General features: G+C 48.3%; 3 protein-coding genes across 3 annotated transcripts in view; 2 read left to right on the plus strand and 1 right to left on the minus strand.

Moving 5' to 3' along the window:
* Positions 1 to 4460: 4460 nt before the first annotated feature.
* NDUFA10 (NADH:ubiquinone oxidoreductase subunit A10) lies at positions 4461 to 42997 on the minus strand. Its single transcript, XM_032190319.1, has 10 exons — positions 42885 to 42997; positions 41814 to 41982; positions 41013 to 41228; positions 39264 to 39350; positions 38393 to 38514; positions 36455 to 36534; positions 32489 to 32543; positions 27049 to 27134; positions 17758 to 17866; positions 4461 to 4926 (listed from the first exon to the last, which is right to left on the minus strand). The coding sequence occupies exons 1-10, from the start codon at positions 42963 to 42965 to the stop codon at positions 4858 to 4860; spliced, it is 1074 nt and encodes a 357-aa protein (XP_032046210.1). The 5' UTR covers positions 42966 to 42997; the 3' UTR covers positions 4461 to 4857.
* Positions 42998 to 45978: 2981 nt separating this feature from the next.
* Positions 45979 to 63568, plus strand: LOC116490614 (aryl hydrocarbon receptor-like). The gene is made up of 10 exons (XM_032189986.1): positions 45979 to 46019; positions 48524 to 48711; positions 57942 to 58060; positions 59542 to 59631; positions 60213 to 60291; positions 60448 to 60572; positions 60982 to 61175; positions 61267 to 61376; positions 61526 to 61667; positions 61972 to 63568. Exons 1-10 carry the CDS (start codon positions 45979 to 45981, stop codon positions 63566 to 63568), a joined length of 2685 nt encoding a protein of 894 aa, XP_032045877.1.
* A 2219-nt stretch (positions 63569 to 65787) lies between these two features.
* LOC116490959 (aryl hydrocarbon receptor-like) overlaps positions 65788 to 70227 on the plus strand; it is a 16871-nt gene continuing 12431 nt past the window's right edge. The window contains exons 1-2 of the mRNA XM_032190612.1: positions 65788 to 65833; positions 65964 to 66151. Of these exons, the coding sequence (XP_032046503.1) occupies positions 65793 to 65833; positions 65964 to 66151 (229 nt within the window). The 5' untranslated portion in view covers positions 65788 to 65792. The remainder of the gene's footprint in view (positions 65834 to 65963; positions 66152 to 70227) is intronic.

The following is a 70227-nucleotide window of genomic DNA, read 5'->3' on the forward strand; positions in this document are numbered from 1 at the left end:
TTTGCAAGATCCAATTCCCTTTCTGCAACAGAAACTCTGTGGTGAATTTTAAATGCAAGAATTCGATTCCCAAAAAGGAAATAAACTTCCCCACTAAATAGTGATCCCCATTTGGACTGGTTCCTCTCCTAAGCAACAAGAGGAACCAGAAAACAGCAAACCTGTAAATGAGTGGCTCAATAAACCCCGCTTGTATCTGATTTTTGAAGTGCAGAGCGGCATCGCTGTGCTATTCTGGCACCGTAACGCAGCGCGGCCCTGCTCCCCGGAGAGCTGGCACCCCACTTTCTGCCAGGGCTGCACGAGGGCTGAAAGGAGGGTGCCTGCAGCGGTGAGATAAGGAACACTGAGAAACCAAAACCTGAGCTCTGCCCCAGCTTTCAGCCCGCAGCTGGCAGGAACGGTGCCCCAGCAACGCGTCCCGGCCGTGCACCCGCCTTGCTCCTCCTCAGACCTCTGCTCAGTGCCCTCGTTGAGCTCCCCCCGTGCAGCTCCGCTGTCTGGGACCGTGTCTCCAGGCCATGCGGATCCATGAGCAGGTGGAGGAATGAGGCGTGGTGTCTGCCTCTCCCAGGGGGAACCGCAGCGGGTGCCACGGGTTGGGAAGCCCAGGCATCTTTGAAGACGCCGGGCACCCACCGGGCTAATTGAGACAAAGTTTTCTCAAGCACTCGAGGTCTGGGTATCACTTGTACCTGGAGCTGTTGTAGGGGAGGGTGGAGAACACCATCAAGCAGGAATCAAACAGTCGGGAGTGGTCCCATCAGATAGAAGCCGCTAGGCTGGGCTCCAGCAGCTGCAGAGGAATTACACAGCACCGGCAGGCAACACTTCTGTTTTGATCTCGCTGTGAATATGTATTTGGCAAATAAAACTTAAAGCTGGGAACTGAAGCAGAGCTGGCAGGTTTCATGCCATCCCGCCGCCTGCAGTGCTCCCCCGATGACGCTATCTGATCAGCAGCTATGTGAAGAATGCTGCCCTCTTATCAGGGTTAAAAGGGTCAGATCAAATTAAGTGCGTCTCACCGAATGACTGCGAGGGGAAATAGTTTCCCTTTCTCAGAAAAGCTCTCTAGTACGGCGCCTGAGCTCCTCTCTCCAGCACGATAGGTATCTCTAACCCATGACACCAAAACTGGAGCACAGAGCTCTCCTGGGTGGCCACGGCCCGAGAAAGCTTGCTCATCACTGCAGGAGGAGGAAGGCACGGCGCCTGCTCCCCACGGGACAAGCTGGGGCTGCAGAGCTAAACCCGATCCCATCTTTCAGGCAGGGTTTAATAAAACCACTCGCTTCACAGGTGGACAAGCTGAGAAGGGCCACAGGAAGCAACAGCATCAGAAGGACTCAGATTTGGGAGCTCCCGGGGCCACGCACCCTCAAGAAGCTCACTCAGGATGATGTACAAGTCAACAGACAGCCCCTTTTATCAATCTTTAGGCCTCATTTTCTCCTCCAAGGCCTCCTTTAACACAGACGGCTTCTTGAGGCTCTTCAGAAATGCTTGCTCTACGCCTGAGCACACAGGTTTCTGGGGAGCAGCCTGTCCAGCGACGGGGTGCTCTCCCACCTCTCCTTTGCTCCAGTTGCTTCCATTAACTTCTGCACAAATGATTCATTTTGCCCAGTCTTTTGTAAACAGCATTCAAAGCCAGCTGGAATTTGTTGTGCATCTAAATTACACTTGCTCAGCAAGCTCTTCAACAGAAGGGATTCATTTCAGTTTCTGTCTGTGGTGGGGGCACAGCACCGTGCGTCTTCAGTTCTATTTCAGCAGCGACTCCTTCCCTTCACAGAACTCAAGCCGTGTGGTTAACATCCAAACCTCACTGCGATTAAAACATGAAAGCTACACCTTGGAGGAGGAAGGGGAAGGAGGAGGAACTCACTGGATCTCTAATTGTAGCTCTGGGCCAAATGTCACTGCTGAAGAATACACCGTGGGTAGGGGCAGGTGAGGAATCAATAGGTCAGGCTGAGGTCCGGAGCGCACGCAGGTCCCTTCAGCGCAGAGGCTGACCTTGTCGCAGCCGGGGCAGCTCCGTCTGTCCCCAGCTGACAAGGAAGCTATTAATGGACGTGTTGGGAAAGCACCAGCACTCCGCAGCCAACCACAGCAACAGCCAGAGGGGGGTGGTTAAGAGAGCAAATCTGAAATGCGGTAAGCCAAGCTGTTGGAGCGGGACAGGTGTTGGCACGAAATCGCCGGTTCCCCAGGCTGAGAGGCAGCATCACCACCTCGTCCAAGGCTGCAGGGTGTCGAGCCTTTGTTTTGGTGGCAGGACCTGTTCTCACCTCTCTTCTCTCTCTTTCTTTCCACCCCTCTTGTGCAAGCGGATGGCGAACCCAAGGGGAGTCAGTCGTGGGACTGCGGGATGGTCCTGGACGTTAGGAAAAGCAGCAGCTCTGCCCATAGAAAGGAGCAGATGGTTATAAACGAAGAATCAGCACCATCTCTACTGAATCTGCCTTCTTAAAGCAGGCAGAATCAAGCATGGGACGTGACAGGCAAGAGGCAAACTTCCCTGTGCATGGATAGAGGCAATGGGAACTCAGGATAACAGCACAGACTGCATTACCGCATACGCACCTACGCAGGAGTGTGAAGAGGACTTGAGCCATTTTATCTTTTCCATTTTAATACAGAACCGGAGATAGAATTATTTAACTGGCATAGAATAGTCTTCAAAAGCCCAAAACTTTACAGCTGGTTTGCTAAAAGATTTTTTTTTCCCCTGAGGTGTTGGAGTGGGAAGGAGGGAAGAGAAACACGCAGCTAACACTCCTTCCCACAGCAAGGGAAGAGAAAGTTATTTCCTTCACAGGTTTAGTTTATAAACAGTTTTACTTTTAAAGAAGAGTTAAAACCTGGATTAAAAACCATGCCCAACACGCATTTGGTCATGCCACACGCTGCTTGCCATATGAGCCAACACTGGAATTAAACTCCTTTGCACCACACCGTGCCCCGCCACGGCAAGGTTAAACACGGCAGCTGTGCCAGCACTCCACACACAGCACAAAACGCCTCTCTCAGAGATCTGACACAGGGTTGCGTGCACACTGCCAAGTGAATTACAACACCTGGAAAACAGAGCAATGCTGGGATGGAGGACACCTGTAAAAACAAAGCCGGACTACTCCAAAGGGAACCCAAGGCCCCAGCAGATGTTCTTTTCATCTCCACGCTCGTTACTGACTGCTGTGGGGTGGTGCTCTGAAAAGGTAAGGAGAAGCTAACACACTGCTTGCTCAGGGTCTCATTCCACAGGAGCAGGCACTGGTGGCTCACGCTGGCAGGTCCTCAGGCACGAGGCCACTACGCCTTCCTGGGAGAGGTGTGGATTAAGGAAGCACAGGGCCTTGCTGGAGCACACATAGGTCCACCGTCCTGCTAACCAGCCTCTAAAAGATGAAAATGCACAGACTCAGGTGAGGCAGATTTCATTTCAGCCAGATCCACTTGCCCAAGTGTGCCAAGGCACCTAGGCACAACCCCTTGCAAGCTCCCTTGGGAGACTCAGGAGGTAGCAAACAAGCGCACAACCCAGTGGTGGCAGGACAATGCCGAGCAGCTCCTTCTGCTGACCAGGCCCCAAGAACAGAAAACCTCGGAGGACTGAGGACACCAGGGGTCTGCTGCATTTCACACAAGCCCGAGGCATAGCCACTGCTCTGACATCCTAATACTTGCTTCTTTCTGTGAATGCACCAGCTGCATTAGCACAGGGTGGCACAGCAGTCAGCCCTTTTGCAACTGGCACTGTGACCAAAGCCACAGAACATGGAAGCAGAGCTAAGAGATCAGTGAGAAGAGCCACATTTCTATCCCACTGTTCATTTATTTCAGTATCTAACTGGGCCCCCAAGGCCCTTATTAAAGGAGTCTCTTCACACTAGTTTTGATGGAGGAAGGGGCATGGGCTAGACTTGGTTGCTTATTTCAAAGGCATTGCCCTGAGAACTGGAATGCCTGGCAGCACTTTTATTCAATGACTAAAGTACTTAGCCCCTTGCTGGAAATGCAGAATTACTGCAGACTAAATCTGGACAGCAATGCTTGAACCAATGCCAAGGTGCCTCATTTGTGTGACTAACTAATACCAAATGAATCATTTCTTTAAAAAGAACCAACTTGGATTTTCAGGGACTTACAAAAATAATAATTACTTTTGTCTTTTATACCCAACAAACAGTTTGATCTACGGTTTCCGTCCAAAGGAAGAAGTTATGAGTACAACTGCTGGCAATTTCGATTTTGTTTTACTTTTAAACAGATATTTTGTTGTTCAAACTGAGAACGCTTATTTCCTTCTCTCAAACTCCTCTTTATGCTTGCTTGTTTTAATGCTGATGTCCAGTAAGGAGCTTTCAGAACACGACGTGAGTGTTATTTTTTCAAGCAGGTGCACCCTTCTAATGAAACTAATAAAACACCATGCGTGACAGAGCAACAAATTAACTTTGTGAGAACCAGGAGGATACAGGTTTAATTCGTCTTGATTCAGCAAAACAACAATAAGCCTGTATAACAACATGCCACAGTCTTGATGAAGAAAAAGTTCAGCATTGATCTTAAGTCTGCCCCCTGTAATACCAGATCACCTTTCTATTACACACGGACTATTAAACATTCAAAGACAACGCATCCCAAATTCATCAGGGAAGAACAAACCAGGATAAAATGATTTGCCTTCTGGGAGTCTATTCTCTCATGCTGTGGCTGGAAGATGATTTACCCAGCATTTTCTTTGTGCTACACAGAATTAATGCAGAGCAGGCACACTGAACTCAGCTTCTTCTTCATTCAAGTTCTGTGGTTGATCACTGTTAGGGCTCCCAAGTGAGGCAGATTTCATTTCAGCCAGATCCACTTGTCACCAACATCAGCGTTGTAGCCTTTACTAAAATAGCGACCAGGAAGCTAGAGAAAGCAGAAAGTTTAGTCAGAAACATTTTTCTTTTGGTTGTTTATAGAGAATCTAAAAATTTAAGCAAGGTGACTTACATTACCTGCAAAAGCACAACCTATCATCTGCAATTCTTTGCAAAATGAAGATAGCACTTGTAGAAAAATTCATGCCTTTAGAAAAAAAATAGAGCTGTACAGCTGGTAAGGGGGGGCCCACAAAAACACGATATTAATGGTATATATATACACATATAAACTAGGCCAATATCCCACCAACAGAACAGCACGGCTCCATCTGGATTCATCCAGTTCTTCCCCTGTCTGCTGATCCCCATTTTAGTAAGAGATGACCCTTCTAATCAGTGTGCAGTAGAGGAATGGAATTAGCCAGAAGAATCTCATGCCAAAATAGGCACACATTATTAAATACATGAAGTTTCATGCATGAAATACTGAGTTAATTACTACATTAAATTAAACCATTCAAATGAAATTGCATATTTAGCCTTCAAGAGCTGAACTTAACTTCATTAAAGCAGAAAGCAATATCTGCCTGTCTTCATAAGCAAAGCCAGAAACCACTACTTGATGGAAAAACTGAAGTTTCTCAGATCCCCTACCCCAAATTTCACAGGTACCGTGGGACCTAAGCAACAATCTTCACATGTTCAGCCTCTGAACATCACTAACCTTTCAGGCTGTAGCTCTTCTGCATTGACCCCTCAGTTTCTGGGAGCTGACCTCTGCCTAAGCAGCTCACAGGTTAATCCGATGGACTTTTCTGTACCAGTGGCTCCCAAACCAGGGCTCAGGGAGATGCTGTGCTGGCTGCACAACATCACTTAGCTGCTCTGCTCTTAACAGCATGTTACCCATCGCTATACACAAGATTGCTCCGGGCTGGGGACCCTCCGAGGCAGCCTTTCTGTCGGACAGCACGTCAGGAGTAATGGCTGGATTCACTGGTCTCAGGAGACACGGGAAACAGCTTGAGCCCAGCAAACCAAGAAATGTGCTGTGGAGGGAAAGGCTGGATGGACTGGAGCACTGGCAGAGGGACATCACATAGAACAGGAAAGCTGGAGGAGCTTTAAAGATCCGAGGAGAGAGGCTGTTGAAGCAGCAGCCATTTTAAGGGATTACTGAAGCAGCATGTGGGACTGCAAGAGAGAGCCTGCCAGTACAGCAAAAATAGCCAACCCTCCTTAGGCAGCGTACGTGCTCTCTGCAGGCTGGGAGAGCGCAGGCTGCATCACCAGGTCAGCAAAAGCACGCGCACGTGATGGAAGGCTGCACAAGCGTGCCAGCAACGCTGTCATCAAAATCGTCTCTTACCAACTCGCACTGCAAAAACACCACAAATTTTTTTAGTGCACTTGCTGCCTGAATAAATATAAAGCAGGCTCTGTACCCGTTAGATAACTAAGCCACAGGATACAAAGCCTCCCAGCAACAGGATCGATACGTAAAGTAGCTGTGTTGGCAAATTACTCTTAACTGAGTGATCCTAGAGAGGAAAGTGATGCATTTCAGCATTTACATCTCAGGTGTTAAAGCAGTCCTCTTTAGAAAGTACTGACCATGAACTAAAGTGCCACAAATGTTTGGGTCCTAGCTCCGGAACCTCCCTTCCTATCTTTAGGAATGAGAAAGCCAAAGAGACAACTTCCAGCATCAACACAGCGCTGGAATCAAAGAGCAAACCACTGTGAAAAGGCAAATACATTTTGCAAGAAAGTCTGGAGCAAGCAAAGAAGTTACAATGAAGCCTTTCCTTTAAAAAAAAAAAAAAAATATCCTATCAGCTGGCAATTTTTACAAATAATTAAGCAAAAAACATTTGCTCAACTCCACTCAAACTCTGGTTTCACACAGAACCTCGATGTGTCCCAGTGACTTCTCCTTTCAAAACAGCCTGTGAAAGTATCTTGTTTGAGAGAACTGCCCCTGTGGAGAGAAGCAAGACCAAGTCTGGACGAAACCTATCACCATGCCACAAAAACAGCTATTTCATCCAGGAAGAAGCCTGATGTTTTGAAGTAAGAGGGGGTATTTTTTTTTTTTATTATTTTCTTTTTGTATTTGAAGGTCAGTAGATAAGACATTTCTTTCCATAAAGCATCAAGCTAACAGGAGACTTCTGCCTCCTTCATGAGACATCCACCACCCCACCCTGTCGCAAGCTATTAAAGTCATTCTTGATCAGTGTTTCCAGGGCTTTTCATTTAAAGTTTGTCTTTAATGCTTTGTCTAAACATCAGAAGAAACCATGCTGTCCTGTTAAGAGTTACTCCTGCTGAGCAACGAGGAGATGTGAGATGGAAATAAATGATTACTGTCCCTGCCCTACAAATTTGCAGTGGTGAGCTAGGGAGGACATCAGACCTGCTGTGACCAGCCTGTATCTATTAATTCTAGCACGAAAACAGCTCTCTCTGGTCCTCTCTGGGCAGCACATAATTGGCCCTTTGATACTTCAAGAGATTCCCAGATAACAAGATTATTAAAGCAACAGGAGCTCGCTGGGAAAATACAGGAGTTTACAGTTTCGTTTCTGGGGAATTCTACCCTCTTAAAAGGGCACAGTATCAGTCCCAGCAGATTTCACATTCATTGTCCAAAACAAATTCCCCATGTGCCTTTGGTTAAAGACATGCAATACATCAAAGCGATTTCTTAAGTATTTATGCATCCTCCATCGTTCACAGTGGGCCTTGGCAAAAGCAATCAAGTTTCGGGATATATTGCTGGTGAGCTTTCCAAACAGCCGGGAAACGGCACATAAACAAATCTTGTTTTTACCTAGCAGGCAGAATCATCTGAGTTTATATTCTGCACACTGTTAAGAGTCAGGTGAGAGTAACAGGAATGACTTCCTGAGAAAGGGCCCTTCAAAGCTCACATTCGGCAGAGCTGTCTGTAGTAAAAAAATACTTTTATTTATTTATTTATGGCCCACCTTCTGCCAGAAGGAGCGCCTGCTCAGCTGCACAAGGAGCCTGCATTGACACAGCCGAACAAAAAGCACTGCGATGATGTTGGTGATGTTGAATGGACCGAACAGCTTGATGCCAACAGAGAGGAGAGGTCCCACATCTCATCTCTCATCCAAACGTGCTCTGCAGCTTGCTGGATTGTCCCACGAGCCCAGCCACCTCCCTCGCCCAGCGAGAAGCAACCCGCTCCTTTTGGCTGGGTGATTTTCGGTGACTCAGGGAGCTCGGGCAGCCAGACGCACACCAGACAGCTGCAGAGAAAAGTGGTAGGAGGAAGATGTAGGGATGCGGGGCAGACAGCTGGTTGTGCTCCTTTTGGTGGCAGCAAGTGCTTAAAGCAGTGCCCCAGACTGCAGCCTCAGCTCTGGCCCAGCTGAGGTTCCCAGCCTGCCTTCCTGACAAGCAGACTGCACCGAGGCTGCTGCCCAAAGAGGTGACCTGTCCAGCCCAGAAGAGAGAGAGGACTCAGCTCTACTTAACTTGTCAGTAGCTGGGAGAACACAGGGGGACCGAATATTCACTGCCTCTTCCAGCACAAGATACACGTGCCAAGTGAAGCCAATGGCTTGAAAACCCCCTTGCTGAAGGATACTGCTGACACTAAAAACTGAGACGCAGTCTCAGTGGGAGGTCAGGCAAATGCTTGGACAAGACTTGCATTTTCCAGGAGACTTCTGCATTTAGAGTAAGTTTCCCAGTTGGAACTGGGATGAAAATCAGCAAGACCATGTCACCTGCAAGTGGCTGGCACATTCACAGGCCCATTCCATGCTCTTCACCTTCAGATCAAACTAGAGTAGGGTCGAAGAAAAGGTACAACTTAATGGTCATGTTAATAAGCGTGTGTTATTATGCATTGTTATTAACAACACATTTCCATGGGCAAGCAGGAGTAACAGCATATGGGGTCAGATAAATCCCTTCAAACCCTTTACTGGCATCGGTCTGTGCAGACCTACGGAGCACACCGACAGGTTTGCCCAACACCACGTGTCACAGAAAGCAGTTGACTATTACAAAGCTGAAGCACCTTTCCCATGAGAAGTCAGAAAAGCCTTGCTGCTATCACTGCAGCAATCTAGACACAGGCTTTGCAACACAGAACTGGGTCTCTGCCCTCAGGAGCTCACAGCTCAAGCAGCACTGGTCAAGCGAGCAGCAGCACAGATCCCTCCAGACAGCCACAACAGCTCCCATGCCTCCCTGCAGCAGGAGGCAAATGCAGGCTCCTGCAGGGTCACTGTTGAATAATGGATTTTTCCACTCCTTGGAAGCAGATGAGACTGAGAATCAAGCCTTGGTCTGCTGCGTTGCACCATGCAGAACTCAGAGCTGGCAGCGAGGATTAACTCGAGAAGCGCGCTATAAAATCCGCCACGTGAAGAATGAAACTAATGAAATAAGTTTTACCCAGCAAAGGTAGGAGCCAGCTCAGAGGAATGGAACTGCTCAACTTTAAAAGAACATCAGTAAGACGACGAAAACAAGATCATCTCATCAGTTGAATTAAGAACTCTGCCACAGAAGTGTCTGTCAAAACTATAAACATGATGGAAAGCCCTATAAAGCGGTATATGCTGCAGAGTAGCAACAAACAGCTTTAGCCAGCTGTTTGCTATACACTGTGGCTGCATTTCATAGCTCCTCAAAATAATTTCAAACCAGACATGTACAGGTAGAGCTCTGGAGAGCTTTAACAGCCTGGAAAGGTCTACATCCATCAGCTCAGAGTATGTCTTCTTTTTCAATATTCCAGGAGAAAGGGAAAAAAAAATACCATTCTTTTTCCTTCTGTTCTTCATGCTGCTTTCTACTAATGGCTGGGCTTCGCAGCTAAAATAGATCTATAAATAGCATGTTTTGAGCAGCACTGATCAAACAGCACTTAAAAACAGAGTCATTAAGCTGCGAAGCATACACTCATTCATCAATATCCAAGCCTTTTCATTTAGCGACTGTTTATAATAAGCACAATAATAGCACCTGCCATCATCGCTGCTGGTGAAGACTCCTGCTTTTTCCAGTAGGAATCCTGATTTCCAGAAGGTTATTGCCAGGGACTGTCACACAGCTGAAGTTAAGAGAATTTAAGAACCTATGAATTCATATACGGTGATGCACTTTTTAAATGTTTTGTTTCCATGTCCCAGAGCAAAAGACAAAAAAGGGATGAGGATAATAAGCCCCTGAACACACATTAAAGGTGTAGTTTGAATTCCAGAGGACTGGCAGAGATAAGTGATTATTTACAGCTTAACTCCTGACATTCTTTTCTTGGACAAAATTCTTAATTATGAATTAACTACTAGCATTCACTATAGCTCAAGTAACACAGCACTCAAAAGCTTTACTGAACTGAGGTTCAGTTTACTTTACTGAACTGAGGCTAAAACAACTACTTTTTACTGAAATTGTTCAATGAGTGTTGTCCTACCATTCCTGCATTCCACACACACAAAAAAAATGTAAAACAAACAAAACAACCAGAGTAGTCTGGTTGAGGAATAGAAATCTTTTGGAAAATAAATGTCCGTAAGGAGAACACAGCTTATTTCTTTAAAGCTGAAGTATTTTTATTTTAAGCCAAATCGCTGAGTATCAGCAGGAATCTGATCTGTAGAAAGGAATCTGTGATTTGTAATTTGAACAACTACAAACACCATAAACAATCTAATGCATATCTCCAGCTTTGCTTTTGCAAGACAGCCAAGAATAAATAAGCAACACGGTATGGCTAAATATTTTGTTGCAGCTTTTTTCCACAGTGTCAACTTGCTATAGCAACTATTCGCCACCCTGGCAGAATAAAGTCTACTTTGCTTTTTCTTCGGGAAGAACATGTTAGAAACACTGAATATCCACTACAGACTGCAGACCAACCACAGGAAAAAGCCAAGTGTCCATATCCAAGTCGGGCAGTGTTATGTTAACTGCAGATTCACCCTTACTGGACAGATAAAAATCAAAGACTTCTTCCAACAGCACTCCCTGTAGCACTCTAGCTGGAGTTAGATGATCCTTAAAGTCCCCTTCCAACCCAAACCATTCTTCGTTGCCCAACGTAACAGCAGCTCTTAGAAATGCTGGTTCTACATTAAAAAGCTCTGAAGTGCTTCTCAGCATAGAAATGCTATCAGGAAAAAAGGATGTTCACACACAATGCTGTCCCAACCAATATGCCAGCACACCTGCACAGTACAACATCTCAAATTCACACTACTTCACAGTTTAAGACCCCTGGAGATGTTACCCTGAGGAGCAATGCAGGGATAGGAACGAGAGTGAGTAAAGTACCCTTACAGCTGTGCCAAAACTGTTTCCTGATCTAGAGGCACAATCTTCAGTATAAGGTACGGAGATGAAACTGTCCTCTGAAGGGTTTTTGTTTTTTAAAAAGAAGTTTCCTAGGAGATGCAGAAGAGTGGAAGCAGCTCAGCTGCAACTTCTTCCTCCCTTCTGCTTAATCACCAGCGAAGCCTTTCTTTTTCATCTGAAGTAGAGGTCTACCTTGTAGATCACATTCCTATTGTGGTGTGGGACCCAGAAGGGTTTTAGAGGAGGAGGATGTGCTCCCACAGAACAGTGTTTTCTTTCATAGGGCTCAATGGCAGACTGTCAGTTTGAAATGGATTCTTTTAATGCCAGTAGGATTTTACTGTCTGTTTGATTTACATAGGCACCCAGCGCCCGGGACAGTGTGGTTTGTCATCCAAAACAATGCAGACACAGCCGACAGGACAGATCTGACGTACTCCCAAGGTCTCTCACGTCCTCCTCCCCTCCACATTTGGGATGGATTTCCCTGCCAATTGCCCATGCTATCTTTGAAGGGAAGCAGGGCAGAGGAGCTATGCTTTTCTGACGCAGAGAGAGGCTGTTCAAACCTCTCCCGCTCCCCCTGCACACACAAGATTGGTGAGAGCAGAAGAAGAGTGGGGAGAAGGAAAGAAAAGCAGATCATGAGCCTATTCCTACCCCATCCCAGGCAACCTTCAGAAACAATGTTGTAATTCCTCGTTTTTAGTTATTCCTCAGGTTCTTCCAGTTTTACAGATACCCAGCTAGGCAACATCTTACTGTTATTTTAGAAATAGCTAAAAATATTTTTGCAGAGATAAAGCAGCAAAAAAACAAATTGAGCCTTTCCTAATTTATTGTGTGTCTATTTTCATTCCTTCCTGGATCCAAGAGCAGACAGGGCTGGGCATTAGAGCTGTCAAACATCTCCATAAAAATAAGAAATGGAACGGGAGTCCTTGATCCTAAAAAAAAAACAAAACTTCGGCAAGACAAGAAAAAAATGACAGGAGAGAGAAAGCAGAAGACTTTGTTACCATAGTGGCCATCTTTGATATAACTGCAAACACAGAGAGGGAAGAAATATATATCCTAACCTCCTTAGTTCTGCAAAGGCACCATGGAAGACAATTCTTGTAACCTAACCAAACCATGAAAAGCTACAGGCTTCTGGAAAAAAAAAAAAAAAAAAAAACACCCTTTGACCAAGTGCTGTTTATCCACACAGAGGAGATTATATACATGTGCGTGTGCATGTGCAAAGTGTCACTGCTGCAACAATTTGGTCTAAAGTCTGAGGCCAAAGGCTACGATGTTTACTACCCAGTTACCGCCACGTGAAAGCTCAGCGCGTTATTTTTGACACAAACGCTCCCTGTTGTTCATCCACACTGACATGCTGGAAGCTGAAGCATTTCTTTTGTAGTTCAGGGTACTTTACAGAGGCTGTTGGGCATGCAAGCCAGCAGTGCTCTGCATTCTTACAGGGGAGAGAAAAGCTGAAGGGACTTCTAGCCCCTCTTTTACCAGGGACCACAGCTGGCAAGATGTACCAAGCCTGTACCCCACGTGCAATTTGGGCCACATCAAACCTGCATCTGGCTCCCCCAAGGGAGCCAGACTGCATCTGACAGCAGTAACGAGGTCTTTGACTTGCTCGAGCTTTCTTTGCCTCAGAGTAAGCATCTCCCTATTCCAAAAGGGAGATCCCACCAAGGGAGAGGGATGCAAAAATAAATAAGAGCCTTCTCCTACCTTTCAGTGACGTGTTTATTTGCTTTCTTGAGGAGTTAAACAGAAAAAAAATCAAGCCATCCATTTCATCTTTGCTTAATATGGAGCTGACACGACAAATAGTGTTAGATGTGTAAGGGATGGGATGGATGAGGAAGAATCAATACTGCTGTCTCTGCTCTCCTCACGTGGTGAGCATGGCATGAGTGCAAAGTCTATCTCACCACAGAAAGGGACACTACAAAATTTGGTATGGAGGAGACCAAGAATGATCAAGGAAAGGAATCACGGGATGGAAGTTGAAGGGATTGACGGCCAGCATCCAGGATCAGCAAACATCCAGTGCATGGTGGGGGAAAAGTAGTACGTGGGTAAAGAACGAGAAGCAGGGGGTTTACCAATTCAGTACGAGAGCAAAAGGAGACTTCAGATGGAAAGATGACAACTAAAACCGATCTAAGAAAGCCGTACACACAGGCACATCCACTCACTGGAGCTGGAACTCATATTGTGATAGAAAGTGTCTTTGAAGGTAGTTCAAGAGTGTAGAATGAATACTTCAAAGAATTCTTCACAAACTGTCTGCTTCAAGGGTAAGGTACACATCCCTGACTTTCTTCCAATTGTATCAGTTGGGCTAACAAAAGATAAAAAACATTTTGATATGAGATTTGCTTTATTACAAAAGGAACTTCTAGGTGCATAGGCCTGTCTTGTGGGAAGAAAATCTCTGTGCCCAAGCATTTGTTCATTTTCTTTAATATACACACCCACACATATACTTAAAGAATCCCAGCAAGCTAGAAAGAGGATGGGATACTCCCACTGCACATTCTTACCCCCTGAAGAAAGGATGAAAAAAATACCATCAGAAATCCTAGACTGTAAGATGCAAGCCATGTTTTAGAGCCTACTATTGAAAATAGCCCTTTTTTCCTCCAGGATTTCTTATACTTCTGCTTAAAGATATTCGGGCAAGCTGCTGGACAGAGGAAACAGGCTACAGGAACCAGGGTTGGAGCAAGTGGGCTAATACACATCCTTTTTGTTAGAACTGATGACACGAGAAAGGAGACTAAGTATTAAATACTGAGCTTTCCTGTTCACAGCAAAAGAATTCTCCACTCTAATGGCCAAGTGAACACCAACAAACCCTTGGCTCCAAACTCTAGCACACCTCATGATGAGCAGCAATCTGCTTATTTATTTGTCTTTTTAAACACACGGTTTGTGCAAAAGAAATTCTGATTATTTCCCTAACAACCTGCAATGAATGGGAAGGTGGTACAAATTATTTTACAGTCCTGCAGCTTTGTTTTCGGAGGTAAAGATGTAGGTAAAGATGGCTTGAATACCAATCTTAGACAGCTGCACTTTTATGTAGACAGAAAAGAACATGCACGTAAAAGAATTCTTTTTTCACCATCCCTAGGAGACTTAGGCAGGACTTGCCAACATCATTCGGGAGTGTGAAGTACATAAGTACATTATTTAAGTACACTGATTCCATTAAACAGAACCATTTGTTTTCATCTTCTCTGCAAACACATCTGCCTAAGTGCTCCAGCTTCACAGGGCGCACATGGAGTCTGGAGCATTATCTGTGGGGATTGTGCATGGTTGGAAGAAAGCACAGAGATACAGCAGTTGTTAAAGAAAAAAAAAAAGAGTAGTCAAGTCTTTACTAGTCTGACAGTTCCTAAAATAATGTTGCTTCACTTAAGAATGAACACGCTTATCTCTGATCTACAGAACCTGACTAAAAGGTTACTTTTCCCTTGCCAGAAAAGCATCTTTAGAAGTTTATGAATGCCTGAACAGAACGGCTGAACCCTGCCAGATGACTTTATGCTAAGAGAGAGGCAGAAAGCCACCTCCTCACACGTGGAAAGAACATTTACAGAAGAAATGGAGAGTATATACATAAAAAGCAAGTTTATAGTATTCAGAGCTGTATGCAGCTACCTCATGATTTTGAGCAAAGGCAAATGTACTAAAATCTTGCTCCCTGAAAAGCGTTTCCTCCTCCTCCTCAGTTGCTTGTGACTAATTAATATCTTGAACAAAACCCAGCTTCTGCCTGGAATTTGCAAATCCCTGAAAACCACCATTATTAGGCAGCATGAATTGTGTGTATGCAACGCTGAAAAGCACAGCAGTTAGTTGCCTATTTGTATGATCAGGGATGTATAACTAGTTATAGGACTGCCGAGGAAAAAAAAATCCCCTACACAAATCATTGTGTTTATGTGGTAAACATCATTACGCTAACTTTAAAAGCACGCATTTCCCACAAGGAAAAGTTAAAGTTCTGTAATTATACCATAATTAAGCCTTTACTTGCAAGTCACGTGAGCCCAAAATTTTTATCCCTCTTCACATCTAAGCGTGGTAGCAGAGCTGCAACCATCTGCACATAGACATGGGCAAGGCAAGGGGTTAGGGCCTGAGATCCCCTCTCAGAGGAGGCAAACTCACAGCCAAGACTTGTGGGTCTACAAGTTCACCTCCTTTTCTGTGTGCACTGGTTGTTGTCATCCTACAGTACCTCTGAACGCAAGCCTTGCCTTTCAAATAAATTCACACCTTCATTTGCTAAACAAAGTTGGAGGAAAAATGCAGATCTTCAGAAGTCTCGACACAAAGGATTCGATTCTTAGAACATAACCAGCAGGTGGGGTTGGCTTTGTGCTTGCCTTTCTAGTAGCTCAGGCAAAGTAGGAAAACTCAACATCTTTTCCATCGTGCACCATCCCTAAAGAGCCCCATGCCTGGGGGATTACAAGTGGTTAAGAATCCAGAAGAAAAACGTGGATAGTATTGTCTGACTTGAACAGAATGCTCTGTGGATCGTGCATGATTCCTCCTTATTCCAAATGACATTATCACTTCCCATGGTACTTTCCTGAATCAGGGCCTAAAAGCAAGCCTGCAGATGGGAGATTTCATTTTGGCAATTTTTTTTTATTTTTTTTTTTTGCACTGAAAATGCTCAGCTCCTGCTGTCAACTAACTGGCATGGAGCAGAGCAATCCAAGATCCAAGCTTTCCTTCCCAGGTATACATATACCTTCTCCTAAGCATCCTTTCACTATGTCTGTATGGAAAGTCACATTTTTTTTCCTGGAAGCCAGCTTTCTGAGGAGGCAGGATATTCCCAGTTTCTTGCCAACACAGAGAGGGGTGTGCTGTTGTACAGTTGGAGGAAAAAAAAAGAAAAAAAGGCTTTCAGAAGTAGTACCCCTGCTCCCCAGCACACAGCTCCAAGGTCACACCTAGCTGTGTGTCAGGCAGCCTCAATAATTCCCAGCTCCACTGCTAAGTGACATTTCAGCCAAAAAAAAGCCTATCATCTTCGGGAAGAAAGACACTGTCAGTACAGATGGATGTTGCATGCTGGCAACAAGTCATGCAGCAGATCATTCTGAAATGTGTGCTGCACACGCATAGACGTCTCTTGGAGTGAAGGACTCCAAAAATTCGTAGTCTAAGCCTGAAGTTTTGCATTTAAAATGCAATACCAAAAAGCACAAAATTCTGATAACTGTCTCAGATGAACCAGGAAGGCGTTTTTCAAACACATTACACAATCTCAAGGAGCACTGAGAAGCTTTCTGCTGCTTTAACCCTTAGCTTTAGTCCCTTTTACAAGATGGAACGAATACATCTCAAATGAGGCAGAACAGCATGAACTTAAGAGCCTCTTCACTGCACACTTAGCTGAGGAAGAACAAATTATGTTGAACAGTCAGTTCAAAAGTCCCCGTGAACATTACGAAGAAAATACTTCAAGTTTCTAAATGAGTCCACAAGACCATATCTTACATTTTAGCTTTACATTTATCTTACATCTCTAGTAAGAGACCCTATACTCCAGGACAAGAAAAATGACAGTATTCTGACCATGCAAATCATGGCTTGTAATGGTTCATACAGATATTCCTTCCTTTGTCCTCAGTGATTTCTTGGAAAACAACAACAAAACACAGTGGCAGAGAAGATTTCAACACAGCTTGGAAACATACCATCACCTGCAACTTCAGCTTGTCCAAGCAGTGGTAATTGCCATCAATTCTACAATTTCTCTAACGAGGATTTACAATACCTGGGCCTCAGGAGAATACTGCCTAGCGAGGCAGGACCCCATGCCAGCTAAACAACAATAACCAATAGGGCAAAGTGCTAAGTCAATTGGAAGCCATTGTCTCCAGAACCAGAAAGGCAAGCAGCTAATTAAATCATTGTGTGGGAGCCTGCATGAGGTGTAAGAGAGTGCTGGGCCACAACAGGCTTTGGATGTGTGCCGGCTTACAGAAACACGCTATTTAAAGCAACAACAGTTTTGAGAACCAATGTAATGTTCATACCTCCTCAGCCTACTTCAGAAAAACACCCCCTCCCCAAGGGTTTTATAAGCAGTCTTCTTTATAGAAGTCGCCATGGGTTTCCAATTTTCTTGTTTGACTCAAAGGATTATTTTAGATTTCAGAGGTCAGAGACTAATCAGGGCAGGAGAAACAAAAACAAATGAAAACCACTTATCCTTTAGTCCACATCTAAAGATCAAAAAAGAAAATCAGCTTACAAAACAAACCATTTGCTTCATTATTCCTCTTATTTGGAAGCTAGACTTCAAAAAAAAAAAAAATAAAGGTGGGGATCTAGGCAAAATCCAGAACTTACTCTTAGAAATACGTATCTGTGTTCACAAGATTAACACTCAGGCTGTGCACGGGACAGTTGTGAGTGCTCTAACACTTTTGCAGGGACAGTTGTCAGGCTATTCTGCAAGTGCTCCCCTTCCAGAATTACTTACCGACCGAAATTCGTAGTAGATTTTATCATATTCATTGCCCCCAATTGTGATTTCTGGAACAAAGTGAGGGACAGCTACAGAATCCAGCACTCTGCTTTTGTCCTGAACACTGAAGGGAAAGAAAGAAGGAAAAGACGAAAATGGATTAGTTAGTCCACATCCTGCCCAAAAGGCAGCAACATCAATCCTGAGTTTTACCAAGTATTAAATAACTTCTCTGCCAAGTAGTTCTTTCACAGGTTTCAGCTCTTTTCTGGTTATGATGCATACACAGCCCTTTCCCTCACACGGCTATTGTGTTTCTTGTTGCAGCAGGAACAAGCAGGACACAAACATCTCCTTCCTTCTCCAACCCCTTCCCCAGGTTCTACCTCCCTGGAGATGCTCTGTTATTCCTGGAAGAATTCTCCAAGGCACGTCTAGTTTTTTGCTTTCCTACATAAACAAGGTTAAAACAGTGGTTTTATTGATTTCCACACTCTGTTTTACTAGAGTAACTTCATTTAATTGAACTCCTGTCCAATTTGTTTTCACAAATGAACCCGTGCAAGGATTAAAATAAAGTAGTGCTCTTCTTCCCCAAATTCCCATTCTAAATGACACCGAGGCAATCAAATGGTTTGGAAGCAGGCAGCATCTCCAGCACCCTGCCTGGGAGCAATCAGAGGAAGCTTGCTGCAGCAGCTTTAATGAGAGCTTAGTGATGAGGGGTGCAAAAATCAGGATCCAGAAAAAATCCACACTGCATGGAGCCAGCACTTTCAAATACCCCAAATTTAAGATGCCTGAGAAACTACTAGAAAGTCATCTTCTGCATCCTGATGCTAATTTGCAGAGCAACAGTGCCACCTACACGTATTTGGGGAAAAATACATGTACATCAGCTATCCTTTGCAGTGACTGGGTTCTGTGTTTGACACTTGGGAGCTATGCAAATAATTGTGTTGTTAGTTTTCAGTGAATCGTATTTCTTTGCGAATATTTACACAGACATATACCAAATATAATTTCTGCTTAAAGGTAATTATCTTTGCACAATCTTTTCTTTTTTCTCCCCCAAATAACAAAGTTTGGGGCAGTTTCAATTAGTGAAGTAGTCTGCTCACATACGCTGACAAACACGCTGTAAAACTACCCTACTGCAAACAAATCAGTAAGGAAATACACTAAAAGGTGAGGGGAGTGAAGGCAAGGATAAACACCTATTTACAAGGCCAGGATAAACACCAAAGATGTTTCCTACAAACTATTACAGCATTTGCCTTCACAAATATTAACCCAAGTATTTTCTAACCATCTGGGAAAAAGAAAAAAAAAAAAAAGGAAAAAAGGAAAAGCAGAAGCACTACAAGTTTACTTAGAAGACTGTGGAATGACACGCAGCATCCGTAAGTGTTCTTGAGATCTGTGGCTCTGTTCTGTGAGACAAACAGTCAAATGGCAGATGCAATGAGGCTCATCTTGCAATATAAGTTGTCCCAAATCTGCCCTGCACAAAGGGACTGCACCCGCGAGACGAAGCTTGCTGTCACAAACAAACAGCAGGAACCCTCAGCTGAATAAGAAAACCAAAGCTGACAAACCCCACAGCGTTCATGTGCTGACAGCCAGGAAAACAAGCCCTCCTTTGCCTCCTCGCAAAGGCAGCAGGAGCTGTTTCCATGCCATGTGAGCACCAGCCCTCCTGCAGACCACTCCCAACCTTCCCACTCCAGGAGGGCTTGAATAACTGGGCTGAGATGGAAAAACTTGCCCAAAACAGCGATCTGATGATGCAGCTGGGTTTATTTCTGAATCCATGCATACTCTGTGAAAAGCATCTCTGCACCTGCTCCATCTCATACCCACCACTAATTAAACCAGGTAAAACTAAGAGAGCCTGGTGGAAAGCAGCCCTTCAGGTATCAGCTCGTCATTCCTTAGGTGCAGTCCATCCTCCAACTGAGCACAAGCTTTCATCCCCGTCTCATCGTGCTGAGAGCAGAGACGAGCAGCAGGCAGGACAGTGATCTAAGATTTTTGAGTCGAAGAGGATTACTTGTTTAAACACCTTGCTGAATGTTTAAATACCTTGCTGAACTCAGGCTTAGCAGCACAGCCAGTGGAATATCCACTGATTTCTCAGTATATAAACACCTCTGTCCCTTCTTCCCACACCAGTGTCCCACAGAAGCAGGAGAGTCAGCTCTCCGCCTAGTAGCAGAGGATGTTCTGGACCCAACAAGTCTGTAGGAGAATGCAGATAAAAATCTGTCTGGGCATAAGTAAAATATAATTTGACATACACAAAGCAAGTCCGGCAGTCAACCAGTCTGCAGCTAATCCACTCCTTCGGGAATCTCAGCCGAATGGCAATTTTAGAGGACAATTCCCAGGCACAATTTATTTTAGTTAGTGCCATGACGGAAAACCTGCTTCTCTTATACCCACTGCCTCCAAAAAAAATGCTCAACAACAACAACATGCAAACCTAATGCTGCCGAAGATGGCTTCTCCAGGTTCACCTCTGCTTTCTGCCTTAAGAAATAATTTGGAATACTAAATAAAAGCACCACCCAAAGACACCTGCCACAACAATGTCTTTAACCACAAAACCACATTTGCTTGCCAGAACTAATTCACTGCTTGGCAGGAAGCATTTAAAGGCACCTATTAAGTTTCCTGATTTTTTTTTTCCCCTCTCTCCCCCAGTACAAAAGTACCACGATTTATTGTAGGCAGGCACTTAACCATATTTTCTCAAAGCAGCTCTCTCAAAATGCAGTAACAAAGCTACCCAGAGCATGTTTTACCACCCGTGAGATTGTGTGGCATTAAAAACGTAACTGAAAACACGCAAGGGACTGCACAGTCCTCACGCTGTAGGAACATTAGACTCTAGCTCACCACTGCTATGGTCCAGGATCCTATTAGCTACAGCTCTTCACGTAACTACATAGGAATCACACTTGCAGCTATGCTACAGCAGTGGGTAGCTCTCTCCTCGTCCCCAAAAGCCTCTCGCTACACCTACTTTGCACATTACGGCCAAGGCGACATGCATGAGCAGGAACTGAGCAATCGGGACTGACACACCTGCCTCTTTTCAGAGTGCTAGGTTTGATTTCCCTTAAAGGCAGCTTGCAACAAGGATACACATGTTTTTCAGGGCACTAGCAGAAACCTGATGACAAGAAAGTGCTGCAAGCTGTCCTGTTAATGCAGCTCTTACGTCAGCTGGACATACTTTCTAGAATTTCTGTTCCCATGACCTTAGCTTTTTGTTTCCTCCTCTGTATAAAAAAAAAGTCCCAGGACTGCCTACCACATGAAGACATTTGCTAAAGGAAAAGAAACAACACAATGAACCAAACAAAAAACCTGTCTTCAATAGCCTGAACCGTGACTCCTCAACAACTGATGTTGGCGTCAATGCAAAAACCAAAGGGACAATACACAGGATTAGAAAACCACACTTCCTACCTAAAAGCTCTCACCAGCCTAAAAGGCTTAGGGCCAGCAACACAAAAGCATCCCAAGTTAAATTCTATGCTTTTATGTGGAAGTAACTTGAGAAACAGCAGGTGGATCCCGCTGGAAAAGAGAGAAGGTCTTCTTGCACACCTTGCAATCAGCTTCCAGCCCGGAACACAATAACTGGCTGGGAAGAACCTGAAGGAGTGGGTGGCATTCATTCCTTTGCTATTCACGCCCTTCTTACCTCGGCCAGGGCTTCTCACCTTCTGCTGCGGTTGGCTTCCCTGCCTCCAGCGGGCAGGGTACGACACGTGGGATTGAGCCGCACTCACGATTTTGCCCATACTTGTGAGAGCAGGGGAAAGGAGAAACCCTCCTGACTCATGCCATGGGCACATAAGGCTGGGTGAGAGAGACTGTGATCAGGGTTTCATGTCCATCTCATACTGCACTCACCTGCTCATTCAGCAGGCACACGGGACAACAAATGGCTGGTTCTCCCCATGATGTGTGTCCCACCGCCCCTTATTTCCTCCTTACCCATTCACTCCAGACCTTTGGTCAGGCAGCCTCCAGCTCCACTGTTTGGTTAGGCAGCTCAAGCACATCATGCCCAAGGTGAACTGTGGCCACTCCCCTGGTGAGCAACAGACACTCATCGCCCTTGCCAAGAAAGTAAAGACGAGCTTTCCAAGAAAAGCAGGTCTGCAAGAGGTGAGAAGGTGCAAAAACAACTCTTCAAACCTATAAAAAGCTGCCACGAGGAGGAACTGACGAAATAGAGCTGTTTCGATGGAAGCAAGGAAGGAGAAAGGTGCTAAGGAAGCACTTTTCAGTAGTGCCAGAAGTTTTACAACAGATGCTTAGTGAGATTTTTGGAATCTCTGTGACAAAGGGTTTGAAGAACAAGCCTCTTACGAGCACTTTAGTCCTGCTGTTTGAAATCAGACACGTTCAACCACGGACATGTCTTTCCTTTGCTAAGTGTGCTTTATTAGACTGCAAAATAGAGCTGTGGAGTCGCTTCCCCTCATTTGCTCCCATGCTGCTGCTTTGCAAGATTTCATTTAATCAGAGCAAAATGAAAAGAAAGGGAACAGGAGCTATGCCCCGGGTTCAGCAACAGCTACAAGAATTTAAAGAAACACAACTTAAAAAAAAATCACCAATTACTGCTCATACAAGATCCATCAGTAACAACCTCAGAATACATCCTGATGTACTGCCAAACACAATATCGGATGATTTACCATACGGGGTATGTGGCACACGAATAGTAAGTTATGAACAAAATTGAACGTATGACAGTGGCAAACTGTTTCATGGCTAGGTTGTTTCCAGATGAAAACAGAACCCCTTTCTTTAGGATACAAAAGATGTTGATTTTTTTTTTTTTTAATGGAAGTAGTGGAGGCTGAAAAAGCCAAAGACATGCCCGTAAAAATACACATTCTGCTACAGCAAAGTCTGAAGCAGCTGCGGCGATGCAACAGATTTGACTGAGGACTCGTACACCAAAACAAGCCAAATGCAGTATGTTTCCCCCACCTGCTGGTGAATTAACCCAGGTGACATTACACAAACTACAGCTCTTTGCTCCAAAACATGACATTACGCAATGCATCACGCAGTTTTGCTGGGAAGGGCACAGCTAAAAACCTGCTTGAGACAGCGCGGCAGCAACATGGGAACGCACCGAGCTATTGCAAAAAGCCAGCAGAACTATTTCTGCTTGACTCGAAGGCTGGGGAGGGAGGAGAGATGCGGAGAGCATCCTCTGGGAGAACCCTCCAGCTTCCACGCAGGCAAATATGTTTCTAACCTTTTACCAAGACATGCCTCGATCCCACGATCAAACTGCTTTCTATTAGGGCAAGGGAGAGAGACTTGAGGGCAAGGCGAGGAGATAAAAGATGTTGTAACGTAGCTGATTTTGTATGGGTGCGGCCCGCTGGTTTGATTAGCTTAGTTTTTGCATTATGAAAGCAGTCAGAGGCGCTGCTGGGGTTTCCAGGTGTTGGGCCCTATATACATACAACAGAATAGTTATCCTCACCTGCCCAGCATTCCCCTTCCTTTCCCAGAGGTGTGGTGCGAGCTGAAGGTGAAGAGGTGGAAGGCATCCCCATAGCCAGGGAACAAGCCAGCAGCTGCCCCTCTGGGGGGGGCAGGCTGTGCAAAATGCTGGATTGCTGGTTTCGCAATCCATGATTTCCCAAATCGCAGCCAAATCCCTGCTGCAGCCTAACAGAAACACCCGCGAGAGGGCAGCATGTGCTGGCCTGCAGGACCTGCAGCCCACCGGGGACACACAGCGCAGTAAAAGCCTCCTTGCAATGGGAAATATTCATGTAGGCACAGGACATCTGGAAGTCTGGTGAAGGCAGAGTACCACAAGCTCTTTTCTGTTTGATATTAGGGAAAAAAATAGGAAACTATCAGCTTTAACTCTCACGTCTACCCCACACTTGTAGAGTTAGCATGAGAAAATATTAAAAAAAAAGAAGTGTAGCTTTGAATGTAAGGTTAGAAGGTGTTTGCTATTTCCTGCTCAGCTGAACAAGGTGTGGGCACAAAACTGGCACAGGACCTGTTGTCACGCATTCGATCAATGTCCTGATACCCCAACACCAAAGGAACAAAGCAAACAGAGCACTTTGATCAGATCTCTGCATATGAACACAATCTTGACAATGCTATTCTGAAGGCAAGTGGAAACAGCAAAACTCAAAGCGCTTGAACATTTAAATTACGTGTGTTGCATTGTGAGATTTTAGTAAGATAGCCACACACCACCTTTAAAAGAAATAATTTCGTATTATCTGCAATGACAAGCCTTGTAAAGGAAACCCTCTCACCATCATCCAGGGTTGAATGAAAAATTAAGTCCTTCGGCAATGCTATTTATTCCTTTCTACAGTTACAAAGTACAAATTTCACACAATATCTTAATACAGCACTCTTTAATTGTGTGCTTTACTTTAACTCCCTCCTACACTCTGCAATTAACAATAATCCTTTCTTAATAACTGTACCGGTGTGAAGCTCTAAGAAAAACAGCAACTTAACTGTATTTTCTTATTTGAAAGGAAGTCTTATTTTCACAGTTCCACAGGATCCAAGCCACCAGATGCTTTTCTTTAATTACTATATATAGAAAACTTTTCTTCAGTAAAAAGTTGCCAAATCCTGACTTGTTTCTCTTAGATGCCACCCAACATTGCTCTTCTACAACCTACCTTCACCCTTTGAGAGAAGGGCCATACAAAAGGCACAGCATTACCACTAATATTAGAAGGCATTTGAAGGAACAGAACAGAAAAGTGAAAGTTCATGGGATTCTTTCCCACGGAAGCTTGTTTAAAAAAAGGCTTAACTTATTATTCCAGCACCTCTGTCACAATAAATACTAAAATTCGGAAGTCCAACCAGGAGAGGTGCAGAGCGCTGCCCCCGGGGAGGAGCAGCCCCAGGCCCCGGGACACGCTGGGGCATCCAGCTGGGAAGTGATTCATTAAAAAAAAAATTCCTTGTCTTCCTACTAACCGATGAGAGAACCTGAAATTAATATGACAAGAACACAGATCTGAAGCTTTGTTTTAAAAATGTAGTAACTATTCTGACCTTGCTACCTGTACATGCAGTCTAATGATGAAGTTCTGCAAAACGGGAGGCTTGTCCCACTTCAGTGCAAGGTTAAACCTATCAATACTCTTACAAGTGTAGATTTTCTTTTTGTATGTGATTATCCAGAGAACATTTTATTCATCAGTGTGACTTAGGAGTGGCAGTCCTGCTGCTTTATGTGTAACACATGTATAGAAGCGTAGGGCTGCAATCTCACTTCTTTACATACATGTCAGTGATTTATTTCGCATTCTTTAGAGTTTGGAGGGCAAATTTTTCAGCAGTCAGGACACATGCAACCTCACCAGTAGCACTCCACAGCTGAACTGGAATACAAATAATCATGGTGTACTTGGCAAGAATTGCTTTTATCAAAAGTTTGTTTTTATTCCAGCAAGGCGCTTTCCGCTGAGTTTGATCTCTTCACATCCAATTAAACAGACAAGGATTCTTAAAAAAAAAAAAAAAAACACACACAGAATACCCTTAAACCGTTACATTTAACAATTCTCCTTGTTATTATAGAGAATGAATGACAAAACTGCAACGTCTCATTTTGTGAATCAGGATTAAAGCTTCAATATAGGATTATTTACTGGGAGTCTGGCAAAAGGAGAAAAAACCCCACACTTATTGAGCAATCATCCAAGTTTGCCTGTTTCCTTTTCCCCCTACACTCTGTTCAGCCAGCTTCTTGACTGCTGGGAAGATATTTAGAAGCAGACAGCTAAGAAATTAGGTTTAGAAAAACACTTTAAACACAGCCAATCTAAACAGCACCACATATAAAACTTGCTACAAGGTTGCTCTGTCAACAAGCTTTGTCAAAGGATTTCGTGCTGCCAGAGCAGCAGAGAAACCACCATGCCAATTGTATAAATGCTGTTTTAAAACTGCATGCCTGTCTGCATACTGCCATGAGCCAGGAACAGAAACATTCACTAAATACATTCCCAAAAGTAAGAGCCACAGGCCATGACATTTTGGAAATGCCTGGAGAAACTGGCTTATCATGGCTTGGGCAGAGGTACTGCTTGCTGCACAAAAAGCTGTCTGGACGGCTGGGCCCAAAGGGTCACCGTGAATGGAGTTAAATCCAGTTGGTGGCCAGTCTCAACTGCACCCTCAGTAAGTTTGCAGGTGATACCAAGTTAGGTGGGGCTGCTGATCTGCTTGAGGGTGGGAAGGCGTTGCAGAGGGACCCGGATAGGCTGGAGCAATGTGCTGAGCCCAGCTGCAAGACATTCAGCCGCTAAGTGCCAGGTCCTGTGCTTGGGTCACATCAACTCCATGCAGCAGTGTTGGCTCCGGGGAGAGGGGCTGGAAGGCTGCCCAGCAGAAAAGGATGAACATGAGCCAGCAGCGTGCCCAGGTGGCCAAGAACACCAATGGCAGCCTGGTCTGCATCAGAAACAGTGCAGCCAGCAGGAGTAGGGAAGAGATTGTCCCCTTGTATGCAGCACTGTGAGACCATACCTTGAATGCTGTGCTCAGATTTGGGCCCCTCACTACAGGAGATACTGAGTTGCTCAAGCGTGTGCAGATAAGAGCAAAGAAGCTGGTGAAGGGACTAGGGAACAGTGCTTGTGAGGAGCAGCTGAGGGAACTGGGGCTGTTTAGTCTGGAGAAAAGGAGGCAGGGGGAGACCCCATCACTCTCTACAGCTACCTGAAAGGAGGCTGCAGAGAGGAGGGTGTCAGTCTCTTTTCTCAGGTGACAAGTGATGGGACACAAGGAAACTGCCTCCAGTTGTGCCAGGGGAAGTTTAGACTGAATGACAGGCACAGTTTCTTCATGAAAAGCATGGCTGGGCACTGGAACAGGCTGCCCATGGAAGTGATGGAGTCCCCATCCCTGGTGGTATTTAAGAGGCACATGGATGGTTTAGTGGCAGGCTTGATAGTGTTAGGTTGATGGCTGGACTTGATCTTTGGGATTTTTTTCAACCTAAATGATTCTGATTCTTATGCTTCATTAACAGAATGGGATTTGTCTGGAGTCTCTCACTCACCTGATTGTTAGCAGCTGCAGAACTCCACACCCATATTACAACAGCAAGCACCCATATTACCAAAGCTTGCTGTTGTTACTGACATGACAAAAAAAAAAATCACAGTGCAAATAGAAACATACCTTAAAAAGCCAAGGCTTTAACAGTTTTCCCAGAGATCCAATGCTACACAATATTCTGGAAGACATCATACTTACTAAAGTCTCAGGTGATGGAAAGAAACATCATCTTGTTCCAGCCATGGCCCCTTGTTGAACTTCAGGTACTCAATGTCTTCAACTACCTGAAATTAGAGGACAAAATTACATTAACAGGTGGCCTGATCAAAGTGTCCATTCTCCCTTTAGAAAAAGAAAAAAGAAAGCAGCCACCCCCGGTCAATGAAATGATTGGGACACATTCTGAAGTCACCCAGCAGAAAGGGTTCACTGCTAAAGCTGCATTACCACGGATGTTTTTTTGAGCAATGATCTTCTAGTCCCATTTCTGGAGGTGGCAGCCCTGCCATTAAGTGCTGGACAGATATTTGGGGGCCAGCTCTAAAGCTCCTTGGTGAGCAGAGGATGGCAAGGGATAAGTAGGCTGAGAGGTGCTGCATTTCCAAGTTCTTACACCTAGATGGTGTAAGACTCTTTTCCTCAGCCTGCTGAGGAGAGCCCACCCCTAAGTCGGAACAAGGAGGGAATGAAAATGAGTCTGAATTTAACCCTTTTAGTTGCAAATAAAAGCCATTATCATGTTTGATATTACATAGGAAGTCTCTTTCAAAAAGGCACAGTCATCTACCAGCAGAGAAATGCTGAGGAGCAATGCCACAAAGCGTGGTGGCAGTTGTCCCTTGGTGCTGCTGTGTGGTTCACATAACAAATCAAGGCAGTTTTCAGGCTAGAATACTCTCACACTCGTGAAGTTGTAGCAATGACAGAAATCCAAAGGCTCCCGATTTGATCAGACATGAAAGCCTACCCGTGCGTGCTTGTGCCCTGAGCAGAAAGCAAAGGCAAAACTCACAGCTTGGCACCAAGAACCATTCAAACTGGTAACACCACCCCAGCCGGTCACTCCTTTAACATCCTTTAGTATCACCCAGACCTATCAGTCCGATTTGAGCTTCATTTACCAGCTGGCTCCATCAGAAAACACATCTTTGCTGGTCCACTGGGTGATTGCTTAACACAAGCCTGAGGTCATCGCACACAACTGAGTGGCTACGAAGGAAACCCAAACCAATGTCAGGAGCATGCATTTAATGTGTACGAGGTGGGGATAGCACCTTAAAGCAAGCTGGGAAGGAAGGGATCACTGCAACTCCAAAATCTACTTCACAGATGCCTTTTCCAGAAGGAAAGGATAAAGCTATTGAGGTCAGGACCAAAATCCTGATGACACATTGTTTATCCACAGACAACAAGGAAGCAGATGCCAGTAACGAAGTGATAGAATAATAAATTAAAAAATGCTTTTATTCTTCACTGTATGTTAAATCCATGGTAATCTATTTCCTGCAATTAGAGCAAACTCTAAATCCCATTCATTACCACTCTAAGAGTAATAAAAACATGCTATTACAAAGCAGTCTCCACCAAAAAGGTCCACTCTGTTACCAGTATTACATTTTTATGGTAAGAAGTAGCAGCTTAGCTATATGATTAACTGAATGATCGTTTTCCTTGAGGCCTTTATATTTGCTGAAGACTAAATTAGCTGATTAAATACTTTAAAAAATACGGTTGACATATGGCAGCAAAGGACATTTAAAACTTCAAGCAAGTTTAGATGCTGGGTAACCATTTTTGACCTCTTACAAATAAGCAAATTTGGCAAGTGAGATACTGTAGGCAAGAGCACAGGAAACCAGTTTTTCAGATTAAGCAAGAGAGCTGATGACATTCACCTGTTGGAGAATCCTCAAAAAACAAACACTGGAGAAAACAGCTCCCCAGACACTCAGAAAAGTTTTCAAAACTGTACTAAGAAAACATTCATACCAAACTGCTGTGATGTCACAAGATTAACATTTTTTACAAATGAACGGGAAACAGATATATGGTAAGTTAGTTCAAATATCCATTATTCTTCATTTAAAAGTCAAACCTCCAACATACTTCCCATTAAACACACAAAAGCAATTACTTTCCTACTCCACTGCAAAGCTTTGCAAACTCCCCGCTACGGCTGATGACAGGACTAATAATAGAGTTGCTAACAATAGTGCTCAGACTATGTGGAGGGGAAAAGAGAAGTCAGTACCCAAATTAGTTTTGCACACTCTCCTTACCATAATAGAAGAGATCTTTACCAGCAACTCGTTAACAATGGTATCAGCCCCAACCCTTCCAACCAGGCTAGAAGAGCAGCTTCTTGAATTCACAAGGGATGCACCTGCACCTCTTGGGAATGAGCAGCAAATCTGTGATTTAAACCTGACCAAGCAGCATAACTTGTAATAATGTCCAAGACAGATCAGTTCTTAATATAGTGCAGAGCACGGTAGGATTTAGAAAAAACTGTTTTCAATAATGAGACCCCTTTCCATAATCTGTGCAACTAAGCCAATACAAACAGCTTACAACTTCTAAGCTTGTTTTATGGTGATCTGGTGAGTTCTGTTGTTGAAAGAACTAACTGGGGATCAGAAGGCAATGCTGTTCTTACTCATATCATTTATAAGGACAAAGACACCATACCCGCATATGGGTCGCTTTGTCAGATGAATTTTCCTAAACTCCTTCCTCGCAGGCTTCTTTTCCAAGCAAGAGACAGGGCACAGAGAGCAACGCAGGATACAACCCCGGGAGCTCAGACTACAGCTTGTAGGAAGAAGCTCAACTCATGCACAGCATCTACCACCAAAAATTTAATGTAAGCTTGTTCTGAAGCCTTCACTTCCACACTGGCAAAGGATGTGGTACAAAGCTGGTGTGTCAGCAGCCTCCTATCTTCATCATCCTCTCCAATGTACACGAAATGGGGACAGTGAATAATAATAAAAAGAGAAACACAATACAAAATGCTATTCACAATCACAAACAAATTGAAACAGTTTCAGTTAAGTTTGCAAATTCCCACCATTCTGCTGCTACCTTTTTAAAAGCAAAAGAAAAAAAGCACAAAAGGAAAAAAACAACTCCCTCCCAAAAAAACTTTCTGGAGCTATTAATTTATTTTTGTTTGCTTTAATAAAAATACTGGCCAACTTTTTGCTCTGTTTTATCTTTGAGTAAAAGCAGTCTGCAACACCCTAACCAAGCTCACTTCAGCACTTACAAATAACTTTAGCCATTAAAACCAACATTAATTACAATACGAAGCCCCAAACAACCTTTTGAAGCAAGACTTCAGAAGTACAAGTCATTTCTGAGTTGCGTGTTTGCTATAAACAACTAAAAAGACAAGCTATGATGTCAAAAAATTAAGCTCCCAAACTGCAGAGTAAAGAAGCTGTAAATTGAATCTGGCTGAGTTAAACATCACTATCCATTAACAGGAAACAGCTGCACACACACAAACACCCCAAAAACCAAAACCACTTCCCTCCTGCCATCCCCATATTTCCAAATATCAATTACTTCATTTCAAAGGTAAACTGAGTCCAAAGAGAAGGGAAAAACAACTTTATTCTTTCTTACACGTGGAAAGAACACTAGTTTCTATAGCTAACATTTTACCAATGAAAACACGATACCATCTTGTACTTTGACTTCAAAACAATAATCCTTCCTCTAGTCCAGATTTGTCCAACCCAATTAAGAAAAGGGTCATCAGTGTGCATTCTGGTTATGCATAATGATAACAAGACTGTTGAGCTTGGTAGACTCTCTACTAGAGCTGTAAGAGCTTTAGACTGACTTTAAACCCTGATTTACAGGATTAAAATAAAGTCTCTAGCAATGGGTTTTACTACAGAATCTAGGGAGGAAACAAATTGCTTTGTTCTGACAACTCGAAGACATGCTCAGAGAGAAAAAATAGAAAAAAACACACAAATAACACAAACTCCAATTCTTCCTCTTACTTCTCCCAAATCTGGCTACCCTCTTTCGACTCTTGAACCATGTTATCCTTCCTTTTATGACATCCTGAAAAGCCAGCAATAATTGCTCAAGATTCTCATCCAAATGCTGAACTCTTCTTTTTTTCTTCCTTTTTTTTTAAAAAAAAAAAAATAAAATAATTCATGCTCTTATTTCTCTAATTCTGGCCCTAAAAAAAAAAAAAAACACACACAAACCTAGAAACATGTTAGAGAACATGTTTCCTGGGATGCTGAAGTTGCCTATCTGAAGCGTGTTTTCACAGTGAACTCTTTCTTACCTGAAGCCACCAACCCTTGAGTATAAACTTAAACTGCTCCACAAGTCTCCTGGTTAACAGTGGTAACCTTTACTATCAATCGTATGAGTTTGGAAACCCAGTCACAACGGGGCAAAATCGTTCTATGATAAAGAGAACTAAAAGGCAATGAAAGAAATGTATGGTAATGTGACTAAAGGGGCTTCAAATTTTAAGAATAGGAGAGTCCTCACCAATATGTCCTGCTTTACACAAACTTTTTGCATAGGAATATGAGGATATTAGGCACGGGCTATTGTAACAGACTGGGCCAACTAAAGTCTACTTTGCACTTCTGAACAAAAACAGCCTTAAGGAGACATGTTTAGAGCAGGCTTCAACTAATCTAACTCATCATCTCCAACAACACAAACTAAACTCAAAGATCCAAGAGATTTAACAGTTTCTAGCTCCTAGGATTAAGCTTTGCCATCTGGCTCAAGGAGCAAAAATGCAAGTCAGCAACAATAACTCTATGCTCCAATGCAGGGCAGGCATGAAAGTCAGTCAGAGATGGCTTATTTCTAGCAATGAGACAGCAATTTATCTGGCTTGGTCCAGGGTTAACACATCTAGCAAAACCCTTTAGAGAAGAAACTGCAGTTTAGATACCACATGCTAGTCAATACAGATGAATAACTCAGGGGTTCAAAGCCATTAACAGCTCTAGTTATCAAGTTGTTTATGGTAATCAAATAATCAGCTTTTAGAAAAAAACAGCTACTTTATTGCATAGGAACCTGTGCACCAACCTGGATCACAGGAAGATGCATGCCAACAGAAATAGCCCTTATGCTTGTAGGAAGAGCTTCAGTTGAATGCTGGGGGTGACCTACCTCTTGGTTAACACCTTTAGTTCCCAAACTGAGCTATGCAGATCCCTGTCCATGCTTCCAGTCACTTCAAATAGGAATGACTGAACAGCCAAATACTGCACAGCCCAGCACAGACTCTGAAAATGCAGTTTCTACTGCCCTCACAAGATTTGCTTGGAAAAACAAACCAAGTGTGGAAACACCAGCAATAAGTTACATCAATCTTGCTTGCTCAGCCAGCCAGGTATCCTGCCAAAAGGATACCCCCAGGTATCCTGGGGGATGTGTGTCAGCCTCCTAACAAAACTGCAATCTTTCATCAAAATATTATAGTGTAGTCCCAGCCCAGATCCTGCCATAGCAGCAAACACTACTTGCATTAAGTAGTTAACTAAGCTGGTTATCAAGGAAAAAGTGTTCTCTTCACGTTTCAGTCTTAGAAGTTTAAAAACAAAAATAAAACAACAACCAACATGCAGCAAACTCTTACCTTCTCCACATCCTCTGCGTCACTTGCTGTGTACTGCAGAACTTCACTGGTCTCACTGCAGAAAAGAAGAAAAAAATTGAACTCACAGGACACAACTGCTCTTACCAGCCTCTCACCTCTACAACAAAATGAGGTTCAAAGGCAAAAAATAATAAAAGCAGATCCACTAGTTCCACTTTCCCCCTTCCCCCAAATACGTAGAGTCCTCGCAATAAAATTCCTATTATATCTGTAAGTTGTTTCTTTCCTGTTTTTTCCTGGTTTAAAAGCAAACAAAATTGCTTTTAAAGTGTTAGTGACCCATGAAAAACTGCACAGTTTTAGTTCATTAAATAAAAAAAAAATGAAAGTTCTCACCTAAGAGTTTGTTTCCATTTTACTAATGTGGATAGCTCCCTCACTTACAATTGCCCTGTTTGTACAAAATCTTAGTTTAACCCAAAGCTTCAGTAGATGTTTAATTTTACAACCACAAGTATTCACGTACATATTAAGCTTTAGGAAAGCAATACGTTATTTTATCATTATTTATTAATACTGAGCTAACTGAACCAATGCAACACAGGTAGCAGTATCTGCTATTAGAAAAAAAAAAAAAAACATAGAAAATGGCTAACAACGTCCTAGTAACAAGATTGCTTTCCTATTTATAAAGCAAACTTCATAGAAAAGTCACTTGCAGCACAACAGGAGCTCCTTTAGGAACATGTTTCACTACTGAATACGCACAACCCTTTGTGGCAGTCATTCCCAAGCCTGCCTCAGCCATCCTGAATAACTGTTCCTTAAATTCTCCTTGAAGATAAAATAAAATGGAAGCCAAATAGGTATGGTATATCAAATTATACACAGCAAAGCTAAAGAGCATGGAAAAGACTTTATAGACTTTTTTACTTATCACAACCACCTTAAACTAATAAATATTAAGACTGGAATGGAAGTCTAAATATTGCTGCTGAAAGTAAACACATTAACAAAATAACTTAAAACTGCAACAGTCTGAGCTAGTTTCTAGTCTGCATTATCACTGCTCAATCAGAACAGCTCTGGTTAAAAAAAAACCTTCCTTTATAAAGCACCTTTTACTCCTGTGAACCCCTAAGCTCTTACAGGGTCAGCCATTTAACTGGTGCTCTCAACAGGGGAACTACTTAGAGAGTTTTTTCCTCAACTTAAGGGGAGGGGGAAAAAAAAGCAGAAGGCCTCACACAATTCTTCAGTCACAGAAAGAAGAAAAACGTTCTGCTTTCAAAGGGAGCTGATGAGCCTGGATAGGATGCATACGTGCATCTTCAATTTCAGCTGTCACTAATCAGAGGAGGAGGCTGGACTTCACCAGAGCCTTACACTGGCAATTGCATTAACAGGGCAGATCAAATTGCTTGATACTCTGCAGATTATTAGGGCTTTCATTAAGAGAAAACAGCTGCTCAGTGGAAGCACGATTGGATACGAAAGATAACGTTAGTAATCAGACACTTTGGGCCAGAAAAGAAAGTCAAACAAAATACAAAAAGCAGTCTGTTTACAGTCACAAAACAGTACCTGTCACACAGCATCGGGCTCACAAATCACTTCCAAAATAAATAAATAAAAGGGAGACGAAGACATTAACAAACATGTCAGACCAGAAAGGAAGCATAAATTCTGTGATAACCAAATATTCAGTGTAAGAGAGATCACTAAGGTCAGCACAAAAATGTTCCAGATAAACAGAGTAAGAGAACTGGAATTTTGCAAAGTAACAAACTAGGTAATTTTTCTTGTAGATTACATTTTCAAGAAAAACAGAAGAAAAGCAAACATGAGCTTGAACACAGAATGGATGCAGGCCAGGAGTTTGTCCAACAGTCTGTAATGGAAATAACTCCTCTTAGCCTGTTTGGACCAAGTATTGGTCATTCCTGAGAAACAGAAGTTAAATACTTAGTGTGCTTAGAGACCAACAGCCCGGCTTGACTATAGTTCAACGCATCTCTCCATGAGCCAGCAAACAGTTAAAGATAGCTTAAGTCTCTGCACTCTGCTTAAGTGAGCTCTCGGCGAGGTCCAGAGAAGTGCAAAGCTGAAGTTTCGCACATTCAGAACTCCTCCACATCAAGGGGACGGAGACGTCCTCCTTCAGACCTGAGCAGGCAGATTGATCTGACAAGCCATTGTGAGCCCGCGCGCTGATGAGGATGCCAAGCAGAGGGTGTTTGCTTAACAAGTGTACTGACCATGTACAGACAAAGGGGAAAGAGTTGAAATCACAGCAGGACCTGCTAGGCTAGGATTTAGCCTCACTGAACAACACAGTATATTTTCTGATCCAAAGGATAAGCAGCATTTTCCTCCTCTCCAGTAAATTCAAACCAATTCTGCCCTCGGGGGGATGACAGTCCCATGGTTTCCCACCCTCCCTCTCTGTCACAAGCCTCCCATTTCCTGCAGACAGCAGTGTGCAAGCCACTAGTCTGTGGGGGATGCACTCAGAGGCAGCTGACCGTACACTGCACCAACAACTTCTGCCCTGTATGAATAACAGGCTCGATGTTAAGTCACTCCGTTCAATTGCTGACAGCATAATTACACTGATCTACCTTGGGAGCTGAAGCAAGAAAGCAAGAAGGAAGCAAGCAAGCTACAGTATTCCCAAAGATCTATTCTGACTTAAATAAATGAAACTTAACAATCAACTTCATGCACAAGCCAAATCCTGCACAAGTAGAGATTGTGTTGATGTAAAAGTAGGCCTGTCTCTGACTTTTAACAGCTTTCCTTCCAGAAAGGAATTTGTTTGAGGGACCCAGATTGTTTATGTTCATATGCTTTTATATTTTTAAGACAATTTGATTTTTGATTGAGTTCTTCTGTAAGAATTGGGACAGCTGGCTAACTATTATAGTCTCAAGGTCACACATGCTTGCTTCCCAACTAGAAAAAACCCGAAGGCCAGAGACGAGCATCTTCAGTCTCTAGAAGCAGGCAGCAGTGCAACCTTTATCTAACAACGCTAACAAGTCCATCGAATCCTCTGCTGGCTGTAAAGAGCGTGCCTCAAAAGGTAGAGAAACAGAACTAGAGAAATAGAAGAAGCCCTTACCTGAAGACTTCTTCCTCTTCCTCTGTATCGCTATGAAGAAACTAGCCTAAGCTGTGACAACTGAGAGGAGTTCTGTGGGAAGTCTGAACACCTGTGACTTCTCCCCTCCTAAGAAGCCTGAGAAAAGCTTGCATTGCAACACGTCCTCCTCAAGTCATACAAACACAAACATGTACAGCTGTAACTTCAGCACTTTGGGCATCATCCCCCCAAGAAAGCACTCCATGCCCTGCTTTGAGCTAACAAGGGCAGCAAAGGGGCCAAAGCCAATCCCATGCAGAGCACTGTCAGAAGAGGGAGACAGAGACAGAACTGGGTTTTGCAAAGCAAACAGACCAGATCCCTGGCTGTGCTGCAAAGAAATAACTTCCCTGTATGATTCCACAACTGATAATAACTGATAACTGATGAACTAACTTCCCTGTATGACTCCACCCTGAAAGCTTCCCTGTATGATTCCACAACACTGAACCTGTAACTCCCCAAGACAGAAGGATGAAAAACAGTACTGCAGATCAGGGCTCATTAGCTAAATTAAAAAAAAAAAAAATTGATTTACCATTACATACACTTCTCCTACTCTGAATCTCTTTACGAGTCAATAAACTTCCATAAAGCTCACACCTAAAAAGACTTCATTTATAGTATTCCAACATTGTAATACTAGCATCAAGCTTCTCAGATGCAAGAGGTACCTAACTATACACAAGTACACACAGGTATTATGCCATGGATGCAACCATTACAGCATTCATTGTACTATATATAAGAAGGAGGATTTCTCACATGACATGTGTTTTATTTGCTTCTCTTAGTAAAACTTTTAAGATTTGCACATTTTAATTGAAGATTCAAAGGACAGAACAGTTTTGTTTGCTAACCTGATCTCTGGTAAGAAGGTTTTCTTGTAAGCATCCTCAATGTTCTGCAGATACTGAGGAGACACCTTTCTCTCGTAAGGCTAAAAAACAAAACAAAACAGAAGAACAGTGTTGTGAAGTTTGGTTTCTCCCCCATACACCTGTACAGCAGTCTAAGGAGAAGTTGCTGTTACACAATCTATCGTGGGCTCTGCTCTTGTATTAGCAGAGAAATATCCAGTGAACCACACAGGCATTAATGAGAGTTTCAAGAATTATGACATCTGGAGCGTTTTAAGAATAGTGTTTAGAAACACCTAGAGTTTCCCAAAAAATAAGTAGCAGTCTGCATCAATCATTGCTTTACCCTGTACTGCTATCTCCATGGTTTTAATTATTAGTTGTGAATAAGATCCTTCTGATATGCTAATGAATCTAGAAAGACAGGGAAATGAAGGTTCAAAAGAAGGATGGAAAAACAAAATAAAAAGCTTATCTCAGTTTATGGGAATTCTCATTTTCCCCAAGTTTGCATGAACCAAGTTTGCATCAACAGCCTCAAAAAGATTAACTTCCCAAGGAATGATTAAACCTTGTTAACAAGGAAGTTTTATACAATCACACAGAAAAAATGAGAAGATTGGTCCTCCTGCTGGAAATGCAGACTCAGGCAACATGGATCCTCTTCTTCTGGTTTCAGAAAAGTGCATGGGCAACCATCTACTCCCCTATCTTTCTTTGGGATTTCAGGGATTTCATACCTGCTAGCTGCACCCACTGGGGGGCTTTTCTTTTTCTAGCACCCCGCAATAACTGTGCTTGATACCAACCACAAGCACTCCATGCACCAAGAACCCAGAATTCCCCAAACTATCACCCCCAAATAGGCACTACAATGCTCAGCAGTACCACTGCCCCAAGGAAGTTCTGCCACATCAGCAATTCCTGCCAAAAGATCTCAAAAACGTCACTGACATTTTTGCTCATGGGGCAAAGAACTCAGAGGTTCCCACAATACATTAAGAAGTTTCTCATTTTGTAACTGAAGCTACTAAAACAAAGAGATCTATAGTTTTCCCATACAAGAGCATCTTGTTCATTAAAGGGTAGAGGAGCATTCCGTCAGTGCCTAAACTGCCAGAGGGCAGAAGGGGAGTCACTTGAACAGTAGACAAGGCAATTTGGGCCACACAGATGACGAAGCAGCACAGCAGCTTTCAACTTAGAGCTCTGAAGGCGCTTCCCTTTGGCAGTGACCAGCCTCCCTCTTAACTGAGCTGGGAGCTGCTCAGGAAACAGCTACTGACTTACCCCAGCACACCAACATGCACACGCCTGCTTCAAGAAGCAGGCATCACCAAGTGATCTGAGAATTCTTTTTCTAATAAATCAAAGCTGTCTTTTAATATAGCAGGCTATCCACAGTTAAATTATTCACTTGAATACAGTTTCCCACAGCCTTTCAATAAGGGATAAGGTAAACATCATTTAATCTTCATAATGCATCTGAGAACAAACACGTGCAAATGTCACAAGAGGCTGAAGACAAAACTCCAAAAGAAAAACCTAGCTTAGTCTTTATACAGAAACATTCTCCAGCTTTACTGAACTACTGAAATAGTCTTTGATCAGAAATCCAGTATGCTGATACAATGAGACAAGTACTATTAAGAGAATAATATATTAAGATTTTTAAGAGCTGATCAATTTTTACAGAAGTGAATTTACACAAGTGAAATTGAGAAAAAATTTGGGTTTTCCTTTTTTTTTTTTTTCTTTTAGAGCAGGCATATCAGAATACCCACACAGTTATCACCAACACATAGTAGTTCTTACACCTAAGAGGACTAAAAGCTTCTGAGAAGTGGAATTCTGCAGCAGATCCCATGGGACTCAAGCACAAGGGCATGACTGCAACAGACACTAGCAGGCAATGATAGTGGCAAAGGTGAAAATTACCTCTCCTTTCTCCTGAAGCCTCTTCTGCACTTCTGGAACAGGTACATCTAAATAAATGACCAAATGAGGTGGTAGGAATTCACTGATGCCGATCTCTTTGATCTCCTTGTAGTGAGCAAGACCTGTATGAAAAGCAAAGTCAAATACAATGAAACTTAGTGGCAGTAAAACTTAACCCAAATGATAAACAAAGTAACAGCATAAAATTTTAACATCAAGTAAATAAAGAATCTGTAACTGTTTCTTCAGTGTTGTTTTTTGTTTAGTAAACACACTTTATTTACAAATAAATCATATCCTGATTTGTAGCCTCCTCTTACTGTTTGATATACCAAGCTTAACAGTAGGCTTTTCCTCAAATAGGATTCAGAAAGTCTTCAGGATTAGGAAAAATAAAAACCTTCAGGAATCAGAAAGTAAACTAAGGAGCTACAAGGACTGAGATCTAAGAATCTCTAACATACCTGTTACATCAAAAGGAGAATTTATTTCTGACTTCAGCTTAGAGAAACATAGGTTTTCTCTATTGTTTAGAGACAGCCTCTCAAAATGCCAAGGAGGGAAAGCAACACTCATGTCACTACGAGTCACACAAGTAAGCAATATAAAGAATGTATGTTCTTTAACGTATATGCAGAACTGAAGCCTTGAAGAAAGACTGGCAAGTAGCATGCGTTGAGGTTGGTCTTCAACGCAAGGAACACCAAAATGCCAAGTACCTCATGAACAACTACAAATATTTATAGAGGTCAATCTTCCCAGCAGGTTATTTTTTCTTTAATACAAAAAAATATATATAATAAAAAAACCTACCACACTTCTTAATGACATTATGGCAAAATAACTTCATTTTTGCATGCTAGTAACTTACAGCGTTTGTGGATATAGCCTTGTTTAAACATGGCATCCAAAAACACAAAGTCACTGTAGGGAGAACGCTCCAACACCACGCCTTGTCCTGCAATTCAAAGTAGATTTCAGTCATGCAAGGCTCAAGAAAGACTCTTGGAAGCAACATTCAAAATTAAAGACAGTGATCTTCTTAAAGGAAAACTTTGAGAAATTTCACTAAAATTTTAAATCAAACAAAAAAGCAGTATTTCTTTTTGTTTGTACAAACACAGTGTGTATGTATTCTAAAAATGCCTATCTAATACACAAATTCTTGTTCTGTGCCTTCACTACAGTAGCTAAGTATTATTATATTTGAACACCACAGTTACACTTGCGTTTGGCACACTTTCTAGAATTCACACCCTTTCTCCTCTTTACTACCTTTATTGATGATTTGGATGAGGGAATTGAGTGCACCCCCAGTTTGCAGAGGACACCAAGCTGGGGGGAAGTGTCGATCTGCTGGAGGGTAGGAAGGCCCCGCAGAGGGACGTGGACAGGACGGGGCGATGAGCAGAGGCCAACGGGGTGAGGTTCAACGTGGCCAAGTGCTGGGTCCTGCACTTTGGCCACAACAACCCCATGCAGCGCTACAGGCTTGGGGCAGAGCGGCTCAAAAGCTGTGCAGAAGAAAAGGACCTGGGGGTGCTGATGCTTGACTGAGCATGAGCCAGCAGCGTGCCCAGGGGGCAAGAAGAAGGCCAACAGCATCCTGGCTTGTACCAGGAATAGTGCAGCTAGCAGGAGCAGGGAGGTGATCATCCCCCTGTACCCTGCTCTGGTGAGGTCACACCTCAAGTACTAGGTTCAGTTTTGGGCCCCTCACTACAAGAAGGACATCAAGGCCCTGGAGCGTGTCCAGAGAAGGGCTACAAAGCTGGTAATGGGTCTGGAACACAAGTGCTATGAGGAGTGGCTAAGAGAGCTGGGGTTGTTTAGTATGGAGAAGAGGCTCAGCAGAGACCTTATTGCTCTCTAGAACTAACTGAAAGGAAGGTGTGGGGAGCTGGGGGTCAGCCTCTTCTCACAGGTAACTAGTGGAAATGGCCTCAAGTTGTGCCAGGGGATGTTCAGATCAGAAATGAGGAGATATTTCTTCTCAGAAAGAGCAGTCAGGCATTGGAATGGGTTGCCCAAGGAGGTGGTAGAGTCACCGTCCCTTGGGGTGTTTAAAGAAAGGTTGAACACGATGCTTGGGGACACAGTATAGTGGGTGATATTGGTATTAGGGTGATGGTTGGACCTGACCCTGGAGGTCTTTTCCAACCCTTATGATTTTATGATTTACATTTTTTCAGAAAACACTTTTATTAAAGCACAAGCAACAGGTAAGTCAGTGTTGAATGAGAAAAGCTTTTCACACCAGAAACATTCTGGAATTATAGCAATACCACCGTAAAACTGTATTTATGGAAATCAAAATGACTGAACAAAAAATGCCATCAGCAACAGAGTCTAGGGAGAGTTTTAAAAATGGTTGTAGAATTCACGTCTGTCTCAGTATGCTTAACAAGGCCATTTTAATATTGTCCAATTACAATTAATAAAACTTGTAACTAAGTGTTCAAGGTGTTGTTCTGACACAAAATGTGCAAGGACTGTTCACCCATACTCACTCCATTTCGAAAAACGCAGGCGGTAGCTGTTTTGAAGTATTTTGCTACCTCAGGGTCAGAGCTTTCACTCAAGTTAATACAAAAATGAAACATTTATTGTAAAATCTAACCTGTGGACAGCAGATGTTCCAATGCATCAGCATACTGTAACACACGGTTACCAAACAGCCAAGATTGCAGTCTGTATGAGTGTCCATCAGGGCATTTTGGGTCGTTGTAAAATCTCTCAAGGTTACAGAAACCATTAAACTTCTCATCCAGCAATGTTCCGTCTCCTGTGATTCTGTTTAGATAATGGATATCTGCTTCTGGGAAGTATTTCATTCCTGACAAAAAAGAAGAAACCCGAAACAGACCACCAAAGTAAGTTTTGTTTGTTTACAGTAAGTATCTCCTAGTCAGTTCATTTAAGTACATACGTCTGCTTTAATCAATACTTGAAGACAGCTCAAAATCCTCTGGCCAACCACCTCAGAGAAGGGGGACACAATCTATTTATTAGATTTTATTGTTGTTCCACCTCCACGATGAGAGGTGAGCTATCAGTTTCAGCAGAACTTTTTTTGCTACCAGTCCTCTACTCAACTTGAAGCTCTGAGTCCACACACACACACACACAAAACACCACCTACAAACCTCGTAATGTGCTCAGTGACCTAGGAGCTCAGGTGAGCAAAATGACCTCATTAGAACTAAAATCTCATTCACAGCAAACAATACCTAGTCACCCCACAGACATAACAAGCACTCTGTCCTCATCTCGAAACTCACCAACATTTTATTCTGCCTTTATCTAGACACCCGTCCCATTAACTGCAGCATTACCTAATAATTTCCTAGTCAATAATTGCATTGTTACACTATGACAATTACACTATTATACTAAATATTACAAAGAAAATAAGATGTACCTAATTTTTCCGCTAGTTTTTGTGCAAGCTTGCCCTTCCCAGAACACAAGCTGCCCTCCACTGTGAAGATTTTGCTATATTCAGTGAGCTTTTTACAAGTTCTGTCTCCCAACATGTAAGCCAGCCAGCCATACTGCAAATTCCGCATAGGGCTGACATGAATTCTTGCCTGAAAGAAAACACAGCAACAAAATTAACAGATTATGTCACTCTTAGCCAAACGAGGTGTGCTGAAAGAGCAGATTTTTCAGACCTGCGCAGGCAGAAAGGTAGGTACACACATCTAACACAAGGAGTTTTCATACAGCACAGTGAGCACTGCTGCTCAGCAGCTGAAGCAGTATGTAGGCTGGAAAGCTATTCACAAAATGCAATACTGATAAGCCAGAAAACATGAAACAAATCCCAGTGTGTTTAAAGCTTGAAGCAGGGGAGCTCTGCCAACACTGGTCTGAATTGGTGAAGCTTCCTTGACTTACTGAAGGCCACGGTCACTTGATGTGCCCTACATTCACAAGTGAGATCCTATAGCAGGTTTTTGTTTGCATTTTTATTCATTTTTGGGTAGCGATTATCATTAGACCTTCTCCCAGCCTCTCAGGGGAGAAACAGCTTCAGCACTGCACAAGACAGCTCCCGAAGGCAGAGGTGCACAGAAACACGCACCTGGTCCATGAGCTGCCTGCAGCACGCTGCCAAACACCAAGCCACCCGCAGACCTCCGCGAGAGCCGCACAACCCTCCCCTGGGGCACAGCAACTACACAAAGCTTTTAATTTCACCCGGGACCTCCCCACTCCCACCCCTGCCGTGCTGAAGGTCACCGTGTCACACCGCAGCCACATCTCCTCCGCCACATCCCCACGTCCCTGCATCACCTCCACCCGCACCCCGGGCACGGCAGCTACCCCTGCCCTATGCGCCGTGCATGCCCTATGCGTGCCCTATGCATGCCCTAGGTGCCCTAGGTGTGCCCGTCCCGGCTCTAGCAGCCTCGGGGCAGCCGGAGCCGAAGGGACACGGCAAGGCGAGCCCGCTGCAGCCGCGGACCCTCGCCCCAGCCCCGCTCACCGCCGGCAGCACGGAGCTCCGCAGGCGGCCATGGAGGGCGGCGGTGGCCGCCGGGCCCAGGCGGACCCGCCACAAGGACATGGCGGCGCCGAGCAGCCGCGGGGCGCCACGAAATGGCGTCACGGCGGGGAGGGAGGGAGGGAGGTGGCAGAAGCCAACCTCCGCCTCAGCTCCTCCCCGGGGCTTTAAAAGCCCGGTTTTAAAGCTGAAGGGACGGTGTCAAGTGGGGTTGGATGCCGGGATGGGTTTCTTAATGGAGAGGGAGCGCAGGCATCGGAAGGGGGTGCACGGGGAGGTGGTGGCGTCCCCGTCGCTGAGGTGTTTAAGGGAGGTGTGGATGTGGCACTGAGGGGCATGGCTTGGTGGTGGGACTTGGTTCACGGCTGGGACAGGGGCTGCGGGAGGAGACAGGACTCCTAAAGCAGGAGAAGACCCACCCTGGACCCATCCTGGCCCCATCCTGGAGCTCAGTGCTCCAGGAAAGCCACCCTGCTGCCCACGGAGCAGGCAGAATGCCGCTACTGCTCTTGGAGGTTTTGCTGATCCTTGCCACAAGATGGGGCTGGGCAATGCTGCAGGAAAGCAGCTTGCCCTTCAACAGCCACCTTGGCTTGTCTCCCTGCCGCTGCGATGTGCTGGGCATCGTCTGGGTTGGGTTTGTTTTGTGTCATATACTTGTGAACAGTAACATCTGATAACCTGCTGTACTTTGAGAAGCATCCAGAGCAAATCTGCTTTACAAATAAAAAGGTCAGACAGCCCAGCCATGGGGACCTTCAGAGGTGGTAAAGAGAGATGAAACTGCACAGAAAGCTCTGAATAAATGGAAAACTGGTTTTCAAACACTCGGGTCTTGGCTGTGCTTTGAGATCTTGGAAAGACCTCGATGAAACAAATGTGGGGGAAATAAGAAGGATCAAAGAAATGGGAGAGAGGAAGAGGGACTGCTGTGCCCCACACCAGGCATACCCTGTTATCCAGCCCTGGTAGGCTCATGCCTGGGTCCATCTCCTCGCTTTGTCTGGGTCTCTGCACCCCATCAGCCCATCACTGTTCAGTCTTCATCACTGTCTCCCACTCCAGCTCCCCACCCAGCCTCTTCTTGACTCCCTACCTCTGTCCCAGCCCCACAAACCCATGCTGTGCCCCAGCATGGCTCCATGTCACCCTGACACAGCCTGATGGTGACCCACAGCACCCAAAGCACTTCAGAAGAGAGGGATGTGAGGGGAATGGCTGCCAGGTCCCTGTAATTACCAGTGGGCATTAATGGCCCTGACCAACTTCACTTAGGACCTCCACCCCCTGCTTGTGGCATTTTGGGTTCTGTTTAAGCACAGTTCCAGGCAGGCAGGCTCAGTCTTTGGTTTTATCTTTGTGTCTCTCTCTGTCCCTCTCTAAACTTACTGCACACGGATGGACCTTGGACTTACATCGTAGGTAGACTTGTCCGCAGTCCAGTCTCCCAGATGGACCTTGGACCTATGCTGCCACCTTGTCTCTCGTCCAGCTTCCATCTGCTGCTCCTGGGCTCCACCAGGCTGAACCTTACTCCTCAGCTCACCTTGTCCAGGGCTATCAGCAGAGGCTGCCTGTGCCACCAGTTCCACCTCACTTGCATGCTGTGGGACTGTGCTCTAGCAGGGACAGCACCTGCAACTCCTGCCTCATCCTACCCCCGCAGGACAGCCCCAATGTCATGCTCTCCTCACTCTCAGGTAGCAGGGGTACCCTGGCACTAAATGGCCAAAAATCATTGCTCCGATGAAAGCTTGTTACAGACTTTTGTCCCTCCTAGCCACCCTGCACTCCTCTGTCCACATGTGGGAGCAGGGGAGCTGTTCCACAGCATCTGCAGGTGAAATTCCACCCAACTGGTGCTGGGAACTCTGCCATCCATCACCAGTGTCCTAACTGGAGTGTGAGTGGTAAGGTGGCTGTGTTTGGTGATGCCAGGAGTTACTCATCCTGGGGAGGATGGCAGGAGGCTGTGAAGGGTTCAAAGGTGTCTTACAGGACTGAGCAATAAAGTAGCAGGTGCCACTGAGTGTGTGTGACTGTAAAAGTGATGCCAGCAGGGAAAAAGAGTAAACAGAAAATGCTCTGAGCTGGGCCTTACACTCAGGAGCAGCATCCTGACCCTGAAAATTTCAGCTCAGCAAAGAACAAAAAAGAAAAGCTTGAGGAAAGGTGGAGAGAACAAAATTAAGGAGACAGTGGAACAGGAAAAGGTTCGGGGAAAGACAAACAAGGACAAACCTGCTGGAAGCCAGGCTTTAAAACCAGATCAGAGGACATGATGGTTGGGCAGCATGACTAACTAGCAAAGGGTGTTAAATGTCTGTATGGACTCGAGGGGTGTGTGGAAGAGCATTACTGGGCAGAAAAAGTGTCTGGCTGAGAAGTCCCCTGGGCAGAACGGAGTTGGGAAAGTTGTCAGGGGAGGTATCAAATTTGCTTGCCCCACTCGTAGCACTGCTGGGGCTGCTACTTTTGGAAAAAATAAATAAATAAAAGATGGTAATAAACCAAACTGTGGTTAGATGTGATGTCTCTGTGTTTGTTTTCAGTCTCTCCTCTCTGCCTCTGTCTTCCCCGCTTTCACAGCAGCGTCTGAAGGTGGCTCTTGGGTGGAAGCAGGAGAGCTTTGGGCAGCGCTGACACACGGACACGCGAAGGGAGAGGCAGCAGGCTGGCTGCTCCTGGAGGGGGACAGCCGGGGATCGGGCTCAGGGCGATGGGGAGGGTTTTCTTGTGAAGCCCTGGAGTGTGCAGGTACACTCGTGGGGCTGGGAAACTGGGCAGCTTCACCCCATCTGGTGGGACATCAGGGGATCCGCAGCGACACGAGCCTGGGGCGCAGCGTCCTGCAGGCGCTACAGGAGGAGGAGAAGAGCACGAAAACAGCTCTCAAGCGGTCGACTTTTTTTTTTTGTGGGGGAGAAAAAAAAAAAATGGTTCTGTGTTTGGGTTCCCGACTGCCGGCGCTCCCCGTGCCGGGGCGGGGAAGGGGCCGGGGCCGTGCCGGGGCCGCCCCACAGCCCTGCGGCTTAAACCCCTCCTCCGGCCGGTGCTCGGCGCTGCCGGCGGGACGATGTACGCCGGGAGGAAGAGGAAGAAGCCGGTGCCCAAGAGGTGGGGACGTGGGGGGCTCGGGCAGGTGCCCCCGGAGGGGCTGGGGGCTGGGGAGGGGGCGCGAGGCTGCTCCGGGGTGAGCCCGGGGGAGATGGGGCTGGGGCCGGGGCCAGGCTTTGTTCTGATGAGGGTCTCTTTGCTGTTTGCTCGGTGCTTTTGGCTGATTTTTTTAAAGGATTAGATTTGGAGGCGGTGTATCAGCTGGAGGAACCTTGGCTGACGTTGCTGTCCCCCGGTACTTGGCTGGTTGCAGAAGTGCGAAGCTTCCTGCTGGGATCCCTGATCAAAGGGCAGACGGGGGAAAAAATACGGAGCGGCAGCGCTGCAGCCTTTGCCCCACTCCGAGCCGTATCACCAGGCTGTGTCCCACGAACAGGACAGGTGCTCAGACCTCTTCAAAGTGCCTTTTCTCGCTGGTTCAGCAGGCACTGGGCTGTACCTGTGTGTGCCAGGGCTCGGCGTGCTGTGCTCAGGTTGCAGCACTCCCGGGGCTCTGACAGCAGAGAGGAAGCGTGGGCAGAGCCAGTCTTAAGGGCAGGGAGTCTGAACAGGTTGGTAGGATGCAGGGATACATCCAGACCAGGTTCCGCTGTTCCTGTGGTCAGGGGAAGCATGGTTTGCTGCAGTGCTCACCTGTGGCTAATGGTGTGGTTGTGCTCATGTCCATGCCTTTCCCTCGCTAAGCGTGCCCGATGGGGGCTGGCAGTGTTCCTGCTGGCTTGCACGGAGCCCATGAGCTGCATGGCAGTGAACTGTCTCCGAACCTGTCTCCGAAGAGCACTCAGAGGCTTCTTCACTCTGGCACCCATAAGGACAGAGCTCCCTGGTGCAGCATGTGCCTGTATAAGCAGGCTGCCGAAAGAGCAGCCCAGCAACCCCATAGCCTCCCTGCTATTCCCTCCAGTGCTTCAGTGCTATCTGTGCCACCCCATGTGTCCCCGAGTGCTGCCAGCACTGCCGGGCTGCCCAAAAGACCCTGCTATGCCTCTGCGTTTTGCCCCTTCCCATAAAGGCAGCGCTACTTGCCCATCTCCCTTTTCTTCCCCTTTCTGGCTACTTGTGAGCTGTATTTGGGTACTGAGTGTGCAGAGCTCTTTTCTTTAAAGGATGCCTGAAGAAACTCAGAATTAATTCACTGCTATTTTTATTTTTTTCCTCCTCGACTCTCTCTGATTAAAAACAATATTATTTTTTCCTCCCTGATGAGTGACTGTGGTTTCAAAAGTGCTTGTTAAGCCAGTGGCTAATGGAGTACACAAAAGCACTAGTGCCAATGTGTTTTGTATGGCTTGTATGGACAAGTTTGGTGATGAGTTGCACCTAATCTCTCTGAGAAGAAGGGTATATCTCTCCTGATGCTTATCTTACAAAGCAGCATGATTGCGCTTTTCTGGAGAAATGCTGCAATTTTCTGTCCGCGCTTAGAAGAGCCATCAGTAGCTCTCCACAATAAAAATTCAACAGGCACCTCGCTGTATTTCATTTAATACTCATTTCCTCTCTTGTCACACATGTGAGCAGCCCTGCCAGATGGGATTTGAGAGCAGTATTAGAGGGGAGAGCTTAAATTGCTCCTAAATACTGGCAGATCCTGTTACCCGAAGCTGCTTTATGAAGCAAGGATGCCTGCAGAGAGAGTTTGTGGTTACACAAATTACATCAAAACAATATGGGTTGCATGTTAGGGGATGCAATTTAACCAAGTACAGGGTAGGGTGAGGGTTCCCTGTGAAGTCTGAAGTGCTTTTCTTCAATCTAAAAAATTCAAATCAGCATTAAAAAGCAAAAGACACAAGGTGACATCCCAGACTCATTAGTCATCAACAAACCTCTTACTGTTGTGGCTGGGGCTTCAGCTCTAGTGTGTGCACTAAGTGCAGCTGGTGGAGATGGGTCTCCAAGCCAGCTGCTGGCAGACAGGAGCTGTTCTTGCAGGCTCAGCGTTGCTCCTGGAGCCTACGTTAGGCATCGGATGTTGCTTTAGGTGGAAAATGCCCATCTGAAAGGGTCAGAAATTAGAAGATTGGAAGAAAATAAATAAAATAAAAAACAAAACAAAACAAAATCAGCATGTTTTTTTAAAAAAGAGCCTGTTCCCTAAGTGCTGTGCCCTAAGCTGCCCTGCGTAGGATCTCGTCATCCAAGTGCTGCCATTGATTTTCACGCGTGCTTCTCTTTGTATCATCAGTCAATGAGTAAAGCAGTGGGTTCAGGCTGCAAGCACTCTCTCTGACTTCCAAGTAAGGAAAAGAGGTCTGGTTGTGAAGCCTCCTTATCTGTTTAAGATGATAAATGTGATTGTGGGAGCAGAATTTAGAGGAAACTAGCTGAGAAAAATTGAAATAAAAATCTCTCTGGACCTTCCCACTTCCCATTCTTGCCGCAAGGCCTTACAGAGGTCACCTAATGTTTTACTGCCGTGGCTGCAGTAACACCAACCCTGGGCTTGGGGAGAGCCCGCCAGACAAGCTGCGTTTACTTAAACTCTGCTTTCCCTTTTCCAGCCCCAAACCACCACCTCCCGAGGGTGTGAAGTCCAACCCCTCCAAGCGGCACCGGGACCGGCTCAACCAGGAGCTGAACAAGCTGACGGGCTTGCTGCCCTTCCCCGAAGATGTGTGCACCAGGCTTGATAAACTCTCCATCCTCCGACTCGTGGTGGGGTACCTGAAGGTGAAGAGCTACCTGACAGGCGAGTATCTCGCATGGGTGTTGAGCGGGGTTAAAAAACTCCTGGGCTCGGTCCCTGCTGTGCTTCTGTCATCCCATCCTGAAGTGGAGTTTGCTTTGGGGTGGAAGGTGGCATCTCCTGAAGATAGGAGGATTATTAGTCATAATATCCGACCCTTGTATGCTAGTGTGTCAGGGTTACATCTTTAGCTGTGGTACTGGCAGGAAAATGTCCTGGAAAACAGGGGAGGAAAGTGTCACATCTCCAGAAACGTGGAGGGGCTGGCGGAGGTTGCAGGGAGGTGCTCTGGCCATGGTACACCTATCCCTCAGACCATCCTTTGCTGCCGTGACGTGGGTTTTGTGTCTCCTCTGGAAGGAATCCCCTTCACTTCTGGATGCTGCACATCCAGACCTAATCCTCTTCGGTCAGTTATAGGTCTCTGAAAAGAAACCTCCTTGGAAAGTGAGACCATTTAGCAGGGCTGCTCTGTTTGTCACCCCAGTGCCCTGCGGATGGCCGGTTAAGCAAAGCTGATCCTAAGGCACTTGTTCAGTTTGGCATCTCATTAGCTCGTTTCTCTCCCCTTTCTTCCTTGGGATCTTGGTGGTTTGCTGTTGCTTGCCTCCCTGGCACAGCTGGGCTCAGCTGCGGTGGATCTGTTAGGTCTGTAATGAGCTTTTCTCTCAGACTGAGCATGATGCCTCATACCCAGAGACCCCAATCCAATTTTTGCTGGGTTAAGCTGATAGGCCTGGAAAGCCAATCTCCTTGCATTTGCCCCTCTGAAGCCCAGCTGCTTGCCAGCCACTGTGGAGACCCTGGTAAAATGCCAAAACCAGACTAGAAAAGCGACTGAGGCTGGACACTGCTGCTTCTTTGCTTTTGCTCTTGGCACCAGCGTCTTTTTGGTATATTTCTCCCCCATGTGTGTAGCTCCCTACCTCCTGCTTGCAAGCTCCCCCAGCAGCAGTAGCCCTCCAGATGTGTAGTATGAGATGTGTTTTGGATGCTGTTGGGTTCCTCAAAGGCCATGCTGGACTGAGAACAAGCCTCGCCAAATGTTTCTTCCTCTTGCCTGCTTTTTGCAGGGCAAATCTGGGGAACGGGATTCAATCTGTGCCCATCTGGCTGGGTAGGTCCTTGCTGACATGCGACCTAATGCCACAATGGCAAGGTGCGATGGTGTTGGTAGCTCTGGGATGCTTCAGGTCCTTCTGTCCAAGACAGTGCTGGCACAACGTTGCTTGGCTGCCCTTCAAGGCAAGGCACCAGTTAGCTCTCCTTACTGGTGTGGCAGGGCCCTGCGGCATCCAGGTGATGCAGCAGGCAGGAGGTGAGGGAGCTGTGCAGGCTCTGCGCTCCCGTGAGCCACCATCACCGCCTGCCCCTGCCCCTGGCAGGGCACGGACCGCAGGCTGCGGTGCAAATAAAGCCTGAGGGGCTGCCAGGGATCGCTTTCATAACCTGGTTACAAGAGGAATTGCTCAAATGTCCTGCAGCTGGGGGAGGAATGACCTCGTGTGTGCACAACGTGGAGCAGGGACAGGGCACACGGGGCAGGGACAGGCATGTGTTTTGTCTCCAGAGCCTTCTGCTCCACAGGATGGGTGATGGACCCTGGTCGTGCTGCCTGTGGGGAGGTGAAGGCAAAGAGCATGGAGGGCAGAAAACCACCAGCATCGCGCTGCACTTAACAGCTCTTCTTGTGTCATCTTTCCTCCAGAACGAATAAGCCCGGCTCCCTTAGCTCTTGCCCCATGCCGGGTCCGTGACCTGTCCCTCAGCCCCCCAGCTGGGGATGCCTGCCCCAAACACTGCTCCAGTAGGGGTGCACATTCCCAGAGCAAGAGCTGTGCTGGAAAAACCATCCTTGTGTGGATTCACATCCAGCTGGAGACTCGTCCTCATCTTGGAGACCCCTTCTGCCAAGCCAATTACTCCCATTAGGCCACTGTGCCTTTGATTTCTTTCCCCCCCTGCCTTGCTTTGCCCACGTCTGCCTTGAAATTCATCTTGTTTGACTTCAGATCATTCCAACGATTCATCGAGGTCAACTTCTGTTCTGGCCCTGCCTGCTGAAGCCGTGTCATTGAGAGTTATGGCAGCCTGACCCATTGCATCAGGCGTTTTGGGGGATGACAGCAAACCCCCTTGTGTTGCACTCTGTGGTTTATTTTGCTGCTGGATGCTTTCCACTTTGTGCAAGCTCCCCCCTGCAGCAGCAGGAGAGCGTGGTGTCACCTGGCGAGCATCCCTGTCACTTGCTGGACCCTTTGCTTCAGCAGCCAGAGCCCCTCGCCGCATCTCCAGGCTTTAATTGGTGCCACACTGACCGGGAGCTCCTCTTTCCAAGCACTTCTAGTCCCGGCACTTGCTCTTTCTCCTAGGCAAAGGGTTAACATCGAATGTGCAGAGCCTAAGTATGGGGTTATTTACCAGTTTGGCAGGGTGGCGGGTGACCCTGAACACATGCCCCCACGGGCTGTGTCACAGGTTAAAAGTAAAAACCCCAGGCACTGCTGGAGGTGCTTCTCGCAAGGAATGCGATACCTGCCAGGAAATCTGTCGGGGCTGAGCCCCCTGGCTTGGCTTCGTGTCTTTGGAGCAGGCATTCAGGGCTCCGGGGGCAGGAGGCAGACCTGTTTGCAGGTGTGCAAGAGGAATTTAGCTGATGCCTGTGTCTCTCTGCTGGAGTTCCCTCCTCGCTTTGTCAAATCTCACATGCAGCCTCCTCCTTTGTCTCCTCATTCATGAGTGCAATAAGTGGGTGTCTGTGGAAAATGGGGTCCTGTGCTGCCCAAGATCCCAGCCCTTGGGTGCTTCAGAGCTTCTCAGCATGGCTTCTTGTTGCTGCTGGGGGCTTTCTTAATCCTTTTATTCTCAGTTCAAGTGTTTGGAGGCAGACTGGTAAGAGACAAGAGGTGGATGATGCTTCCTCTGAACAATCCTCTGGTCCTACCTGCATGTGTGCACCGGCTCTGCTTCCTCCTGCTACCCTGATACAGCTTTTTCAGGTTTGGAAACTTGCTCAGGAAGACCCTGCAGAGGTGACAGGCCTTCGGCTGGTTTCTTTGTGGTGGGGTGGAAGGATTCACGTACCTCTCAGACGGAGGGGCTAGGCTGTCCTGCAGAGCATGCGACACCTGCTTGATTTACCAGGCAAGTTTTCCTGGAGTTTGGCGTCCGTGTGGAAGAAGTGACCACTTTCTGGCGATCCCACTGGTTGTATCTCAGACCAAGCACGGCTCTCACGTTGAGGGAACAAGCCCAGGTCCTGCTCTGCGTGCTGAACTTAGAGCTGGGTTTGCTGTGCAGATCTGTGTGTCTACTGTAAATGTTTACACTGTGACTTTTGTCAGGTTGCTTCATCTGGTGGACAAAGCAAAACAGATTTGTGGTAGGTGCACGTTAAAGGCTCAGTGACCCAGAGGTGAGTATTGCTGCACGCTGGAGCACGTCTAGACAGGGTGCTTAGCCTTGGCTGGGGTACCCCGTCCTGCTGGTGCTTGCCCTTTGCTACCAACAAACTCAAAGCAGAAAAGGAATCAAGAGCAAAACTCTCTGGGAAACTGTCTCCCAAAGCTCTGGCATCCCCATGGCTTTCTTCTTCTCACCCGGTGCCAAACTTGCATGTTCCTGCTCAGATGTCCCTGCATCGCTCCTGTGTAACATTGCTTTTAGCTCATCAGCAGCTTCCTCAGGGCATGAGGAAGAGGAGGCTGCTGCACGCAGTGAGGGGAGCAGCCCAGGTGAGCACGTCAGGGCAGTCCTGCCTGCTCGCACCTGGGGAAGGGTGACAGCTATCGTGACTTCTGCCTGGGATCCCAGCTGATTAAAGCAGGCAGCAGGATTGCAGCTGGAAGCTCACAGGGATTTCATTTTCAAAAGTTGAAAGAGGGTTTTTTTTGTTTGCTTGTTTGTTTGTTTTTTTTTTTTGTGTGTGATTTGATCTTGGTTCTGGATCATGGGGCTGTTTGGAAAACAGAAGAAGCTATTGCAGGATAATGACTCACGGGATTGTCTTTTAAATCTGCTCTGCTTTCAAGTGTTCTCCTCCTTCCGCCTGTGCTCTAATGACAAACCAGAAAAAAATTGTAGCTTGCTGGAAATGACAAGCTTCAGGCATCGAGAGGAAAGCTCTCAAAGCTCCATGTGTCTGTGGGCTCATCTCCAAGGAGAAGCGTGATGGCTGCACAAAACCAACCATCTCAGGCTTGGTGTATGGAAGACGTGTGTCCTGAGCCTTGGTGAGGGCAGGTTTGGTCTCAAGAAGTGTGGTGCCAACACTGCTCTGCAGCTGGGAGCTGCTCTCTGGAGCTGCGATGCCAGAGCAGACTTGCAGGCCAGTTTTTCTTTAATTTCTTCCTATAGTTGGCCCGTTCTGGCTCCTTACCAGCCTGTTAAACCATCAAAAGGAAAAGTCACTTAGAGGTCTTACCAATTCTGTAAAAGATAGATGAACGTCACTGCCAGACCTTACACGTTGGCAAATTGGTGGTGGTGGACAGTGGTTGCCACTTGGACCAGTGTCTAGCAGTCTCCTGGATAAATCTGGGGAGAGTTTGCTGATCCCCATCTTCTCAAGAGCGCATGCCCAAGGAGAAAAGCTTGGCTCTGCCTCTGCAGTGCTGCTGGATGCTCTGGGCTCTCCCTGGTGTGATGAGAGCTCCGTTTGCTGCGAGCAGAGAGACCTTCTCAAAAGCTTGGATGGATTCGTTTAGTGCCGAGCGGCTTGGAAAACCTCCAGAGAGCTGGAGATCTGTGCTGGGGTTCATTTCCTAGGGTTCACGTAACAGAAGAAGCAGATGCTGAGGGCTGCAGGCAAACATCTTGGGGTGGCTGCTGATGCGGCAAAGAGCTGGCGGTGCCAAAGAGGGGAGCAGCAAGAAACTGGGGCTGACACCAGTGGTGTCAGGTCATGGGCTGTGGGGAGCAGTCAGCGCTGCAGCTGGCACCGGTTGATGTGAGTGTGTTTATTTGTACCCTGCGCCCACCTCGTGGTTGAAACATAATTAAGATGAACTTAGGGAAAGTCTTGAAGTCCATTTGGGTTGGGAAAGACCTCTAAGATGGTGCAGTTAGGAGAGCTGGATGCAAATTCCCTGTTTGTGCTGGGGACTGACCCTGCTTGGCCTAGGAGATCTCAGGAGGTCCCTTCCAACCTCTGCTGTCGTCTGGCTCCGTGACTCTCTGCTGTGGGGCATCACCAGGTCATCCCACTGCAGTCGGCATTAACTCAGCTTTTCTGTTCACCTCCTCATTGCTTGTTATTCCCATAGCCCATCACTGCAGGGGCCTGGACCTGAAATAACCGATGCAATAATGGAAGTCAAGTTTGGGGCTTAAATCCCTCCCTGGGCAAAACCCTGAAGGATCGTGCAGGAGCGTTTGCAGCAGCGGATTGGAGAGGCTGACGTGGGCTCTGGGGCTGCCAGCGCTCCCCTGGGCATTTCTCTGCTCCCTGGAAGAAGGCTGGGTGACTTCTTGCCATGGGTTTGTGATCTGTGGGTTTGGCGTTTGGCTGCGGAAGGCTGTTTTACTTGGATGGCGTGAGCCTGATCTGCTTGGCACTGTGCCCTCGTTAAACAGCCGAGGCAAAGGTCGGTGCTAATTTGATGGGGTTTGGGATCGGGTCCAAGAGGAACACAATTGCGCGTGGTGTGGTGTTACTGGAAGAGCTGGGAGCTCCTGGCTTCATGCTGCCAAGCATCTCTGGAGCCTGTTCAAAGAGAAACATTTGCTACAGGTGAAGTCTGTCATCTCCCGCTGGTGCAACTCAGCCCCTGAGAGCAGAACTGACCCCAGGAGCTTCTGCTGATAACTTTTTCTTTCCCATTGACGAAACTATGCCAGAGGCAAGGGACGTTGTTGGCTTCCATGGCTGAACTGCAGTGTTTGTTTTCACAAATGCGATGAGCTAAAGGTGAAGGGATTAGATTGCTTCGCTCCTATTTCCTTTTCTCATGCTTGAGGTCTTCCTCCGCACCGCAGGGCTTAGGAGCCTCCTTTCGAGGGCAAGGATCACCAACCCAGCAGGTTCGCAGGGACCAGGAGCTTCTTTCCCTGCTGTTCTTGCCAGATCCACTAATGCTCAAAACGTTATTGATCCTGGCTGACATCTCAGCTGGTGCTTTGACTGAAAAGCTTCTGGTCTTTGGGGATCACAGCAGCAGCAGGAAGCCTCCTTCAGCACTCTGGCTGGCTAACATGTGGGTTCAGGACAGAACTGGGTTTCTTCCACTCTTCTTAGACAAGACACACCAGTAGCCTCTGTCCCAGAGCTTTGAGAACATGGGTGATGAACAAATGGCTTCAGCAAGGATTTATCCAGTAGCTGCAGATCAGTTGTGCGCCGTGCTATTTTATTTTTTTTTTATCTTGTATTAATTAGCAAAGATTTTCTTGGAGACCCATACTATGAAATTCACAGGGCTGCTGAGATTTGCTGGTTTAAGCCTTTAAAAGCTTACTTTATGTTCAATTTTTTTTCTTGGTGGGCATGCACAGGGCATAGGCTGAGAGGAGACAAACTCACTTCAGCTTTGGAAAAAGAGTTCCCAAGGCACTGTCTAATAAAGAAAAGGAGGAAAAAGCACAAAAGGTGTCAGTGGTGGCTTCTGTGCTCTTGGCTGAAGGAGACACGGCCTTGGGAGGGTGTGCAAGGGAAAGAAGTACAGCAAAGAACTTAAAATGTTGTTTTAAATGGTTTTCAGGCAGTCCTGGGGTTTGTTTTAACCCCCTTAACAGCGGGCTCTTCTCCAGCAGGGACGTCTCTGTCACCTTCAGCCAGCAGGAGAAAGGGGGGCTCCGAGCCACCAGCATGCATCAGCAGCGTGCAGGGCCAGCAGCCAGCACGCCTCGGGGGAAGGCTGCCTTTGGTGGGGCCGAAATCCCACAAGCTGTTTCTGGTGAGGGCAGATGGATGCGCTGGTGGAGTCCCCCAGAAGATAACGTGGCTCAAGAAGGTGTTTCAGGAGCACTCCTTCCCTCTGATAGGGTTACCTGTGTTGCAAACGGGCTGGTTTTGCTGCTCTTTGATTAAAAGGATTATTTTTTTCCATGCCAAGGCAAAAAGCAGCTGGGAATAGCCTCCACCCCCCTGGTTGGTATGTGGGCCTGGAGTCCTCTACCTGGATGCACTCAGGCGTCTCTTGGGACTGCTCTCAGCCCTCGTGGTTCTTGGCAGTGGGGGCATGGATAAGTTCAGAAATTGGTTTGGAGAGGGGAGAGCCACAGGGATGCTTTGCTCCAGGTGCTAGGGGAAAGCACCAGTCATGACACGGCTGAAGCTGGGTGGCTGCTTCCCATACAGGAGGTTTCCAGACCACTGTGGTTCCTGAGAGCAGCCCCAGCCCTGTGTGTCTGCTGGCTTTGTGCTCCACTGGCCACCCACAGCGGGGCAGCAAAGTCCCCTGCGGCACCAAGGCCTGACCACAGGTGTTAAAATGATGGAAATAAGGAGAGCCAACGCCACATGCTGCTGGATTACTCTGGTGGCAGAGCCCCATTCGTGCCCTAGCGTGAATTAATTTTGCTGGAAACAACAAAATGCACAAGTGGGTGTTGGATGTTGCAAGCCCACCGCTGTGCTGCTCTCCCTGCTGACACTGCTGGTGCATGGGGGGAGAAAGCTGGGGACCATGTGCATCTTCTCAAAGTGCTCGCTGTCCTTTTGGAGCTCTGTTTTGGAAGAACTTGGTTTCCTTTTGAATTTCCCTGCCAGCCTTCCCCAGCTCAGTGCTTCAGAGAGGAGTCAGCCCTTCAAAAGAGTTTAAAAAAAAAAAGGCTTGATGCTTCACGCCGAAACTATTCCACTCCATCATGTGCAAATTGGAGCCATACCCATACTACAGATGGGCTTCAGATATTTTTCCTTGTAGATCACTTGGCAGTCATGAGAGGAGGCTTTTTGCTTGGTATGATTTTTGTCCTGATTTGTAGGGGTGTTGATTTTTTGAAAGCCTTTGCAAAATGGGGTTGTGGTCCCCCACAGCCTGGCCAGGGCTTCTGCTTCATCGCTGCCTTGCACCTGCCTCTCAAAGCTCCCGTGGACGTGCCTTTTTGAGGGCAAGCAGAGCATCACCTGGCTTCAAACCTTGTCTTTCCCAGCCCTTCCCAGAAGGCTCACGTCCCCTGGCCTGGCTGATCAACCTCTCGCTAATTTGGGAAGCACCCGCACAGGACAGCTGCCCCCGGTGGAAACAAAAACGTGAGCACAGGGAAAGGCAAATTTATGGCATGGGCTAAAGCAACCCACAGAGGAGCTGCTGGGGATGGGAAGGCACTTGCTACGGGAGCAAACATGAGCTGAGCTCCCCTCAAGGGACTGGGGGCTCAGGATGGGGATGGCAGAAGACATGGGAGCTGCCTGAGCACCTCCGAGCATCACCCCATGGTCTGGCTGTCAGTGGTGGAGACCGAGGCTGGCTCTGCTTCACGGCCTCAGAGCATCCTCTCCCCTTCCTAATTAAGGCTGCGTGACTGCATCGGGCGGTGCGTCTCCTCTGTGTCTCCTTGTGCAAGACGTCCAGTTAATTATCCTTAACCTGGTTTCCGAGAGCCTGTGTGGGTGGCTCGTGGCTGTCACTCAGGCTCCCTGTGTGCATGGATCTGGGCAATGCTTTGACCTCAGACTTTTTTTGTACAAGGGAGAGACCACAGAGCCCGCTCCGAGGCCTTATGCATGCTTGTGTTTGAGTCTGCAAAATAAAAGCTGCCTGTGGTTGGAAGCGGAGTTCGGGCTCGTGCTGCCAAGTGTTTTTTTGGGGAGCCTCCCCAGCAGAGGAGGTGCCGCGCTGGGGATGTCGCCAGGCCCCCGTGCTGTTCCTGGAACAACCCGTTCTGTGCCTGTCCCGCCGGGCGTGAGGCCCCGTGAGCAGGGCAGGAGGTTTCACATCAGCTGCACCCACGGGTGTTGCCTCGAAGGCACGGAGCGAGGAAGCGTGAGGCAGCACCTGAATCAGCATGGGGAGGTCACGGCACCGAGTCCTGGGGCTGCCTGGGAGGCTTCCCAGGGATGGGACTGAGCAGGGAAGAGGATATCCTAGAGGAGGTGTTGGGCGAGCATAAAGGGGCTCTGCTCCAGCCCCCCCCGGTCCCATCTCCTCCCTCTGAGCAGGCTGCACGTGCACCAAGAAGCCCGGTGCAGCCATGCAGCAGCAGCACTGGGGAGGAGGAAGAGGAGGAGGAGGAGGGAGAAGCTCCCTGTTTGCCCCTTCTGCACTGATTTCTTGCCGTCTTGCTTGCAGCCGCAGGTACGGGTGGTGGTGACTGCGTGCGGGATCAGCCCCGAGCCCCAGGAGGGAACAGACGGACACATCTGCAGGTCAACGGGGAGCTGTTTCCAGAGGGGAACCTGCTGCTCCAGGTATGCTGCCCAAACCAGGCTCCGTGGGGTTTTCTCTCGGCTCCTGCTGTCTGCTAGGCACAATGGCTCATCCCAAAAGTGTCGTGCTGCATCCTCAAAGGGACACGGTTCAGAGCTGTGACCTTCTGGCAAAGGCACTGGGTGCTGCCTGCAAGCAAGGAGCTGATTCACCTGGCCAGAATGCTGCTAGCCTGGGCTGCCAATCGTGCGTGTAAGCCAGAAGGAAGAAGCGAGACAGAGAGGCTCCGAGGAAAGGCTGGCAGCTGAGTAAATATCCAGGCATTTCGGCTGGAAACGTGCTGCTCCTTGTGGATGCAGGGCAAGCCTGTGGGAGAGCTTTGATCTTTGCGTGGCTTTGTTCCTGACATCGCGCGTCTGCTTTTTGTGCCTCGAGTCCTCTTCTCCCTTCTTCCAGCCCTCCGGAGGAAAGCAGCAGATGCTTTGCTCTTCTTGAAGACCTGCCTTTGTCTTACACGAACGCCCCCCGTTACAGGCAGGCTGATGGGGGAGCTCCCGGGAGCGGAGCCCCCACAGGGGCTCTTGGCAAGGTGGTGGCTCCTGGGAGCTCTGTGGGACTTTGGCGATGAGACTTGGGCCACGCGAAGTCTCCCGGGTGGGCTCTGCTCCCAAGAACAGGCTCAGCCTGGTGGAATAACACAATAGGCAGAAGGGAGCCAGCGATTGCCCCAGTCCCACAATGGGGCCTCTCCCAAGTGCTCTCCAGGGGGCTGAGCCATGGCGTTGGCAGCTCTGGGTGTTTGAAGGCATCTGGAGAGCATTTGGGGTGTTAATGTGACTGAAATCCTGCAGCTGAGCTGCCCAAATTTTTCCCCAAGAACATTGTAATCAGGCACTGTCCTTCGCGGAAAGCTCTGACTTGGGGCCCTGGGGGGGCTGCAGCACACAGCAGAGGGACCGGTCCCCCTGCAAGGTGCACGTGTACAGCACCAGGCAACGTGCTCAAACCAATGGCACCTAAAATAATCCAGGCTACAAGGAAGCCCGTGAGCTGGTAGAGTTGGGCTAGGGAACTGGGTCAGGAGGGAAAATAAAGCTGGTGCTGCTTGGAAGAAAGAAACGGAGTCCTGAGCTTTTAATGGTTCAGCTGCTAAATGAAAGCAGAGCCTTGGAAGTTATTTGGAGAGTGGAGGGTGCACCCGAGATGCAGATGGGCTCCTCCTGGAGTCACCAGGCTGTGTGCAGCCCTTCTTCCCTGCCTGTAAGCCAACACAACGATGGCTCTACAGAAACAGCCAGGCTGCCTTCGATCACTGCTGATGCTAACAGTGAGCACCCCACGCCAACTAACTGAGGGCAAAAGCCTCGCCTGGTCAAGAGGTGCTTTCCTTTTAGTGTGTTCCCTGCAGAAGCAGGTGTCTTCCCATCCCTGGATGCTTCAGAAGCACCTGAAGGTGGTCCACCCATCCAGCAGCTGGACTAAAGCTAGGGAGAGTAACTCCAGGCTCAATTTATGCTTTCAGGCACTCAATGGATTTGTCATCACTGTGACCGGAGATGGCTACATCTTCTACGTCTCCCCTACCGTGCAGAACTACCTGGGCTTCCACCAGGTGGGTGCCGTTTGTTCCTGGGAGCTGCGGGGGCCTGGGGAGGAGGTGCTGACAGCCAGCACCCAGGCTTCGCTCTCCCATTGCGCTCTGGTCACTTCTGATGTGTGTTTTTATGTGAGTCATGTTCTTCTGGGGGCTGTGAAAGCCAACAAACACGCTTGCGACTTTAGTGGTAACAGATGCACGCTGAGCAATAGCAGCTCTTTGTCCCTTCCTCCTTGTGAGCGGGGTGGGAGCTTTCCCCCCTGTGGTTTAAACCAATAAATCCGGCTGCCGGGCTGCCTGCCTTCAGCGGAGTCACGGTGCTGAGCGGTGTCAGCGCCCTGACGTGCTGTGGGTTACGTGGGGTGCCGAGGGAAAGCAGGGCTCTACCCACATCCACCCCATTACCTCCGATTCGCTCTCCACACCACGTTCAAAACCCTTTTTTTCTTCCCGTTTCTTTACTCTCTATCACCGTATTTTTACCACCCACAAAGGAAAGCCTGTGCTGTGTCCTTCTCCAGATATCCCCCCTAGACAGGGCAGGGCTTGTTCCCTGCTAGGTGCCCCAAGCTCTCCTCCCCGTTATGTCGTTCCAGTCGGATCTCATCTACCAGAGCATCTTCGAGCTGATCCACACGGACGACAGAGCCGCCTTCCGCTGCCAGCTGCACCAGGGTGAGTGCTCCAGCTGCCAGCCCCAGGGAGCCCCCAGAGGCTGCCCCCGGCCCCAAACCCCACATCAGGCCACTGGTGACCACCAGGCACGTGGCTTCCCTGAGCCCCACAGCATCCCTGCATCCCTGCAGCTTCGTTTTCCCCGTGTTTCCTCAGCCGTTCCCGATGGATGCAGCGCCGCGGGCAGCCCCCAGCACCGCCGCCCTGAGCGCCTCTGCTTCGTGGAGAGGAGCTTCACCTGCCGCCTCCGCTGCCTGCTGGACAACTCCTCGGGGTTTCTGGTAATGCCAGGGCAGCCCCGGTGTCACCTCCAGGGGAAGTGGCTCTGAGCCTGGCCGGGTGGGATGGGATGGGATGGGATGGGATGGGATGGGATGGGATGGGATGGGATGGGATGGGATGGAGTGGAGCCCACTTGGTGCACTGTTCCTCCACTCACACCATTACGGTGGGACCCAGCAGGGGTCAGGATGTTCAGCCTGGAGATATCTCCCTGTTATCTGGGCGATCAGATATCCCTGATAACTGATGTCCCACCTGCAGCAGCAGTTGGTAGCAGGTCCCATGCCCAGCGAACGCGTTTGGTGCACGCAGGCGGCCACACACCCCGTGCGGGTGTGATTTGGGGCAGTCTGGCACAGCCAGTTCCCATTTCCTCACCGTTTGCCCTGTTTTCTAATCCCCTGCAAGGCCTTGAATTTCCGCGGGCGCTTGAAACTCCTCCTGGGGCAGCAGAAGAGGGCATCCCTGGTGCCTCCCCCGCTCGCCCTCTTTGCCATCGCGACTCCCCTCCAGCCGCTCTCCATCCTGGAGCTTCGGACCAAGACGCTGATGTTCCAGACGAAGCACAAGCTGGACTTCACCCCCACGGCCTGCGATTCCCGGTATGGCATCTCCCACCTCTGCCATGGCAAAACCTGGCCTCCGTCCGACCCCGGTGCCACGGGGTGCCTGTGCCGTGTGCTCTGCCCGCAGGGGGAAGGTCATCCTGGGCTACACGGAGACGGAGCTGTGTCGGAGGGGGTCTGGGTACCAGTTTGTGCACGCCGCTGACATGATGCACTGCGCGGAGAAACACGTGAGAAGTGAGTGCCAAGGGGAGCAGCATCGCGTGCTGGCTGTGTCCTGTGCCTTCTGCCTCGGCAGCGTGGGTGCAAGGGGTTGCTCGGCGTGGTGCAGCACGCGTGATGTCCCTGACCGCCTCCGTGCCGCCTCTGTTTCCTCCCTGCCCCAGTGATGAAGACAGGGGAGAGCGGGCTGACGGTCTTCAGGCTGCTGACCAAGAAGGGCACCTGGGTGTGGGTCCAGGCCAACGCCCGGCTGGTGTACAAAGGGGGTCAGCCCGACTTCATCATCGCCCGGCAGCGAGCCCTCTCGTGAGTATGGCCGGGTTCCCAGCCGCCCTGGGCACGGGAGGAGATGGGGCTGCAGCAGGGGGCAGGAGTCAAACAGCTCCAGGGAGGCTGTCACAGCCTCGTGTCTGCCAGGGGAGAGCTGTGGGCACGCAGCCCTTCCCTGAGCTGTGCCAGAGCTGCCTCTGGGCTCTCCAGAGCCCCTGTGCTCTGCCAGCAGTGATATAGCCAGCCCAGGGCAGGTCTGCGAGCTCAGATCTTGCTGTTCGGATGCTGGCCTGGAGAAGGTACTCATGCTGTTCCTGTCTCTCTTTCCTCCGCCCTGAAGAAATGAAGAAGGGGAGGAACATCTGCGGAAGCGGAACCTGCAGCTGCCTTTTAGCTTTGCCACGGGGGAAGCAGTCCTGTATGGGAACAACCTCCCTGATTTCCTGGACTCCTTCCAGGCGAAGGAGGAGTTTCAGACCAAGACAGAGCCCCGCGTGGAGCAGCACGCGGTAGATCCCAACTCCATTCTCGGGGCCATGATGAAGCAGGATGCGTCCATATACATCTCCCACACCGATGATGCGCCTCAGTTCTCCCTGCCAGATCTCGACGCTGAGCCTGATGGACCAAGTCGGGCTGAGAAAGCCAGCGATGCCAAGGAGGACAGCGACTCCCTCATGGTTGTTATTGAAACCCTCTTTGAGAAGAGCAAGGTGGATGGAAACATCTGCCAGACCCTCCAGAGCCTCAACGTGGACAACGTGGAGCTGCAGCAGTGGGAGGACACCCTGCTGAGCCTGGGTGCAGAGGAGTCACCGTCCCAGGACCTTGGTGAGAGCGTGGGCAGCGAGGTGAGCTCCTACATGGAGCAGATGCTCTCCAGGGAGGGTGCTGGGAGGAGCACGGACTTTTCATGCTCCAGCACTTCATCCTGCAGCGAGCAAGGCAGCTCTGCAGCTCACTTCCAGCACTGCTGGGCAACGAACTTGGCAGCTCCGCTGGCATTTCAAGACCCTCCGCAGCCCCCGGCAGCTGGTGCACAAGGCCAAGGTGCACTTCAGCTGGCAAACCCAGGAAAAGTGTTTCAGGCAGGACTTAGCACCTCCGTTCCCACAGACAGCACTCTTCCTAAAGGTCAGAGCCAGTCCACGTGTGCACTGATAGCCTCGAGCTGCCCACCTCCCCTGGACTCAAGTGAATTGGTGACTCGGTGGCACGACATCCCAGTCTGGACAAACCCTGCCCTCGCTTTGGGTCAGAGCGTGTCCCTCGGAGGCTGCCCCTCGGACGCTTGGGTGGCTGCAGCTCCGAAACAGCTGGAAACGGCAGGAGCACCCCTGGAATCGCAAGCTGCAATGGCCAGCAGCACGCAGAGCTCCCCAGGGGATGGGCTGTGGTTGCTGCCCCCCACACAGGGTGTGTGTGAGCACCTCCAGGGTGAGGACACCGCCTTCGCAGCACCGCCGGGAGCCAGCCAGCTGCCGGCGGGTGGTGGCTTCCCCAAACAGCCCCCGGGGATGCTGCCCGCACAGCTCGGTGCTTGCTGGGGCAGGGAGCAGGCAGTACTCGGTGAGGATGTGTGGTCCCAGCACCAGGGACTCGTGCTGGGGACCAGCCCGACTGCTGGCAGCCATCAGAGGGACCAGGCCGTGCCGCGTCACTGCGGGTACGGGAACAGCGCTGGGCTCTTCAGACACGAGGGTGCTTTTCTCAAGGATGCCACTAAAACATCCGTGTCCCAGCCTGTGTCCTGCCACCCAGGGGCACCAGCAGGATCGGGTGTGAGGTGCTCAGCATCTCTTCCTGTGGAGCTGGGTGTGACAGCAGCCTCCTGCCAGCCGGGCACCAGCTTCCCCCCAGCCTCCTCGGCGGGCATGCGGCCGCGCTGTGCGTGCCACGTCCAGCTGAAGGTGCGGTGCGAGGGCTGTGGGACCTGAGGGGCACCCCGTGGCACGTCTCGGTGGTCATGGGGTGAGGCACAGCCTTGTCTGGGGGCGGCTGTAGCTGTCTGCCCGCCCTGCAGCACGCACAGAGACTGAGCCCCCTGGCTTCCAGGCTCCTGTGTGCGCAAAGCGCCCAGAAACGCTTCAAACCACAGGCGTGGCTCCAAGCAGCAAACATTTCTTCTGGTTTTAACGTTTTCCTGGCCCCACCACCCCCAGCCAGCTCTGTAAAACAGGATTGGAAAAGCCCGTTTTGAAGCCTCACGGTGAGCTAGGAGCCACAGTTTGGGAACATTGTTTTGGAGCAGCCACCAGCAGCCAGGCACACCCATGAGTGGTGCTCCGTGCCTCCTGCCTGCCCAGCACTCTGACCTCCCGTGCCTGAAATGAGGTGCCCTCACAGAGCTCTCAGGCAGGCACAGAGGAGGGGTTTGGTGGCTTTTGCATCAGCAGTCTTTCAGGAAAATGCAGTCCTGTCACAGCAGGGAGGTTTGTCAGGCTCTTGGGGTCCAAAGAAGGACCTCTTCATCCCTGGGGCAGGGTTCTGGGAGGTGGATTTGGCCTCCAGCAGGGGCTGGGACCTTCCCTGGGAAATAGTTCCTATTGCTGACCCTGGGTTTGTCACTGCTGTGCAGTGCCGTCAGACAGAGGGACAGTGGAGCACTGCTGTGGCTTTGTCAGAGCAGTGAGGAAAAGGCAGCAAGGAGAGGAGCGACTGCCTTCTGCCTCTCCACTGTGGACCAGCTTCGTGGCCTTAAACCTGTTCTGGAGACTGGCACAACCACTCTGTTAAATGCCCTTGTTTGTTTGTTTGTTTGTTTTAAGCCCAAGGCATGAATATTTTCCCCCTGCCTGCCACGGGGCAAATTCTCCCAGGTTTGTCAGGCAAAGCCCCCAGCAGAACAGGCTCAACCAGAGCACCGAGTCTGAGACCAGGCAGGGCCAGCTGGGCTGGTTGCAGAGGTCAACGTGGTTGGGGACCTCCAGGTCACCCCGAGCTGCACCCCTGCCCCTCAGCCTCTTACACCAGTGCTCAGCACGTGCTGCACCCATCCCCAGCAGCCTGGAGGAGCACCCAGGGGTGAGCAAGGAGCCGAGCTGTCGTGACGCAGAGCCTTACGCATCAACTGGCCCCAAAGCCTTGCTGCTGGGGGCTGACGCAGACCCCCTGCTGCTCTGTTACTCGTGTCTTAATTCTTTACGAGTTCTGTGTGTGCATCCACGGTCTGTTTTCCTGGTGGTGTCTCATTTTCCACTCTGTGATCTCTTTGTATGCCACTTGCCGACGGATGATGTCGGGGGGAGGGCGAAGCAAAGATGTACGGAAACTCCCCCGCTGCATTTTGTTGTGTATTAAAAGTCAATTTGCTTTGTAGCAGCCTGATGGTTTGTTTGACCTGGAACAGTGTCTCCCCATTTCCCTCTTGACTGAGCAAGCACTTGAAAAAGCCTGCTGCCAGCCTGGCCGCGGGTCGCCTTTCTCTGGGCTTTGGCTGAAGGAGGGGACGGTCCCCACTCACCCCCTCCCCTGTGTGTCCCCTTGTACCACCACGCACACACAGCCCCCTGCTACGGTGTGCAGATGTCATACTGATGGTCCCTCACCCCCAGGGTGCTGACACAAGTGCTAGCACATGCATTTGGTGGGGGGCTCCCTGCCCCGTTTCCCCCGTTTAGCCACCACATTCCTTAATAAAGGGTCCCTCCCCAGCTCTCCTGTCTCCCCTTTAAGCACTGAAAGGCCACTACAAGGTCTCCCCAGAGCCTTCTCCTCCCCATGCTGACCCCCCAGCTCCCTCAGCCTGGCTCTGCAGGAGAGGTGCTCCAGCCTCTGCCCATCCTCCTGGCCTCCCCTCGCCCTGCTGCCTGCGCTCGTGTGGGTGCAGCCCAGGACGCGATCACTCACGTTTGGGATTGCGCGGACCCCGAGCACCCCCTTACCCCCTCCCTCACCCCCTCCCTACCCCCAGACCCCCCTTTTCCCTTCCCCTCCCCTCCCCGGGCAGAGGCGGGGCCGCTCCCGCCGGGGTCGCTCCGGGTTGCGCCGCGCTCGGGGGGCGCCGCGCGGGTCCCGCTGCGCTCCGGGGCCGGCACAGCCGGGCAGGACCGAGCCGGGCAGAGCCCAACCGGGCACGGCAGAGCCGGGCAGAGCCGAACCGGGCTGGGCAGAGCCGAACCGGGCTGGGCAGAGCTTGGCAGAGCCGGGCAGAGCCGTGCCATGTACGCGGGGCGCAAGCGGCGGAAGCCGGCGCCCCGAGCGTGAGTGCGGGCGGGGAGCGGGGCTGGGGTCGGGGCCGGGAACGGGACCGGGACCGGGAATGGGACCGGGATCGGGACCGGGAGCGGTGCCGGTGCCCGCGGTGACACGGGCGGGTGGCTGTGCCGGCAGGGCTCGGGCTGCGGCGGCCGACGGCGGCAGGTCCAACCCGTCCAAGCGGCACCGGGAGCGGCTGAACCGGGAGCTGGAGCGGCTGGCGGCGCTGCTGCCCTTCCCCGCAGAGGTGGTGGCCGGCCTGGACAAGCTGTCGGTCCTGCGCCTCAGCGCCGGCTTCCTCCGAGCCAGGAGCTTCTTCAGCGGTGAGTGCCCGGCCGGAGCATCCCCGCGGCCCGTGGGCGTCTGTCCGTCCGTGGGCTGTCCGTCCGTGGGCGTCTGTGCCGGTTCTTGTCACTTCGCCCCGGCCGCAGCCACCCCGGGGCAGGTGAGCAGCCCTACAGGTAGCCCCAAGCAGCAGCGCTGCACAATGCCTGCCATTCTCCCTGTTTTTATTTTCTTTCTATTTTATTTTTTTCCCCTAACGCTGGATTTTCTTGCTCTGACATGGCAAGAATGTCAGCCGCAAGGCTCCAGGAGATGCGCGCACGCCTCGCGCTTTGGGAAAAGCGGAGCCGGTGCGTGTTTGGAATTAGAGGGATCTCTAAAGATTACGTTGATTTTGTTTGTGGGTTCCACTGAAGTAGAAAATTGAAGTTTAGGCTGGAGGGTTTCTGCAAGATCCCGGGCTCAGGCTCTGGCAGGCACAGCTGCAAGGGTAGCAGCAGGCTAGGCAGCACAGTTGGGAAGTTTCTCAGCACAAGTGACAATTTTCCCCCGTTACAATAGCCTGGAGGAATGCTCCCTGTGCTGACGATGAAGAATTACCTGTGATGTGATTACAGTTTATTTGGGAACCTTTTAAAATACGCCGTGTTAAAGACATTCCTGCATTCCACTGGGCTGTTACTGTAATTTGTAGGAGCCCACAGGAGGGGTATTTGGGCAGCACTGGATTTTCCTGTTGAAATACAAGTGGCTTAAAACACTGCATGTGACCTCAGAAACATTTTTTTTTTAACCCCAAATCACTGAATATATTGAGTGTCTTTTTTTCTTTTTTTTTCTTTTTTCTTTTTTTTCCTCCCCTTTTCCATTCTCTTTGAAACATCGCTTGTAGGATTGGCAGGCGGGCGAAATGAAAAATTAATGGCCGGGGAGAGCAGTTGTTTGCCTTGCAGCACCGGGTCAATTTGTTTGTTTGACCGTATCGCCTGCATTCTGCGCGCTGCTCATGCCCTGGCAGGGAGCTGTGCTGCAAGGCTGCAGGCACTGCCCGGACCCCTCTGCATGGTGCCCAGTGGGGCACCTCGGACCCCCAGGAGCTCATCCTGCCTGCGAGGGTGCCTCCAGAGGGGCCGAGGCAGCAGGGCAGTGCTGGTGATCCTGGGGGCTGCAGAAGCTCCGCAGGCTGCCGCGGGGTGGAGGTCCGTGGCGCAGTGCGGGCCTTGCCGGTCTCCTGAAACATGAATGATTTAAAAGCCTGAAGAATTTATAACATGGAGGGGTGGCAGAGCATTTCCTTAAAACAGCGGTTTCGAAATGGATGGTTTCATTGCAAAGCATCGCGCCAGAAGTTGTGGGGTGCTTTGGGGTTGTCCTCCTCCCTAGGGATGCTGTGCTGGGACAGGGAAAGCACAGGGTGACCCTGGGGGAGGATGCTCCTCCTGCTCCGTGAGGAGCCACCCCTGGCCAGGGCCATGCACCCAGGGGTCTGACATCCCTGTGTCCCCAGCTCAGTTGGTTTGACTTCAGCAGCTGAGCTGTGAGTGTGTCTGGAGCTATGGGACGGGCATCTCTGGTTTAAGTCAGGTCACAGTGATTCAGGTGTGAGAGCGAGGGGGTAAAGTCCCATCCTTTTTGATGTAAATGATGCTTGAGGTAAGTCTCTTCTGCTGCTTAAAAAAAGTCTTTTTTTTTTGTTTGTTTGTTTATTTTTAAAGACTTTTGATTTAAATAATTTATCTTTAAAAACAACTCTGGGCAAGCCCATCTACAATATCAAGCGATTTTAAGTGACTTTAGTCCACTTTGGTGTGAATGCTGGAGTGATGCTACTCTCTGAGGTGCTGTGCTGAAGCTGAAGTAATACTCACCTTAGGAAGGCTTCTGCAGCATCCAAAATATGCTGCATTTTCCTTCCTTGACTTTGTTTGTTTTGGTTTTGGTGTCCTTTATGTTTTATTATTTTCCCTTTGTCTGGCAGGGGAGAGAGTTCAAGGGGGCTGGCACAGCTGGGGTCTGTCTGTCTGTCTGCTCGGTGCTGAGCCCTGAGAGCTGTGCAGCATCCTTGGGAATGCAAAGTGGGATCCTGAGGAAAAAGCTTTAGCTGCTGAGTGCTGACTAGTCCGGTGTGAGATCAGATCAGGAAACACAAGTGTTTTGGGGTCTCTTCTGGTTTATGGAGAGCCACCAGCCTGTCCCATAGGTGAATCAATCAATTCACCCAGCAGGTTTATGCCAGCTGCCATTTCTCCAGCCCCCTTCTTAAATAATTCATTGCAAGCCAGAAATGCTCTCGCCTCCAGGCTGTTGTTTCTCCCAACCGATTTGAAAATCAGTGACTTTTTAGTTTTATTTGAATAAATTGATCTGTGTGTAGATGGTATATGGGGAAGCTTATATGGGCTCAAGGGACTAGAAAACAGCTGGTGGATTCAGGATCATAGTCACTGGTAAAATCTGGGGAATCTCTCTCATTTTGTTTCTGGTTCCCAATCATCTTCTGGACGTGTGACAAATTGTTCAAAACGCAGAGCTGGTTTCATAGGCTCTCATGAAGTACATTTGAAGTGCATTTGCATGGCACCGGTCGGGATGGACTGTGTGACTTTGCTGTGGAAGCGACCTGTTCAGCTGGCAGAGCCACCGCGTGCAGGAAACATCTGTGCTTTTACCTGAACATTGCTTTGGGGAGATATTGCCAAAAGGAGTCCCAATCGGCTGCTGGCACCACGTGTGGCCATGCAGTCCTCTCTTGGCCACACCGCTCTGGGACAGCCTCGGCCCGCACGCGATGCCGGCAGCTCGGCCCGGCGGTGCCTGGCTCCCCCTAATCCCTCCCCGCGGGCCCAGCACGTGCCACCAGCCTGTGGGATCAGCCATGGGGTCTTGTGTGTTGCTTGGCCCGCTTGAAAGCCCAGGGGGTAGAGCCCAAAATGTGCCGGGGACCTGGTTTGGAGGAGGATCTCTTGCAGCATGTGTCTGCCGCGTGCTGGGAGGCTCGTCCACACCGTGCTTCTTGCAGTGCCTCGTCCTGTGGTGAGCCCAGCTGGCCAGGGGTACAAGAGCTGACACCCCTCGCACCCCGAGCACTCGTTTGTCCTCTGGGGGTAATTAGCAGTGCCACTGAAGCCTCTGTTATCAACAGTGAGCTCTTCAGAGAGGAGCAGCCCGCATGTGCTTGTCCGTTCACTTCGTCGGCTCTCCAGCGCCCGTGCGGTTCAGTCACCTACTGCGGGCAGCCGAAGCCCAAAAACCTAGGGGACGGTGTAAGAAAAATAAAGCCTAGTCCTGTGATCACCCAGCTCCCTTGACTGCTAGGTAACGAGCTGGCTTCCAGGGGCGCTTTGAGCTGGGAGAGTCTTGTGACTTTCCTTAGGTAGGCCGTTTCCCCGCCGCGTGTTTTCCTTGCCAAATCCTTTTCCCTGGGCCCCATGAGAATGTCTCCAGGAGGCTGCGGTGCGGCAGGGGCAAGGGGTGTCGCAGGAAGGACCCGGAGGACCTGGTGCTCCCCCTGAGAGCTGGGGGGGAATGCCAGGTCATGGGGTGCAGGTCCTTGGTGGTCCCTGGGACGGGACACGTGTGGTGGAGAGCCCACAGGGGGTGCAGAGAGGTTCTGCAGAGCCGTCAGCACTCCTGGAAACAGCTGGAAGCCCAGCTTCGAATCCAGCTCCTGAACTCGCAGAAGGGAATCACAGCATGGTTTTTATGCTCACAGGCACATTAAAGATCATCTCACCACCATGCCCTGCCATGGGCAGGGACATCTTTCACCAGGCCAGGCTGCCCAAAGCCTCGTCCAGACTGGTTGTGAACACTCTGGTGGTGGGGCACCCACAGCTTCTCTGGGCAGCCTGTTCCAGGGCCCCACCACCCTCACTGTGAAAAAAAATCTCTTCCTTGCATCTTATCTGAACCTGCCCTTGTTTAGTTTAAAACCATTCCCCCTTCTCCTGTCACAGTTTGTGGGTTATCATCAAGGATTGTCATCACTTGGAGGACTGTGGCTTGCCTGCGTTAGGAGGTTTCAAACCCTCCTAAGTGCTGGAAGAAGAAGGGAAAGCCTGGCACATCTTTGTCCTCTTTGTCCTTGTTTAAACCTCCGCTTGTGCTTCCCCCT

The sequence above is a fragment of the Aythya fuligula genome, chromosome 6 (genome assembly GCF_009819795.1).
Source record: "Aythya fuligula isolate bAytFul2 chromosome 6, bAytFul2.pri, whole genome shotgun sequence".
NCBI lineage: Eukaryota > Metazoa > Chordata > Aves > Anseriformes > Anatidae > Aythya > Aythya fuligula.

Bases quoted from the DNA above. Each gene is read 5' to 3' on its own strand.
- NDUFA10 (XM_032190319.1), bottom strand. From the start codon at position 42,965: ATGTCCTTGTGGCGGGTCCGCCTGGGCCCGGCGGCCACCGCCGCCCTC. The intron at 41,229-41,813 runs GTACATCTTATT...CTTTTTTGTCAG, and splicing joins AAAACTAGCGGAAAAATTAG to GAATGAAATACTTCCCAGAA. The intron at 4,927-17,757 runs GTAAGTAATTCT...TGCTTTCTCTAG, and splicing joins TCTACTACGAATTTCGGTCG to CTTCCTGGTCGCTATTTTAG.
- LOC116490614 (XM_032189986.1), top strand. From the start codon at position 45,979: ATGTACGCCGGGAGGAAGAGGAAGAAGCCGGTGCCCAAGAG. The intron at 46,020-48,523 runs GTGGGGACGTGG...TCCCTTTTCCAG, and splicing joins AAGAAGCCGGTGCCCAAGAG to CCCCAAACCACCACCTCCCG. The intron at 60,292-60,447 runs GTGAGTGCTCCA...GTGTTTCCTCAG, and splicing joins CCGCTGCCAGCTGCACCAGG to CCGTTCCCGATGGATGCAGC.